Source organism: Lactuca sativa, chromosome 4 (assembly GCF_002870075.4).
Source record: "Lactuca sativa cultivar Salinas chromosome 4, Lsat_Salinas_v11, whole genome shotgun sequence".
Taxonomy (NCBI): Eukaryota; Viridiplantae; Streptophyta; class Magnoliopsida; order Asterales; family Asteraceae; genus Lactuca; species Lactuca sativa.
In genome coordinates this window covers 405,500,492-405,572,580 of record NC_056626.2, presented here as the reverse complement: position 1 = coordinate 405,572,580, position 72,089 = coordinate 405,500,492, and the positions used below count along the sequence as shown (strand labels likewise).

General features: G+C 31.9%; 4 protein-coding genes and 1 pseudogene across 7 annotated transcripts; 2 read left to right on the top strand and 3 right to left on the bottom strand.

Moving 5' to 3' along the window:
• The first annotated feature begins 9,473 nt into the window (after positions 1–9,473).
• Positions 9,474–11,139, top strand: LOC111883064 (isoleucine N-monooxygenase 1-like; annotated as a pseudogene).
• A 19,885-nt stretch (positions 11,140–31,024) lies between these two features.
• On the top strand, positions 31,025–32,648 carry LOC111883101 (U-box domain-containing protein 3). Its single transcript, XM_023879475.3, has 2 exons — positions 31,025–31,555; positions 31,783–32,648. Exons 1-2 carry the CDS (start codon positions 31,335–31,337, stop codon positions 32,522–32,524), a joined length of 963 nt encoding a protein of 320 aa, XP_023735243.1. The 5' UTR covers positions 31,025–31,334; the 3' UTR covers positions 32,525–32,648.
• Positions 32,649–35,126: 2,478 nt separating this feature from the next.
• LOC111883044 (altered inheritance of mitochondria protein 32) lies at positions 35,127–38,583 on the bottom strand. Its single transcript, XM_023879403.1, has 5 exons — positions 38,194–38,583; positions 38,011–38,096; positions 37,042–37,347; positions 36,828–36,911; positions 35,127–35,728 (listed from the first exon to the last, which is right to left on the bottom strand). The coding sequence occupies exons 1-5, from the start codon at positions 38,455–38,457 to the stop codon at positions 35,425–35,427; spliced, it is 1,044 nt and encodes a 347-aa protein (XP_023735171.1). The 5' UTR covers positions 38,458–38,583; the 3' UTR covers positions 35,127–35,424.
• Positions 38,584–44,923: 6,340 nt separating this feature from the next.
• On the bottom strand, positions 44,924–46,705 carry LOC111883094 (uncharacterized). 4 transcript variants are annotated; one of them, XM_023879464.3, is made up of 3 exons: positions 46,552–46,705; positions 46,269–46,394; positions 44,924–45,212 (listed from the first exon to the last, which is right to left on the bottom strand). In XM_023879464.3, the coding sequence occupies exons 1-3, from the start codon at positions 46,585–46,587 to the stop codon at positions 45,033–45,035; spliced, it is 342 nt and encodes a 113-aa protein (XP_023735232.1). In that variant the 5' UTR covers positions 46,588–46,705; the 3' UTR covers positions 44,924–45,032. The 4 variants fall into 4 exon arrangements, with proteins under 4 accessions (XP_023735232.1, XP_023735233.1, XP_023735235.1 ...); XM_023879465.2 differs by having other exon boundaries at positions 46,269–46,388; positions 46,552–46,700; XM_023879467.3 differs by having other exon boundaries at positions 46,269–46,412; positions 46,552–46,662.
• Positions 46,706–49,492: 2,787 nt separating this feature from the next.
• Positions 49,493–52,609, bottom strand: LOC111883078 (NADH dehydrogenase [ubiquinone] flavoprotein 1, mitochondrial). Its single transcript, XM_023879443.3, has 3 exons — positions 52,452–52,609; positions 50,433–51,902; positions 49,493–49,817 (listed from the first exon to the last, which is right to left on the bottom strand). Exons 1-2 carry the CDS (start codon positions 52,452–52,454, stop codon positions 50,439–50,441), a joined length of 1,467 nt encoding a protein of 488 aa, XP_023735211.1. The 5' UTR covers positions 52,455–52,609; the 3' UTR covers positions 49,493–49,817; positions 50,433–50,438.
• Between the last annotated feature and the right edge of the window lie 19,480 nt (positions 52,610–72,089).

The following is a 72,089-nucleotide window of genomic DNA, read 5'->3' as shown; positions in this document are numbered from 1 at the left end:
TGTCACTGAACTATTGAAACTGTACACATTTTACCCTTATGACCGGTTGTTGCCGGTCATAAGGGTAAAATGTGTACAGTTTCAATAGTTCATTGGCAAATAGATAATGAAAAAAAGTTTAGTGATTAAATATGAAAAAAATCGAAAGTTCGTTTCCCTCTAAAAAAGTTCAATGACTAAAACTGAACAAACTTCCTCTTGTATTATGTTTTAGCAAATTATTTATTTTTGTTAAATTCTAGCAACATTTGTTGATGAAGAAATTTACGAAAAACCGAAACCGAAAAAAAAAACAATGATTTTGTATTTTCCAAAATAAAAAATCAAAATTTCCAATCCGGTTTTGGTTTACAAAACAACTAATCATTCTCACTCATGTGAATTATAACCATTGGTTTGACATGTGGAATTAAAAAACACACAAAGAACACGATGATTTGGGTGTTTAATAGATGCATTTGATTATGAAAGGTGTTTACAAAAAAGGATCTAGATCCAAATATACATAATTAACACACACTAACACTCTCAAGCACACCTCTACATGTGGTATGAACCCACCTTATATAGAGGTCTTTACATCTCTCTCTCTCTCTCTCTCTCTCTATATATATATATATATATATATATATATATCATGTCACAAGGCTACTTTACCACATGCAAGTGAGTCTACAAAAGTCAAACCATTTACAAAGTCATACATGGATAACTTTGTACCCAATATTCTCCCCCTCAAAGTTAGGAATGGATGACCCGCTTCAAATCTTCCAAACTCGAGCAACTTCACGAATCGAGCCTCAAACGTGACACATGTAGAGATGAACATCAAATCTTCAATTCTTCCATGACTTTTCAATATGGGTTATAGAATGTGAGACCATACAAACCGAGCATCAAAAGGTAATTAGGAGTTTCTCATTCTCCAAAAAATCATCCAAAATTTGAGCATTTATGCACACTCCAAAAATCTTCAATAAGTCCAAACCCATCATGAACCGAAATCACTTCCGAATCTCCAGTCGAATCATTTCATAAACTTCAAATACTCTGAGGTCACTTCGGTCTTCAAGTTAGCATAATATGAAAAATTCAACTTTCGAATTTCCATATCTAAATCTCTCCTCCTTTTTATAATCGAAAAATGATTATAAACTTTCTTCATCAACAAATGTTGCTAGAATTTAACAAAAATAAATAATTTGCTAAAACATAATACAAGAGGAAGTTTGTTCACATTTAGTCATTGAACCTTTTTAAAGGGAAACGAACTTTCGATTTTGTTCATATTTAGTCACTAAACTTTTTTTCATTATCTATTTGCCACTGAACTATTGAAATTGTACATATTAATTAAAAAGAAAACAAATATACTTTTTATATTACCAATAAAAAGTTAGGATGATAGCATAGCTATCATCTTTTCCCTATGTCAAGTATAATGCATGAAATCAGTAAAAAGTTAAGATGACATTTAGTTTTTCACGTATCCCAGCAATAAAATTAATTAAATTTAAACAAATATTGAAAGGTAAACTAATTTAATCAAATATTGAAAGGCAAACTATTTCCTCTTAGACCGGAGGGTGTGGGAGGGAATGTTCCCTCACTTTTGATGGGCCATACCCCCCTTCCCCTTACTTTCCTTTCCCTCACTAAAAACCCAAGAGATGGGTGGGAAACTCTTCCCTCACTTTTTGGTCCAATCAAAATCCACTTCCCCGTTTGGAATAAAAAAAGAAAAAAAATGCACAGCCAATCGGTAGAAGAGAGAGAGAGAGAGAGAGAGAGAGAGAGAGAGAGAGAGAGCGGGACTCTCTCCCCCCACCCTCTTCCTGCTGCTTCTTTCCCGCACCCCCGGTGCAGTGTTTCACCATGCGGGAAGCTTTCTCGCGGCTTCCCCGCTCCCCACTCCGTCCGGTCTTACATCGAACCGCTAACTATATATTATTATTAGGCGAATGTCCGCGTTGCGCAAAAATACCTACAAGTTGAAGTTTTCACAAACATATGCTTTCTTTTTAAATATAAAAATAACGTTGTTGTTAAATTTGATATAATAAATTTTATACTAAATCGATATAATATATTGATTATTTTGAATTATATGATAATATATACATCTATTATAACTTCATAATCTCAATCGTTTGAATGACTTCCACCCGCGAGTTACACATGAATAAAATTAAATATAATATATGGTTTAATGTTGTTTATAGTTGTTGTTATTGTTAATTAATTTTTTTTAAATTTAATTTTTTAATGTTTTAATTTCTATTATTATAATTATTTAAAACATCAAACATTATTTTTTGATTTTAAGTGTAACAATATAATCATTTATATAGAGTTATTTTTAACTATTGTTATTGTAAGTTATTTTAAGCTACTTATTTTGAAATTTTAACCGATTATAAAAATACATTTACGAAATATTTTAGTTAAATTGAGATTACAATTTAGTTTTTTTGCATTTATCACTATAATTTATAATTTTTAACTATTTACAAAATATTCTTTGGTTTTTCTAGTGGAATTGAAATTTATATTTAAGTTGACATTGTAACGTGCAGGAACACCTATATAGTTGAAGTCTTTACAAATATATGTTTTTTTAAATAAAACAATAACGTTGTTGTTAAATTTGATATAATAATTCGTATACTAAATTGATGTAATATATTGCTTATTTTGAATTATATGATAATATACACATCTATTATAACTTTATAATCTCAATCGTTTGAATGACTTCTACTCGCGAGTTACACATAAATAAAATTAAATATAATTTATGGTTTAATATTATTTATAGTTGTTGTTATTGTTAACTAATTTTTTAAAATTTATTTGCTTGACGTTTCAATTTCTATCATTATAATTATTTAAAACCTCAAACTTTATTTTTTGATTTTAAAGGTAAGAATATAATCATTTATATAGAGTTGTTTTTAACTATTGTTATTGTAAGTTATTTTAAGCTACTTATTTGAAAACTTTTAACAATTATAAAAATATCATTAGGAAATATTTTAGTTAAATTGAGATTAAAATTTAGTTTTTGCATTTATCATTATAATTTATCACTTTTAACTATTTACAAAACATTCTTTAGTTTTTTAAGTGGAATTGAAATTTATATTTAAGTTGACATTGTAATATTATATCTATGTTCACAATTTAAGTATTTTGTCCAAACTGTTCAAAAGTTGTAGCTTTAAACTGATAACGGCTTACATTTAACATCATATTAAATGTAATAAATTAAGTATAATATGTTAAAAGTTAAAGACATAACTTTATAAGTAGAAGTCAAGATATTATTTTAAAATTGAAATTTTGTTTATTTATGATTACACTTTAGGTTTGATATTTATTTAACCTTATTAACCAAGTTATAATCATTACTAGAAAGACACTATAATTTATCACTTTTAACTATTTACAAAATATTCTTTGGGTTGTTTAAGTTACACTAAAATTTATATTTAAGTTGACCCTGTGATATTATATTTAAATTAATAATTTAAGTATTTTATACAAATTGTTGCAAAATTATATCTTTATAATGATAATAGTTTACATCCAACAATATATTATAATATGTTATAAGTTAAAAAACAGAACTTTATTAGTAGAAATAAATATATTATTTTAATTTTGAAGTTTAGTTTATATATGATTACATTTTAGGTTTGATATTTATTTAACCTAATTAAGCAAATTATAATTATTATTAAAAAGAAATTGAAAAGTCATGAGAGTTTCAAATGAATGTGGTGAAAGGAAAAATAGATGTGAGTTTCAAATGAATGTGGTGCAAGGAAAAATGCTTCCTTTATAAGTATACTAGGTGAATGCCCGCGCGTTGCGCAGAAACACCTATATAGTTGAAGTCTTTACAAATATATGATTTTTTAGATATAACAATAACGTTGTTGTTAAATTTGATATAATAATTTGTATATACTAAATTGATATAATATATTGATTATTTTGAATTATATGATAATATATACATTTATTATAACTTCTTAATCTCAATCGTTTAAATGACTTCTACCCGCGAGTTACCCATGAATAAAATTAAATATAATATATGATTTGATGTTATTTATAGTTGTTTTTATTGTTAATTAATTTTTTAAAATTTATTTGCTTAATGTTTTAATTTCTATCATTATAATTATTTAAAACATCAAACATTGTTTTTTATTTTAAAGCTAACAATATAATCATTTATATATAGTTGTTTTTAACTATTGTTATTGTAAGTTATTTTAAGCTATTTATTTGGAAACTTTTAACGATTATAAAAATACATTTAAGAAATATTTTAGTTAAATTAAAATTACAATTTAGTTTTTATTTTTATCACTACAATTTATCACTTTTAACTATTTATAAAATATTCTTTTGTTTTTTTTTAAATGGAACTGAAATTTATATTTGAGTTGACATTGTAATGCGCAGAAACACCTATATAGTTGAAGTCTTTACAAATATATATTTTTTAAAATATAACACTAATGTTGTTGTTAAATTTGATATAATAATTCGTGTATTAATTTGATATAATATATTGACTATTTTGAATTGTATGATAATATATAAATCTATTATAACGTCATAATCTCAATCGTTTGAATGACTTCTACTCGTGAGTTACACGTCAATAAAATTAAATATTATATATGGTTTAATATTATTTATAGTTGTTATTTTTAACTAATTTTTTAAAATATGTTTGCTTAATGTTTTAATTTCTATCATTATAATTATTTAAAACATCAAACATTATTTTTTGATTTTAAATGTAACAATATAATCATTTATATAGAGTTATTTTAAACTATTTTTATTATAAGTTATTTTAAGCTACTTATTTGAAATTTTTTAACGATTATATAAACATATTTAGGAAATATTTTAGTTAAACTGATATTACAATTTAGTTTTTGCATTTATCAATATAATTTATCACTTTTAACTATTTACAAAATATTATTTGGTTTTTCTAGTGGAACTGAAATTTATATTTAAGTTGACATTGTAATATTATATTTAAATTAACAATTTAAGTATTTTGTCCAAACTGTTCAAAAATTATATCTTTAAACTGGTAATGGTTTACATGCAACAACATTTTAAATCTATTAAATTAAGTATAATATGTTAAAATTTAAAGACATAACTTTATAAATAGAAGTAAAGATATTATTTTAAAATTGAAATTTATTTTATTTATGATTACACTTTAGGTTTGATATTTATTTAACCTTATTAACCAACTTACAATCATTATTAGAAAGACACTACAATTAATCACTTTTAATTATTTATATAATAATATTTGGGTTGTTTAAGTTAAATAAATTTATATTTAAGTTGAGCCTATAATGTTATATTTTAATTAATAATTTAAGTATTTTATACAAATTGTTCAGAAATTATACCTTTAAAATGATAATGGTTTACATTCAACAATTTATTAAAACTAATAAATTAAGTATGATATGTTAAAAGTTAAAAAAATTAAAAAGTCATGGGAGTTTAGTATGATATGTTAAAAGTTAAACTAATAAACTAATAAATACACTTTAGATTTGATATTTATTTAACCTAATTACCAAATTATAATTATTATTATAAAGAAATTGAAAAGTCATGGGAATTTCAAATGAATGTGGTGAAAGGAAAAAAGAATGAGGGTTTCAAATGCATGAGATTCACGAAAAAATGCTAACTTTATAAGTATGTATGATATATATATATATATATATATATATATATATATATATATATATATATATATCATACATACTTATAAAGCTAGCATTTTTTCTTGAATCTCATGCATTTGAAACCCCCATTCTTTTTCCTTTCACCACATTCATTTGAAACTCCCATGACTATTCAATTTCTTTATAATAATAATTATAATTTGGTAATTAGGTTAAATGAATATCAAATCTAAAGTGTATTCATATATAAACTAAATTTCAATATTAAAATAATATCTTGAATTCTACTTATAAATTATGTTTTTTAACTTTTATCATATTATACTTAATTTATTAGTTTTAATATATTGTTGGATGTAAACCATTATCATTTTAAAGGTATAATTTTTAAACAATTTGTATAAAATACTTATATTATTAATTAAAATATAACATTATAGGCTCAACTTATATATAAATTTTATTTAACTTAAACAACCCAAAGATTATTTTACAAATAGTTAAAAGTGATAAATTGTAGTGTCTTTCTAATAATGATTGTAAGTTGGTTAATAAGGTTAAATAAATATCAAACCTAAAGTGTAATCATAAATAGACTAAATTTCAGTTTTAAAATAATATATTCACTTCTATTTATAAAGTTATGTTTTTAAATTTAACATAATATAATTAATTTATTAGATTTAAAATGTTGTTGCATGTAAACCATTATCAGTTTAAAGCTACAATTTTTGAACAGTTTGGACAAAATACTTAAATTGTTAATTTAAATATAACATTACAATGTCAACTTAAATATAAATTTCAGTTCCACTAGAAAAACCAAATAATATTTTGTAAATAGTTAAAAGTGATAAATTATATTGATAAATGCAAAAACTAAATTGTAATATCAGTTTAACTAAAATATTTCCTAAATATATTTATATAATCGTTAAAAAATTTCAAATAAGTAGCTTAAAATAACTTATAATAAAAATAGTTAAAAATAACTTTATATAAATGATTATATTGTTACCTTTAAAATCAAAAAATAATGTTTGATGTTTTAAATAATTATAATGATAGAAATTAAAACATTAAGCAAATAAATTTTATAAAATTAGTTAAAAATAACAACTATAAATAATATTAAACCATATATAATATTTAATTTTATTGATGTATAACTCGCGAGTAGAAGTCATTCAAACGATTGAGATTATGACGTTATAATAGATTTATATATTATCATACAATTCAAAATAGTCAATATATTATATCAAATTAATATACGAATTATTATATCAAATTTAACAACAACGTTAGTGTTATATTTTAAAATATATATATTCGTAAAGATTTCAACTATATAGGTGTTCCTGCGCATTACAATGTCAACTCAAATATAAATTTCAATTCCATTTAAAAAAACTAAAGAATATTTTGTAAATAATTAAAAGTGATAAATTGTAGTGATAAAAGCAAAAACTAAATTGTAATTTCAATTTAAATAAAATATTTCTTAAATATATTTTTATAATCGTTAAAAGTTTCCAAATAAATAGCTTAAAATAACTTACAATAACAATAGTTAAAAACAACTCTATATAAATGATTATATTGTTAGCTTTAAAATAAAAAAACAATGTTTGATGTTTTTAATAATTATAATGATACAAATTAAAACATTAAGCAAATAAATTTTAAAAAATTAATTAACAATAAAAACAACTATAAATAATATCAAATCATATATTATATTTAATTTTATTCATGTGTAACTCGCGGGTACAAGTCATTCAAACGATTGAGATTATGAAGTTATAATAAATGTATATATTATAATATAATTCAAAATAATCAATATATTATATCAATTTAGTATATACAAATTATTATATCAAATTTAACAACAATGTTATTGTTATATTTAAAAAATCATATATTTGTAAAAACTTCAACTATATAGGTGTTTCTGCGCAACGGGCGTGCATTCGTCTAGTGTGTGTGTGTGTATATATATATATATATATATATATATATATATATATATATATATATATATATATATATATATAATCTACCCTAATAAATAAGAATGATTTTGCCACATGTCATCTTCTCTTTCATTTTGACATTTGTCATTTTCTAGATTTTTTTGAATTATTGAATATCCACTTGTCATTTTTATAGTTTTTTTTTATTCAAATTTCACCTATTAAATGTCACATCTTATTAATTAATTTTATAAATATATTAATTAATGTATATAATAACTTTCTATTTTTGAATTCCTTTTTCTATTAATATTTTAATTAATATATATGTATATTGATGTAGATAGTACATTCCATTTATGATTCATATTAATTAATTTTATTAGTATAGATTAATTAATATCAAATTATATAAATAGTCCATGCGGTTCATTAAAAAGTTACAGACCCAATCGTTACTTATTTTTTTTATAAACATGGTCTTTATAGTTATCAAAACTTTCTTTTACTAAACCCGTGTAATACATGGGTTTCACACCTAGTGATATTATATATACTTCCTTGGTTCATATAAAAGTAACATTATATTATAATTTGTAAATTTAATATATTTGTAATAGGAAAAGTTTGTATATATTTTTAAAGACGTTCATAATTAAAACTATATTATTGTAAAACTTCAAAGGATATTTATATTCTTATAACACTTATAAACTCATATATATATATATATATATATATATATATATATATATATATATATATATATATATATATATATATAATTTAATGATAATTAATCTATTTAAAAACTAAAAACATTATCTTTAAATTATAGTATAACTAAATTAAAAACATTATACATATACTAATATGTAATATTTCACATAATAGTTATTCTTATTCACTGTATGATTAAAAACATTATATATATATATATATATATATATATATATATATATATATATATATATATATATATATATAATATTTCACATAATAGTTATTCTTATTCACTATATGATTATTCACGACCTAATTCTTTATCGATTCATATTTTCCATAATTGATTAGCAAAAACCTGGTGATTACATATTCCTAATAAATTACAAAACAATATATTTCCTCTCATACGATGGATTTTGAAGATTTGTAATTATTCACCTTTAAACAATTTTGTGCTTCATTTGGTTCTTTAGTTAATAGAAACTTTAAATTAGAAAACAACAATAAACTAAAACAAAGTTTAAAAATAAATAAATAAATAAATAAATAAAAAAGATTGTCATTTATATTTCACCCAGCATGGTCAAACTCATTTTAAATTAGAAGACAACAATAAAGAGAGACAAATAAATTAATTGGTTAGTTACTTATGATTCTTATTTGTGTTCTTTAAGTTGACCAACATTAATGATATATTAATTTTTTTAATCAAAATCATTTTCTTTTATACAACAGAAATATATATATATATATATATATATATATATATATATATATATATATATATATATATATATATATATAGATATATATATATATATATATATATATATATATATATATATATATATATATATATATATATATATATATATATATATAAAGAGTAAACCTTACAAATAAAAGTTTAATACGTAGTATCGAAGATAAGAAGTGTCCATTTTGCACCATGATTATCCTCATTCTCTTTCTCATGTCAGTGTGCCTCTTCTGGTTCATAAGGGACAGACGTTTCAAGCTCCGGCCACCACTGCCTCCAGGCCCAAAACCATTGCCATACATCGGTAGCATTTATACAATGCTTCGAAACAAGCCCACATTCTGATGGATACACAACATGATGGATGAAATGAACACCAAGATCCTATGCATCTGTGTTGGGAACGTTCATGTTGTTGTAGTTAGTGATCCACAGATTGCTTGTGAGTTCTTGAAGGACAAAGATGGAATATTTTCTTCAAGGCCTAACTGCATGTCGGGTTATCTGACAAGCGGTGGTTACTTGACCATTGTTCTTGTTCCAATGAGTGATCATTGGAAGATGATGAGAAAAATCCTGGCCACAGAGATTCTGTCACTGCATCGTCATAAGTGGCTTCAAGACAAACGAGACAGAGAAACTGATAATCTGCTAAGGTATGTAGACATAATATGCTCACTTTATCGGAATCAGAGCCATCATTTTATGCATAAAGAAATAAATTAACTATAATAGCTAAAAGTTTGCATCTTTAATCTCTTAGGTATATTTACAATCGATGTTATACCAATATTAAGGACACCGGAGGGATTGTGAATGTACGAATTGTTGTGCAACAATACTCGGCCAACGTCATAAGGAGTATCATGTTCAGGAGTAGGTATTTCGGCAAAGGGAACACAGATGGTGGACCTGGGGAAGAAGAGATAGAGCATGTTGATTCACTTTTGACAGTTCTTGGTTACCTGTACGCATTTAGTATATCAGATTACTTCCCGTGGTTGCGGTGGATAACTGATTTTGATGGGCATGAGACGATCATAAGGAAGGCTATACGTGCCTCAAGAAAGTATCAAGATCGTATAATTGATGAAAGGATTCGAGAATGGAAAGATGGAGTTAGGAAAAAAGAAGACGATTTGCTTGATGTTTTCATCAACATTAAGAACCCTCCACTAACCGCAGATCAAATCAAAGCTCAAATCTTTGTAAGATTAATGTGATTTTTGTTGTTTTATCATCATAAACTTGGATCTTTTTTATGAAATTTGGATTAATAACTTTGGTGGTGTTATAGGAACTTACATTAGCAACAGTTGATAATCCAGCGAATGGTATCGAATGGGCAATGGCAGAAATGATAAAACGTCCGAAGATCTTCAATAAAGCGGTTCAAGAGCTAGATTCTGTAGTCGGAAAATATTGACTAGTACAAGAATCTAACATACCAAAACTTAACTATATTAAATCATGTGTGAAGGAGGCTTTTAGGTTGCACCCTGTGGCGCCTTTTAACCTCCCTCACGTGTCATCTAGTGACACTGTTGTCGCCGGATACTTTATACCTAAGGGCAGTCATGTGATACTGAGCCGCTTAGGGCTAGGGCGGAACCCTGATGTTTGGGAGGACCCAATAACATTTAATCCGGACCGTCACATGAAAGATGCTAAAGAAGTGGTGCTAACCGACCATAGCCTTAAAATGTTGTCATTTAGCACCGGTCGGCGTGGATGTGGTGGAGTGTTGTTGGGGTCGACCATAACTATAATGTTATTGGCGAGGATCGTGCATGGGTTTACATGGAATTTGCCTCCAGATGAACCATATGTTGATTTAAAGGAAAACGTAAATGATTTGATGAAGGCTAAGCCATTGTTAGCCTTTGCGAAGCCTCGTTTGTCTTACCATTTATACCCCATATATTGAAAAGAGATTTTAAATATCCTCCTACTTTTATTCCTACAAATCCTCTTACCCAATTAAATGATGACATCTATCATATTAGTTTACTAAAATATCATTAAACTTGATTAAAGGAGCATTAAATGTTACACATGTCATCATTTAATTGGGATGGAGGATTTGTAGGAACAAAAAGTATGAGGATATTTAATTTCTCTATTGAAAAAGTGTTAAAAGTGAAGTAGAAATATAGATTGAGAAATTACTATCTTTCTGTCCGAAGATTAATTGATTGATTTGAGTTGTGTTTATTTAACGATAATCATATTAATGAAAATTTTTAGCTGAGAAATAGATAGATAAAATGTATGGATGGTGAAATGTTATCCAAATATTAGTAGCGATTACATCTTTAAAAAATTATTATTAAAAATAACTAGAGCATTTATTTTATAGTAGTTTTCAGAATTATATTTAATAACTTAATTATCAATGAAATATAAAATAGACTAAAAATATTAGAATATCAACACAACATATTGTGTTATTGTTAGATTGTTATCAAACTATTCAAATATATAGGAGTTTCCCAAGCAACATTTCATAAGGAGACTTCCCGAAGTGTGCGCAATAGGAATGTGATTAATAACGTAAGTGGTGGTATGATCAGCTTCTCCCCAAAACATATTGGGAACTTGAGCAGAAATTAACAAGGATCTTGCTGTTTCTAGGAGATGTCGATGTTTCCTTTCTGCAATAGAATCTGTTGAAGGGTGTCTGTACAAGACGAATGATGGACAGTGCCATCAGAAGCCAATAACTGTTTAAAATCATTGGAGGTAAATTCCCCACATAAATCGCACCGAAAACATTTTATGACAGCAAAGTGTCGAGTCTTGACAAGGGCTCTGAAGTCACTATATATGGTGAAAAAAATAAGATTTGTGTTTGATAAAGTAAACCCACGTATAACGAGTGTAATCATCAATAAATGAAACATAATAGCTAGCTCTTAACTTAAAGGTGATCAGAGATGGACCCCACACATTAGAATGCATAATATCAAAGGGAGTAACAAAACGAGTGACACTTTTATTAAATGATAAAGCATAAACTTTTCCCAGTTTACAACCACCGCAATCAGAAATATCATCAATGTTCTAAGAACCTAACACACCAGTGAAAACCAAAAACTATAAACGAGACACTAACACATGTCCCAAACGAGAATGCAAAAGATAAAAAAAAAAAAAAATAGACGACGAAGGATTTAAACAAAAAGATGAAAAATCGACACTAGATGCAACAACATCAACAACATGTAGCTGCTCCAAAACATAAAGGTCCCCAAGTCTACGGCCTATCCTAATCACCCTCCGATACTGAATGTCCTGTACACATCAGAATGAATCAGAAAAGAAGACCCAACAACCAGACTTACACAACTGACTGACCGAAGCAAGATTCAAAGTAAGTGTGGGGATGTAATAGAAATTTGTTAAAGATATATAAGGAGTGACAATAGAATCAACACCTTCTACTGACATAGGTATAGCCCTAGCAGACATAATAGAGACAGGTGTATGAGATGATAACGAAGAAAAAGATGACATATGTGATGACATGTGATGAAATGCACCAGAATCCAATATCCACAAGGATGAAGGAATGCCTAAAGTGTTGGATGAAGACATACCTGAATGAGACATGGAAGCTGATATGTCAGTTGGAATAGCAGAAATGAACTGTATGAACTGCTCAACAATCTGGGGATCCAAAGATGATGGTGGTGTGAAATTTGTCTCATTCTTAACTGAAGGTGCAGCAACATACTGTGGTGGCCTAAAAGATGGAAAAGAGGGACATGACTAATACTAGGTATGAGATTTAAAATCGGAAAAACGGACCGAAACCGGGATCGGACCGAAACCGTTAGAACTAGAATAAATAGAATTGGTTCTGGTTCTAGTTCTGGGTTTAAAGAATAGCTTTATCCGAGTGTCAGGTAATCTGGGTTTGGGTCCATCGGGTCCGGGTAAACCGGGTTCAAGAACCGGAACCAGTGTTAGGAATCAAAACCACTTTTAGGGGTCGGAACCGGTTTCTATGAAAAAGTTTAAAACATGCATATCTCATTCATTTCAAGTCGGATTAACATGCGATTTTTTCTAACGTGTATTTGAGTTTGTACATGATTTCAGACTATAAGTTTACCAATTTTAGTTTTATATTCAATGACTTACAGTCCCCCAAAGTTGAGATATTAAAGCTGGAAGTTTTTAGTTTTTCAACTTTTTTGTATTCTATAAGTTTTTAAAACATTCATATCTAATTCGTTTGAAGTCGGATTGACATGCGGTTTTTTCCAAAATATAGTTTAGAGTTTGTACAAGAGTTTAGACTATAATTTGGACATTTTTGGTTTAATATTCAATGAATTACAGTCCCCCGAAGTTGGGATATCAAAGCTAAAAAATTTTAAATTTTTAGATATTTTGTTTGTGTACTTTATATTTTTTGAAATTGTTATAACATGCATATCTCATTTGTTTAAAATCAGATTGATGTGCGGTTTTTCCAGAGTGTCGTTTAGAGTTTTTACATGATTTTAGACTTTAATTTTGTCAATTTTGGGTTCATATTCAATGACTTACAACTCCCCGAAGTGGGGATATCCATATGAAAATTTTCAAAGTTTAACCCACTAAGTAGTAAGTAATTACCAAAAAATTCTGGTTTTTCCTGGGTTTTTCGGTTCTAAAACCACTTTATCTGTTCCACCCTACCCACTTTGATGTTTCTGAGTTTTTCGGTTTTAGACCCACTTTACCCGGAACCGAACCAGAACCTGTTCCTATATAACAGTCTGGTTTCCAGTCCTACAAACTCCCATTAACCGGTTCCGATTTTTCTGGGTCCGGGTACATCCAGTCCGAGTTTGGACCCACTTTCATCCCTAACTTAGATTGTCCAGAAGACTTGTTCTACTGTGAAGACTGAGACTGTGTAGGTGATCTTGTTTGATGTTTCTATTAATGTTCGTTGCTTGTCAGCAAAGGACAATTTTCCATCCACTGGTTCTTCTTCTTACAAAAATCACACTCATCAAATGCAACTTTGCGGCGATTCTGGTTTAAAGACTGAGGTTGTTGTGGAACAACAAAGACAACAAGAGTGGGTGTCTTGGGACCTTTGTCAACATGGGACTTGATACGAGTTTCTTCAGCAATCAACTCATGAACAACCGAATCAACAGTAGGAAAAGGTGTAAAATGCAAGATTGATCTATGTAAGCCTTCAAAATCTGAACGTAAGGCCATCAAGAACTGAACCAAACAAACGAAATGTTGATCTTCCCTTTTATCTATATAAGGCTTAAAAGCCTTCAACACATCAGGTTCTATAAGAGCCAGCTGGTCCCACAAATCTGACATAGCTGCATAGAATTCCTGAACAGTGAGATTGTTATGTTGGAGGGCTCAGATATCAAAATCTAACTGATACTTTTTTGCAAATTTAGACTAAGTATACAGCCTATCCAAGTGATCCCAAACCTATTTTGATGTGTCATACTTCACCAATTGAGTACCAATAGACTGGATAACAGAATTATTAATCCAAGTAATGATCTTGGAGTTATCAGTCTCCCATGAATCCAGTAAGGTTGCATAATTTGCAACCTTTTCATATGTTGGTTTCTTCTTGACACTTGTAACAATCCCCAACATAGTCTTACCTCGCAATAAATTCTTCATAACATAACTCCAATAGGCATAGTTCTTTCCATCAAGTTGGATATTAATGGAATGAAGAGAATTATCTCTCGGGGCCATATTTCCAATATCAGTCAAACGCGAATAACCAAAACAACAATAAATATGAGTAGCAGCAACAAGAATCAAGATCTCGAATCAACAAAACCAACAGACGAAACGAAACCATCGAAATCGACGAAACGAACAAAACAAATCAAATGGAATATAAAAACGAGCAAAAAAATCATACCCAAAATTGCGAAAATTTTCAGCTCGCCCCAAAAATGAAAATATAGATGATCAACCGAGCTTTGATACCATGTAAACTAACAAGACATAGAACGGCTAGGGTTTCGTATTATTATCAAATAAGAAGTACAAGATACAATGAAAGGAAAAGACATAATATATAGACTAGCTAATTAGGGTTTTCTAGCTAATGGGATAATATACAAACCAATACAAAATAAAGCCCAAAATCTTATTAGGCTAACACAGATAACTTGATTTCTTATAAACAATTTTACAACTAACATAATCTAGTAATCTGATAAAGTGGTATTGATTCTTTAAACACTTTGGTTTCTGAATTCTGAATTTCTGATAAACAATTATCTAATAAACATAATCTCATAATTTAATTTTAGTTTCTAATAATCTATTTCAGAATCATTCATTCAACATTCTATAATCCGATTGAATCAGTCAATCAGATTTCAATCTCATAATATGACATAGTGATAAACTATTAAACTAATTTCCATGAATCTGATAATCTATTTATTATATAATTCATTCATACATTCACGTATGCAATTGAAAATTTTAAATTGATAATCCCCATTCCTCAATTTCTCATAATCTATTATAATATCGATATTACCTTATTGGCATGACCAAGAATGAAGAATCATAAAGTGATAATCGACCCCTCACCCCTGTCTCGTTGAGTTGTTGTGGTTGTCTCGTTGAGGCTTGAGTTGCTGTTGTCGGACGCTTGGATGTTGATTGGCGATCGGTATTCTTTTTTTAAACGACAATGTGATCGATGTCTTCTTGCTTCTGTTCGACGCAACCTTCTCCCGTATGTGATGAAGTGATGATGCTAGATTGCTTTAGATTTGAATTGGGCTGAACTATACATATTATTAAAAGAAAAATTGGGCCCCTTGAAATTGTGGATCATGTTCCAATGCCCACCTTGCACATGCTTTAAACCGGACCTGGTTATAAGATACTATGTTATATGTTTATAATTAAATAATATTTTTTGTTACCTAATATAGTAAAATTTAACTATAAACATATAAGGTTTCCTCCTACGCATTTATAGCCTCGAGGGCCCAATCTTGGGCATTACAAGACCACATCTTACGTGACAGTGGCATAAATGGTATGGACTCTGATTACTTAAGTGCTTTGACTCGTCTTCGCGATACAATTCTGGGATTTGTCTGTAGCGGTTTCACTAATAAGGACACCCCCCCTAAATCCCAAAAGCATTGGTGTGTGCCCTTTTTAGCAAAATCGACAAAGATATGGAAGTCGAATTCGACATGACTGTTAGACAGAAAGCAGTTTTTGAGTGTCTTCGGCACCTCATGCTTAGAATTTTCTGCTAACTATCCCTATTGATGGTCACGGCCAGCATATGTCTTTCTGTGGAGTACCGAACTATCCTTCTTTACCGCCTCATTATTCCTCTATTCCCAATTAACGAGATATGCCTAGTTTGCCGCAAGGCATGCTTGGACCATTTTGGGGAACATGCGGTTCATTGCAGAAAGCTCCCTGGTTTCAACTACCAACATGATGTAGTTAGGGATGATCTCTTTGATGTTTGTCAGCGTGCCAGTATTTCTGTGAAGAAAGAAGCATCAATGAACTTTTTGACGGACCTTCAAGATGGAAGATCCACACTCAGGCCGGCTGATATTTTAGTCTTTGGATGGATATGAGGGAAGCACGCTTGTGTGGATCTTTCTGGGGTCTCTCCTGTCATCGGTTTGAGGAGCGGGGGTTTCACAGTAGGGCATGCCGCTTTGAAAGCTGTTGCGTGCAAAGTGGCAAAGTACGAGAATGCATATATATGAAATCAACACGTGTTTGTACCTTTTGCATTTGATACATTTGCATTTCTCGCGCCAGAGGTGGTGAAGCTCCTCAACAGAGTCCAAAGGGTCATGCAATCTAATGTTATATATCCTAGATCCACATGTGTTGTTTTCAAAAGAATTAGTTTTGTCATCCAGAAAGGGTTAGCGGCGCAGCTTGTTGTTCGTTTGTCTTCCATCGATATGTATTGAACTATATTTGATTTCAATTCAATTGTAATTAAAATTATATATATATATATATATATATATATAATATATATATAATATACATATATATATATATATATAGAGAGAGAGAGAGAGAGTGAGAGGTAGGTTCAAATGTTTCTCATATCTATTGTAGAATGCACTAATAAGAATTTAGTAATAATTATATGTATATTAAATTTTATCCATACTTATAACTCATTTTTATGGAATCTAATTAAATTTGTCATTAATGTCAACAATAATATTCTTTTAGAATGAATTCGTATCTAGGAAAATGAGAGTGTATTACAGTAGAATGAGAGTGTATTCTAGTAGAATAGACTCTCGTTCTTCATATTCCATGCAACTTTATTATATTTTAAGTGAGTGAGCCCTGAAAATAAAACGAACTTATATATAAAACCTAGATGCGAATTTATTCTGAAAGAATGTTATTGATTACGTTAATGATGGGTTTAATTAGTTTCCACAAAAAAAGAATTATAATTACAGATATCATTTAATGTACATACAATTATGGAAATCATTTAATATCTATATTTATTTAATTAAATAATTATTTAATTTACTAAATTCCTATTGGTGCATTCTAGCACACAATAAATATAAGAAACACAATAACCTAGCTCTCTCTCTCTCTCTCTCTCTCTATATATATATATATATATATATATATATATATATATATATAGGGTTAGGTTCAAATGTTTTCACTATCTATTGTGTGCCGGTATGACTGATTCTGGACCAATCATTTTAGTTATTTTAAGAAAGTAATTAATGCATATTACATGTTGAAGATATAATAGGTATTAATTACATCTTTAGCATTTAATATGCATTAATTACTTTCTAAAAATAACTAAAATGATTGGTCCAGAATCAATCATACGGGCACACAATAGATAGTGAAAACATTTGAACCTAACTCTATATATATATATATTAGGTTATAACCCGTGGAAACCACGGGTAGCAACTTAAAATAATATTAATATTTTACAATCATAATCATTAATTAATGATTTTCAAACATTTATTAATTCATAGAGTAGTATGATATGTCTAACTTTATAATGATTGGTTTAAATTAATATGTAAAATGTTTTTATATATAAATAAATACTTTATCTAAAGATTGCACCCAGTGAAGTTTATGCTTTAAGGTTTAGAGTTTATGGATTGTGATTTAGGTTTTAAGGTGCAAGGCATTATACAAATACTTATTTTTAAATTTAAAACTAAAAGTTTTCAAAAGAAAAAACTACATTAACATCCTTTACATGTTATTATCATTAATATTTTCAAAAGTTTGCTATTATTATTTATAAACCTAAATTATATTTTACCGGTGAACAAATACTTTACTCATATTAAATGAAACTATAGAAAATTATATCACATGCATAAATCTTGGTGGCGTATACAGTTTTGAATCCCAATAATTATATCAACCTGGTTTAATATCCATAAAACTTACCTGTACAACTAAGTTATCTACAGATGCACTTATATCTCACAAAAAAACGCAATCATAGTTTAGGAAAATATATAGTGTAATGCTATAATATACAATTAAATGAAACTACATTGTTATATCTTGAACTATAGCCAATTCTAAATTAGAATCAACTTATACATAAAAAAAAGTTTGTGTATGATCTCAGAAAATAGTATGTGTTGCAGACCTCATAAACCACAATCAATCTTTTTGGTGATAGAACATACTCATGTTGAACCTGCAAATAACCATACAACCAACTAAGTATTATAAACTATGAATATTTTAAGGTGTTTTTCATACTATTTAATTACCTACAATTATGTCCCTATCTACCTTTGTTACTCTTTAATTTCCCAATTCATCCTGCTCATAAAAAATCAACCTAACAGTTGGTAGACGATTTTTTTTAATCAAAGAAAAAAGAATAGTAAATAATTAAATCAAGTCATTGAAGAGAAGAAAGAACAAAATGTAATATAATGTTGATTTCGACGGGATATTAAAACCGCTCGATTTTACACTTCGACCATTAAATCAAAACCGATAAGAGAACGAAGATATGATACTAATTCAAAAAATTGAGTATCAATGAGAAATATGAAGAGAGAGAAAAATGAGACTTCCCAATTTCAGGTCCAACAAGCCAACATAGTAGAAGTCGCCAAATCAGAGAAGACAAATCTACAGAGAACACTGACCGCAGAAAGTGAATGAAGAGAAAATGCTCAAATCATGGAAGTTTAGAGGTATATTAAGTAAAATTGGCCATCTTTTATAAATTTTGATAAGATTGATATGAAGATTTTATTGCTAAAATTATTCCATTTCAAATAATTAGAATACTATGTTGCAGATTATATAGACAAATACATGCCATCAAATCACAAATATAGTGTTCAATTAGGGAAAAATCCCATGGAACCCGAGAAATTTTGAAGCAAAATATATGGTAATCAACATGAAATTATATAAATATGAAAGTAAAAAATATGAGTTCTTTAAAAAATAAATGTTATATAAGGGGGTCATCAACACTTAGTAGATTAACATTACAACCATCATCATCATCATCATCATCATCCTGTTAAGTATAATCACAATACATTCTTTAGTCTATCAAAAATAATGGGGTTGGTGGTTTCTAATATATGTACTCACTTTGACCTCATTGAAAACTATTTTCATGACATAAAGATAGTCATTTGAAGGTGTGGTATACGATGTAGTACAACTGAATAAAGCAAATCTTGATCTATTTCAGAATCACCAAGTTCTACTCCTTCCCAGTGACTTTCCTATAAGGGTATTATTATAAATTTGTAAAACTTGTAGATACTGGAATTGGACCAAAATATTGGTCAAAATCAGAAAAAAATTACATGGTCTTCTTCTTCCGATTTTTAAATCTCAAGCAACACATCCACCCAAGCTTCTTCCTACATCCATCCAAAAATCTATATTCCAAGTAGAGCAAGAATGTACATTGCCCATTGACATATGTGTATGAGTACAAATCTAATGCATAACAGACAATTTCTTGGTATTATAACCTTGTTATAAATATAATAAACATCCATGAAGGGTTACAAGTTAAAAGAAGGTCCACAAACCAATAATCAAGATAAATCACTTCAATAATTAAAGTGAAGTTATGTTCTCAAATAGAAGTTTGCAAGAAACACAATCACACATACAAATACACACAAGAAATCAAAATCAAAAATTGAAAATTTACAAACTTTTAGAACTGTACGGTAAGATGAAGAAAGTCCGATAACTAACCTGAAATTGGATGAAGAAAAAAAAAGTCATCCTTCATTTTCGTACTAATGTCGTCGAACACCTTGCTCTTGTCAATGGACGGGCTTGAAGCTTCATTGCGACAATAAGGAAGAAGATTATGAGAGAAGAACAAATGTAATAGGACTCCATCATGTCGATTTCAAAAATGGTTGTGGTGAAGTCAAATAAACTAAAACCCTAAATGTGGATGAATATATGGGGCGTAGCAGGGATATAGGGGAACCCTTTTGAAAATTGATTTCACAATTGTCGCCAAGATTTATGGGATACTAACAAAAATCACGGATAAATAGAATAATTTCAAATTTTTATAGAATTAACAAGATGAAATTGGAGTAGGCGGGAAAAGAGATAACATGTTCGATAGAAAGAAGCCACGTGGAAAACTAAGGGTTTAGAAAATGAACAAATGGCAAATATTGGTTTTGTTTATTAGAAGAGGTATATATATATATATATATATATATATATATATATATATATATATATATATATATATATAGGCTTAGGTTATTCTATTCAAAGTAATTATTGTGTTATTGTATGCATAAATATGGGCCAATCAAATTTACTTATTTTAAGAAAGTCATTAATATATATATTTGAATTAAATATAACTTAAAAATATCATCTTAATTAATTACAAGGGTAATTTAGTCAATTAATGTAGATTTAATAAAGGAAAATTGCATTTTTAAGGGATCATAAATTCTATTAATTTTAAAAATCCGATTTTACGAATTATAATTCTTTTTATTCGGACATTCTGACAGAATATGTTTATGAATATATTCAAAAATAAAAATATTCTAGAACCATAAATAATAAAAATATATTGAACCAATTTCTTGACCATGAATCTAAAAACTTCTTGTAGAATAACAAATTCTTGAACAATCAATTGAAGAATAAAAACAAAAAATACATTATTTCTTATAGAATACGGGTAACAATTGTTAAGAATTACATTTATTGTTAAAGAATAAACTAACAAAAACTTTCAAAACGGGAAAGAAAACATCAAAATCTAACAACGACTAATACATTCTAAAAGAATAATGTGGTCCATTTCAATTTGGTGGTCCGTTCTTAAAGCATCAACTTCTATGATTCCAACAGAAATGGAATTCATGATTCCATTCCAACATAATTGGAATTCGTGATTCCATTCCAATAGAATTGGAATCTCACCAATATCATCCATTGAATCATCTACATAAACATACTTGATACATTTTCAGAATTCAACCTTGTTGCGATTACTCGAACTTGACTTCTCTAGTTGGTGGTGCTAATTGAAAATAGTAAAATGGTTCAGTAGGTTCTTCGCTGCAAATAGATATAACAGATATATTTAGCCAGAAAAGGAGAAAACAAAACAGCCGATCAAAAAAAATGAATACAAAACCCTCCCTACCCGGGTTTGGATTGCATGCAACGCCAGAAAAGCTTAAAAGGGCCAGGAACTGTCTTAAAAGGGTTACCTTCAAAACAAGCCTACATGCCAAACAAATTAAAGTAATTCAGGTACCAAAATATATAGAAAAACTCATGAGAAAGAAGTGTTCATCAATCAGTGATCGTATTAATGGGACAATGTAAATAGTCATTTAGAAAAGTAATAGTATAGGAGTTAAAGTAGTATCAAAGCTTTAGTTCTCATATGTATACACAATGTAATAATTAAGCCCTAGATGGTCATGGAATGACTCAAAGGCTATGTAGATGACAAATGAAATGATAACACTGTTTATAAAATTGCTCCTAGTTTCCTTTAGATCTCTTACACTACAATGAATTGATTATTACAAATTGCACCTAGTTTAATTATAGATTTCTTACACTATAAAGGACTGATTAATACAAAATTACAGATTGCTCCTAGTGTTCCTATAGATCTATCAAACTGCAATAAAGGAATCTGAGACATTTCTTATTCGACAAGTTCGTTTATACTAAAATCATAGAGTGAAACCATAGTTTCAAATAGAACGAAACCCCAACTTTCTCAATGAACCAAAAAGAAACACTTCAGTCCACAAATCACTTGAAGAACATCAATAAACCCTAAAAAAGTAAGGAGCAAATTCACAAATCCATCGAGGCAACAGCAATGACAGATTTGCAAGCAAATCAAAGAAAGGAGAAGCGAGGAAAATTAGAAACTAACTTGGACAACATCTTCAATGCGATCGTTGCATTTGTGAGCCTTGGGTTGTCGGGTGTCTCCGTCGGGTAATCCCCACGGACTCTCCTTCCGAGGAACTTCTCTCCCATTCATCTCTCTCGTTATTCTTTCCGATTTTGTCAAAATGTCAATATACAATACAATACACAGTTTGACAATACGACAACTTAACTTTCTTATCTGCGGGCTGAAGTAAAATGGGTTGGCTTTTGGGTGGCTCGAGTCAAGCCTCAAAGGCTCAAACCGCTAATGACTATCGATGGTCGACTGGTCAGGCGATGATCGATGAAGCACGGATGGATCGGCAATGGAGAGGAGGAGTGCCGGTAGAAGGTTCGCTGCCACAGATGGAGCAACGACGGAGAAAGCTTGCCTCGCCAGAGATGGAGCAGCATCGACGATGGAAGGAGGTTAAGGAATGGAGATGGATTGGAATCAAGGAACAACGATAGATAGATGACGAGTTAGGTTAGGTTAGCGTCGGGTGGGAGATTGAGGAATACACGTTTATTTATTTACGTTAAAAGTCAGTACCATAATTATAGGGATTATTTTTGAAAATTACTAATCAAATTACTAAATTCCCCTTATTTATTTAATTAATTAATTAATTTTGATTGATCCACATTTAAGCATACAATAACACAATAATTAGTTTAAACACCTGAACCTAGCTCTCTCTCTCTCTCTCTCTCTCTCTCTCTTTATATATATATATATATATATATATATATATATATATATATATATATATATATCCCTATACTAATAAAAGAGTAGTTCTTTTGCCATGTGTCATTATATTAGACCTCTTAATTAATGTGTTACCACTTGTCAATCTATTAGTTCTTCATTTTAAATTTATTAAACCTCCTCATTAATGTGATGCTATTTTCAATGTATTTATTCTCCATTTTAAATTAAAATTAAAATTTTATATTATTGTTTTCATTAATTCACAAAAAAAGTCTAATATATATTAAAAATTATTTTTATATATTTCTTTGAATTAACGATTATAATTTCACATAACTAATAAAAATATCTCTTAATTAGTAATTTATTTAAAATAATTGATTAATAATTTTGATTTTTGTTTATTATAAAAGTTTAATTATTTTTATAACCGTGGTTCCCAAGGGTTATATATATATATATATATATATATATATATATATATATATATATATATATATATATATATATATCCCTATTCTAATAAAAGAATAGGTTTAATCTCCTATTGACAAGTGTCATACAATTAGAATTCCTCATTAATGTTATATATTATCTATCATGCTACTTGTCAACCTATTAATTATCAATTTTCAAAATTTCAAATTTTAAATTTCCACTCTAATTACATTAAATTAATAATTGATTATCTATTTCAAATTTCAAATTAAAATTTTCACTCTAATTACATTACATTAATAATTGATTTTTTATTTTAAATTTTAAATTTTAAACTTTTTCACTTTAATTATATTTAATTAATAACATTTGATTGAAAAATAAAATAAAATTATTACAGATTATAAGCTGATATAACTTAACATATTTATCTAAATCAATGATTATGATTTTATATAACTAAAAAATATATATCTTAAGTATTATTTTATTTAAAATAATTGATTAATAATTTTGACTTTTAAATATGAAAGTTTAATTAATTTTGTAACCGTGGTTCTCACGGGTTACAAACTATTATATATATATATATATATATATATATATATATATATATATATATATATATATATATATATATATATATATATATATACTAATAAAAGAGTAGTCCTTTTGCCAAGTGTCATAATATTAGAACTCCTAATTAATATGATGTCACTTGTCATTCTATTAATTCTCTATTTTAAATTCATTAAACCTCCTAATTAATGTGATGTTATTTGTCAATTTATTTATTCTTTATTTTAAATTTTAAATTTTATATTATTGTTTTCATTAGTTCACAAATAAAAAGAGTCTAATATATATGATAAATTAATTCCACATATTTATTTGAATCAATAATTATAATTTTACATAACTAATAAAAAAATCTCTTAATTAATAATGTATTTAAAATTTTATATAAAATAACTGATTAATAATTTTGAATTTTTTACTATGAATATTTAACTATTTTTGTAATCGTGGTTTCCACGGGTTATAAACTAATATTATATATATATATATATATATATATATATATATATATATATATATATATATATATATATATACTAATAAAAGAGTAGTCCTTTTGCCAAGTGTCATAATATTAGAACTCCTAATTAATATGATGTCACTTTTCATTCTATTAATTCTCCATTTTAAATTCATTAAACCTCCTAATTAATGTGATGTTATTTTTCAATCTATTTATTCTTTATTTTAAATTTTAAATTTTATATTATTGTTTTCATTAGTTCACAAATAAAAAGAGTCTAATATATATGATAAATTAATTACACATATTTATTTGAATCAATAATTATAATTTTACATAACTAATAAAAAAATCTCTTAATTAATAATGTATTTAAAATTTTATATAAAATAATTTATTAATAATTTTGAATTTTTTACTATGAATATTTAATCAATATTGTAACCGTGATTTGCACGGGTTATAAACTAATATATATATATATATATATATATATATATATATATATATATATATATATATTGTCGCCATTTCAAAATTTAAATATGCTTTTATGTTTTGTTCCTAATTACTCTCCTAATGCTTTCTTCCTCTCCTCATGATTCTCCCATTCATAGCTAAACATCCTATTTATTCTCCTATTCCTAGCTATGTTAGCTATATGTGAAATGAAAAGTTAATGTTACCCTTATTTTTATGTGCAATGTTCGAATTTTATAATTAACACTCTTCAATTACGGCTCAGCCACTCCTTCACATTTCTTCGCGAATTCCTGCAGGTCTCGACTTGTCGGGATAAAAATCGAATTGAGTGCCTTGAAGATTCTTCATTTGATCTCATTACTGGTATAAATTCTTATATCATTATCCTTAAGGATATGCTAGGGGTGGCAATTTATGACACGACACGACAAAAATACATGACACGAAACGAAATTGGGACGAAACTAAAATTTGAATTCGTGTCCGTGTCGTGTTTGTGTGAACTATAAAAAAACACGATGTCGTGTCGTGTTCTTGTTCAAAATTTGACACGAAATTGACACGATTTAGAAGTTCTTTATCGTGTTTTTCGTGTTATATTTGATAAAGTATTCATTAAATAAACTAGTTTTTAGTATATGATATATTTTTCGTGTCGTGTCGTGTTTGTCGTTTTTTAATTTGTTCGTTTTCGTGTTAGTTAAAAAAAACACGACATCGTGTAGTGTCGTGTTCGTGTTACATAAAACTTTGTCTTGTCGTGTCATGTCAGACAGAAACACGAAACGATAGCACGATTTGCCACCCTTAGGATATGCAAATCCTCGAATATACATGCAAGCTGTTCGACGGAATGCCTCAACTAATACGAGAATCCACCCTGTAATGTCGTCGTACAGATGCATGAAAATCTTCAATTCTTACGAATATGATATCTACCAGATGATATTGGATTCACGAAGTTGATTTTGATTCTTTCATGGGTTTGGTGAAAGAGATTAATCATGAGATAAGATTTGCATGCTAGAATATTTCAAGAGTTGGTGAAATCGAATCACGACAGTGATTGGGATTCTTAATTCCTTCTGTAGGTCTGTACCCGATTGACTTCTATATATATCATAAGGTGGAGTTTGGGGATTCATCAGTCAACCTTATTTTACAAGTTCTTCAGGAGTTTTCACTTTCAGAGGCGCCTTCGTTCTCATAGCGACGAGGGTATATTTGTAAATTCATATGCAAAGGTCAGTTCTATACTTCTATTATTATTTTTTTCTGTTTTCTTCAGTTTTTTAATGTCCATGTTTGTCTGAATGATTTAAATCGATAAGTAGTGAAATATGTAATGTTTTTCTATATTTTATAGTACATAAGAAATCTACCATAATAAATGAAAGTGTTATTGTCACTTGTTATTTTCTTGTTCAATTGGCCACATGTTATTTTATTATAATTTTGTGATATATTTATTTTACACTTGTCAATTATTTCATTATTCATTTCCAATATATCATTAATTTAGTTTCCATAAATTAAACCTACCATAATGACTATTAATTTCAAATTTCAAATTTGAAATTTCAATTTCAAATAAATTTATACTTTAAACCTTTGTATTTAACATTTCATTATAATAACTCGTTTAGTGCAATGGTATGACAATTAAACACATAATTTTAATTAATTATTTTGTGAATGTTTATTTTCTCATAATTTTCACTTATTTTATATTTCAAATTCAAATAAACTTCTCATTTAATCGTTCTTATTTAACATTATGTTTTAATAAACCCGTATAATATATTGGTCTTACAACTAGTTAATAATTTATGAGTACAAAAATAAATGAACAGTAAAATTTTAAATTTAGATTCACCTGAGTGGTTGAAAAAGAGTGACTAGTGCCATAATAAATAAATGTATACTATTTATTTATTTATTGAAAAAAAAACGCCAAAACAGATCTTTATACTTTATAGGGTTGGGACTTGGGATTTGGGTGCATTGAAACCTTTTTCGCCGGCAACTTGCAAGCGGGAAAACAAAACACCCGCCGTATAACGGCAAAAGATCAAACGTGTGCGTGAATAATAAAATAGTAAAGGATATCACATAGAAAATGTATATGAATAAAAAATTTAATAAAACAAACTAACTTTGGATAAAACAGTAAAAAATATTTACACAAATGATAAGTTTTAACGCAAAAATAATTACATTTTACATAAGATGACGAGCGTAACTTGTTAAATTTAAAACACGTTACGTATACATATTTTCATAAAATAAAGAATATATCTTGTTTATTTTTTTTATTTAAGGCCAAATTCTGTAGAAAAAATTACTATCGTTTGTTTTTTTACAGCTGTGAATATGCTAATAGTTTGGGTTGAAGTGATATAATTGTTGTTTTATGATAATATAAGTCAAAAACAGTTATCGTTTGAAGAAATATTTAAAAAAATGTTGTGAGAAACCGATTATTTAGATAAATATAAAACTACATAACCATCTAATGTATCATTCTTCGAAAATGATCATACTAATTAATGTGAATATATCTCACTTATTACGAGGTATATTAGTGAAAGTCGTGCATGATATGGATTATGGATATCATTCTACTTGCATATGAGCGATAGAGCGGTATTTGTAAATACCGGATGCTGGTATAGTAACAATATGGCTTGATTAAAGGGTAAAGGAAAATTGAAGCATGTTACTCACTATAAATATAAGAGAAAATGGTCAGAGATCACGTACACCGGGAATGAAGGTTTAGACTTTAGATAGAAATTCATGTGCTCCAAAAACCATTTTATATATTTATCATTTCACAATTCTGGTACATGACTTCTGGTCAACTAAAACTACATTTTATTTAAGTTTAGCGTCATATATTTTGAACTAGTTAATTTTTTTAATAGAAGAAATTAACATGAGGGCATAGCTTCATTACTTCTATATGTTTGAGGTTTGGAATAAAACTATGGGTGTTAATCAATAACTCGACATGATAAAAATGCAAGACACAAAACAAATTTGGGACCAAATTTGTGTGTGTGTTCAAAATTTGACATGATATTAACATCTGTTTTCATGTTTTGTATGATAAAATATGTATTAAATAAACAAATAGTTGTTTTATGTTATATTTGTTGTGTCGTATGGTGTTTTAGTTAGGTTGTTTTCGTATTAATATAAAAAACACGACATCGTGATGTGTCGCTTCAGACAAAAAAACCAACATAATTGTCCGATTTGACACCCTTAAATAAAACAAGAGATCTTGGTTCAAAGTTTTGCGATGGCAGTTATCATTAAAGTGTTGTGTAAGAATCACTTTTCATAATCTAACTTCTCATAATCTAAGGAATCTCCTTGCTAACTAGAGAGTTTCTCGATCCTAGCAAGTCAATGACAACCTCATCCATCTCTTACTCAATCAAATTTTGAATTTTTTTTTTAAAAAAATTAGTATTTGTTGAATAGTATAAAGGTAAAAGTAATTTATAATATAGTAAATATAATTCCATTACATTAGAATAAAGCATGTTCAAATTTTGAACCCGATACCTTCATTATACAATTTCACTCTCCATAGTTTCCGTGGGGCAATATGGGATGATCACAAAAATAACCTGATTTTTGGAATTATAGATAAATGACAACTTTTGAGTATTTTCCGAAATAATTACATGTCCAAAACGGGTCAATTTTGGATTTCGGATATAGCTACGTTGTGTAATTCGTTTTCATTTGCACCTATTATTTGTTTATCGTATTTCAGAAATGTTTTTTTTTTCTATTTTGTGGTGAATTGGTTAAAGGTGAAGATTTTGGTCATTTTGATAGGATCCGTAAATAAGCTTTCTGAAAATGAAAGTACTATAATTGAGATATATTTAATTTATTGAACAAATATGATGTTTTATTAAAGCATTGGGTGTGGCTAACTAGTCATAACACCATTTTGATGTCACCTCACATGTTACATCACCAATGATGTTATAACACCAAGTGAGGAAATGATCACCATGTTACTTTTTGTTATAACACAAACTTTTTTCCACTTTGTAACTTATTTTTTTTCGAATTTCTTTTTTTTTTAATTTAAACAAATATTTTTTAATTATAACATAATAAATAAAACATAATGTTTAAAAATTATAAATAACATAATAAAAATAATTTTTAAAAATTAATAAAATAGAAATTAAATTACACGTAACATCCAAATTCAAAAAAAAATACAACGTTATGCGGTAAAAAAAACATTTTTTTAAAAAACTAAACGTTATTCATTATCGTTATTCTTACCATAGAAGATATAATCGGTCAAGTACTCTCGAAGTTGTTTGTGTTTATTTGTATCCTGAATGTCAACGACTCGATGCAAATACTATGATGTTCCTGGTTAAAACTAAACGTGTTTGGGCTCCATTGGGATATAATGTGCAATATTTCGTCCTTTATCTTCTACTACCATGTTATGCATCATGATACATACATACATGATATATCGTAGAGTTTCTAAATCCATTGGTCGTGTTTCATGTTTAACTATATGCCACTTCACCTTCAGCACTCCAAAAGTACATTCCGTATCCTTATGTGCTTCTTCTTGTCTTCTCTTAAGAAAAATGTATGTTTCTTCAACCGGGTGGCGGAATGGCTTTACGAATGTGGAATACAGATGATATATTTCATCTGTAAGGTAATACACATATTTGTATTCATTTCCATTCACCGTGAAAGGAGCATCCAGGGTCTTTCCATTCAAAAGATCGTCAAATATAATTGATCAAGAGCGTTAATGTCGTTGTTGGAACCCGCAACCCCAAAAAATGCATGTCAAATCCATAAATCTTAAGAAGCAATAGCCTCTAAAACCAATGAAGGTGATCCGTGATGACCACTTGCGTATTGCCATTTCCATGCTACCGGACAATTTTTTCATTTCCAGTGTGTGCAATCAATGTTTCCAATCATTCTTAGAAATCCATGGCGTTCTTCATGCGCCGCATACAATTCTTACAAATCATGCAAAGAAGGTTTCCGCAAATACACGTCTCTAAATGTTTCAACAACACCCTTGACAATGTATACAAACTATCCCTTGCGGTTCTTTTAGACATTCTTATATAGTCGTCCATGGTGTCGGGTGACTCGTCCATGGTGTCGGGTGACTCCCCCATAGTCATCAAACGAATGGCCGCAACACATTTCTACAACGTTGTAACCCTCGTCTACCTCTAGCATCATATCTCAATTGAAAAAATTCATATCTAAAAATAAATTAACTACAGTTTAATAATATAGTACATTTGTTGTAAAATAAAAAAAAATAAAAAAAAAAACATGTAGTACATTTGTATTTACTTTGTATAAAAATATAGTAAAGAAACTATACCGACGACGTTAGTCGCCCATAACGAGTAAAAAAGAACACATACCGCATGCTCTTATAGTTGAGATATTTTCTTTACACGATAAAAAAAAACTTTTTTACGAAAAAATTTTAGTATTGGTTAAGATATATTAAGGTTGTTAGTTTGAATACTTTATGACAAAAAGAGCTTTTTTGCATAAACATGAAAATTATGGCACCTGAGGTGTCAAGTCACTCAATACAATAAGTATCCAAAAATCTAATAAGTTTATATTAAAATATGATTATTAAAAATTATAAATAATTAATATAGTAATTGTGTCAGTTATTACATAAAATCTTGGGGCAGGTTTTCTATTTAAGGAAAGTGATGGAGAGATACCAATCCCCAACTCCGAACAGTCACCGGAAAAGCTGCCTAAAATGGTCCACAAGGAATAGTATTAGTAGCCTTTGCTTCTCTTCCAATATTACTCTGAATAAAGCATCCATCCTACTTGCTTATATCAACTATCAACTCACGCAAATCATATATCCTTCCCCTATAATCTGCTTCATCTGTATAGGTTTGTTTCCGATCAGATTTTGATGGCGGAAGTAGCTGTTGTGGAAGCGCTTTTGTTCGGCGATGATGGAGCCAAGGCCGCCGCCACAGAGGCAGTTATTCATCTCACAAACAAACAGAGACACAAACTGGCTGATAATGGAGCCATTCCTCCTCTCCTCTCCATGCTTCATAATCCTCCAGATTTCAAATCCCTAGAATCTGCACTCTTTGCTCTCCTCAGTCTCGCCTATGGCAGCGAAAGGTTCGTTTCGTTCGAACACACTAACTGCATCACGTTTGATTAGATTCGAGTTACAGGTGGACTGAATCGAAATCTAATGGAGAAATGAGTATAAAACTTTGCTTGAAACATATAAATAAGCAATCGAATTTATGGAGTTCGATTGAATCGAATTTATTGAGCTTTTCAACCTCAAAAAGTGAATCGTAATCGATTGGAATTAACACTTTCTGTGTTATGTTTTACAGAAACAAGATCCGGATTGCGAAATCAGGAGCTATTCCTCTCTTTTTAAACCTCATACGATCCCAAATCCATCCATTAATCGACCACGCCATAGCAGCACTTTTAATCTTATCATCTTCCTCGTCAAACAAACGCTCAATGGCGACATCAGGTGCAATCGAAACCCTAAATCAAACCCTCCTTCAAAACAACACCACCCAAGTAAAACTCGACATCATAGTCACTCTCCATAACCTATCACCATATATCCCCACCTTTCTTTCATCATCTACATCATCTTCTTTAATCCACCTCATCCACGAATCCGAAAAATCATCCAAACTAGTCGAGAAATCAATGTGTCTACTCGAACACTTGTCTTCTTCATCAGAGATCGCGTTGAGAGCGATTTCATCGACAGAAATCGGGATTAGGGCAGTTGTGGAGAGTGTAGAAGAAGGTTCGAAGCAGTGTAAGGAGTACGCAGTTGGGATTTTGTTGATGATATGTGAGAGTAGTAGGGAGAGATACAGAGGAATGATTTTATGTGAAGGAGCGATTCCGGGTTTACTTCAGGTTAGTCTTGATGGGACAAGGAGAGCTAAAGGGAGTGCTAAATCGCTGCTTAGGCTTTTGAGGGACTGTGAGAGTGGTGGTGGTGAGAGATTGAAGAATGTGGTGGTGGAGGAGGTTATGGGGGAGATTTACAGAGGTGGAACGGAGGTTGGAATGGTGGAGGAGATGATTGCTAGGCTTACTACATGAATAATTTTACAGAGAAGGTTTTACTCTGTTTCTTGTTCTTGTGGTTGTATATATTATACACGTTGGGTTTATCATATTTATGAAGAGGCTATTCACTAAAATAAACTAAATTACTAAAATAGAAGCACTTTGGAATTATTTTATGAATAATCCCAATACAAAAAAGACATTTTGGGCCAAGGCTTGTGGTGGGCCTTATTGGGCTTTGACTGGTTAACCGGCAACCCAGGCTAAATTCTTTGGGCCAACGGTCTGGAGGTATTACCGGGCTATTCCCTGGCTTTTTCTGGGCCTACCAAGGCATCGGTCCGAGTCGGGGCAAAATATAATTCTTTAAAAACATGATTGTAACAAATATGTGGATAAATATTGAAACAAATGCTAATCCATAATTTAGCGTGATTTTGCGTGTTGCCTTTAATCAACTTGACACTTATGTGTATGGATTTAAATAATATAAATGATCATTAAATATGATTAGATACATAAAAAAATACGATGAAATACACCATTATTAATGATCCATTAACATGCAAACGTAAGCTTTGAACATCTATATCATATTATCCATCAAATAGATACATGAACAAAGCGAAAACGAAGTTTAAACAAGAAATCCATGAACATTCGTCAATAATTTCATGTCTACAAATATACAAAAATCAATTGAAAACAGAAGAATTCAAACAAAACTCATACTGTATAATGGTAGAGAATGTTTGGGAAAGCACATTAGAGAAAACAGTTATATTGCAATAATGGTAGGTACAGAATGTTTGGGAAAGCACATTACCGAAGGGTGGGGGTGGGGGCAAGTGTTCAAAAGATCGGCTATTTGTATCTTTGTATGGATTAATTTTTTTTTTTATCAAACAACCAGATGAAAAACCATAAAAATATAATGCTACAATAAACAAACCAATATAAAAATTATGTAATTACTTTAAAATATGGAAAAAAAAAAAAAACGAAAAGACAATAGAAGTCTGGCTTTTTGGCAGAGGGTAGCCCGTGAAAAGCTTGGGACCTTAATGGGATGGTCTTTCATGTCTGGTTTCTATGCTAGGCCTTCACAGCCATTGTTGACATGGGCTTGACTTTTGGTTTAGGTGTCGGGTCGGGCACCCATTTGTGCACCATCATTTGGTAGTACATGGGAAGAATCCTTATTATGGGTTGTAAGTTCAACCATGTGTATTTATGTGTGGTGTGCCTATGTGTGTGAATTGTGATATGTGTGTGTCTGTGCATTCACACGTGCACATGTGTGTGTGTTTATCAAATATTGACCTGATTGTATCACACTAATCTTGTGAATAGTTGGATAAATTCAAGATTTAAAAACATCTATATTAGAAGTTTTTTAAAGTTTATCGTGTTACATAAGTAATATAAGATTAAAAACAAGCTATTGCTAAAGTTTTTTATTTTCAAGTTTTTTCGCGTTGTTTTAAGTTTATAAGTTTAGTAGATTGTTTTCTTTTTTTTCATATTTTTAAAATTAATCTATTAATTTACTTTATAACTTAATATTGGCATGACCCATAAATACGTTTTGTTAAAAAGCTTAGCTATAGTATAGGTGTGATAAGTTTTTCTGTTTGTTGATATGGTGATAAAACAGTAACAAAAAACTTATTGATAAAACTCTTTATGCTTTTAGGGTTTTTTTTTTTCAATAGCTTTTGTTGACCTGATTTATCTGCAAAAGGACACATGTTTCTCTTGAAGATTTTGTTTTTTCGGAATACTGCAGACGTTAAAATGTTTGCAAGTCCTCTTTTTTGAAAAGACATTGAAAAATCATTTTTAAGGTCTGCAAATGTCTTCGAAAAAAAAAAAAAAAAAAAAAACACTAAAAAACACATCACTCTTATTCCGTGTGCTCAATAGCTACCGCCACAGACGTGCTTTTCCCTTGTTGCTCCATTGCTGGACAACTGCCAACATAGAACCACCGCCAAAGGCGCACCACAGTCCACATGTAAGTTCTTCAATAGACTGTTCCATCTTTTTGAAATCGGCTTAATAATGTCCTAATTTTGCTTCTTTCTTTTCTTAATTTTGTAGAAGTAGGGTGTTGGGCAAAAGAGACAAGCCAAGACTGGATGATTGTTAGAGATTTCTCCGATTTAGTTTTAAATTTCCATGCTTTAAGATATTTAAGATTATGTTTGGCCTCACCGTATCAATGTGTTGAAAAAGGTCTCTTTCCTAAAGAGTTGATGGTTCATGGTGGACAAAAAAAATTAGTTTAGGAATATGATTTAGTAGGTGTGTATTTTTATAAGTTCTTTAGAAAGCTCTTTTATGGTGAAGTCGAAAAATTATCATGAAAGTTTTTTCGATTTGCTTGTAAATTTACAGGATCCACGCATATAGTGATTTTAACAATTTAATACTATTTTGTTCTTTTACTCATTTAATTCGAAATAAAAAGCTATTGCTACTTGCTAGTACCTACACATAATATATATATATATATATATATATATATATATATATATATATATATATATATATATATATATATATATATATATATATATATATATATATATATATATATATATATATATATAATGAACTATAGCCAAAAATATCATCTCGGAAACCCCTCTTTAATATCCGTATACCATTTATTCATTCATAGTCATACAACTTGTGTAGCTTGGTATCATCAAGAGGTTGAAAACAAAACTAGCAAAACAGGATCATCAAAATACCACACAGATGCTAGTAGTAGTTCCCACCCTTACAAACAGGGTATATATTGTAATGTAAAGTAATATAATACCAAAACCAAATATTAGGTTTCTGTATGTAATAAACCACGTAGACTTTTTAACTCTTTTTTTTTGTGTATGTTGATTAAGATACTTAATTCTAAGTTTCTAACCTCAACGTGACCTTTTATAAAGGCTATAAGCCACAGCAACAGTTGCAACCGCTCCAACTACAGCAGCAGCTGTAAACATCTCATGCTGCTCCCATTTTTTTGTAAAAAAATTAACATTAAAAGTTGACTTTTTTGGCCCTGAGCTTTCATCTCTGCAGCATGAGAACCCATTAGCACCTTGACAACAGCCTCCAGTGTTTTCCTTCTCATCATCTTTCCCATTCACCTTTGAATCATTTCCATTTGGTAGTGACTTTTCAACTGCCTTGTCAGCTTTCTCAACTGGAGGAACACCCATTTCACCCCTGCAGTGGAATCAATTACATGTTCAGAATATATATTTGTAGCATTCTAGTTTTAGAATATTTCTTATTAGGGGAATTTACTTTTGATAATTTGAAAGTACAATGATGTAATAATTAATTTTTTTGGAAAGCAGATTGATATGTCTTGTATTTAGCTTTATATTTTATTTGCTAGTGAGTTAAATGAGACAAAATCCAAGAACTTTACCACATTAATTAAGAACAAAATGGGTTGAACTGTTTAAAAGCTGATCAACTTTTTACAACCTCCTAAATTGTTTATTAAAATGTGCCATTATTATATTTATGATAGTTTTTGTAATTATATTTTAAAAGCTAGTTAGTTATGAGATAAAAAAAATGGTTAAAAGGCATTGGCAGGCCGTATTTGTGTTTTTTGGACCGTATTTTTGCAGGTCAGGGGCAAATCAGTCAATTCAGGGAAGTCAAGTTGAGTCAAATGTCAAAAGAAGGATCCGTAGATCAAAATAAAAGAGGGTTAAAAAGAATGAAGGAAAGTCAAATCTGGTCAATAAAGGTCAAGAGAAGAAAGTCAAAATTGAAGGAGAGTCAAAGCTGGTCAATGAAGGTCAAGAGCAGAAAGTCAAAATTGAAGGAACTTAAAATCAATCAACTTGACCGTGAAAGCCAGAGAAGAAATGTAGCAGTAGACGATTCGGGCCATGCAGACCTTGGGTGTTTTGGCCGTTTAGCAGCAAAAGCATAAAAATCATCAATTCCATGAGAGATTTGTTTGTTTTTTCTGTTGTAAATAATTATCTAATCTTTAGTAGCCAAAATTTTATTCCATTATTGTGTGTTTATAATTGTTAAGGTCCTTTATAACTTCACCTATGATTATGGATATTTGAATGTTTTCTATCAATTCATTTCTATTTTCTAATAACATAATCAACTAGAAATCAATATCTGATGATGAAATATGAATGGTTTTTAAGGATTAATCAGTAGTTTCATTTAGGTCATAGGATCATATCCATTATAACATTATGCACAAACTTCTAACAATACTAATTTCCCTTTTGAATTGGGAAATAAAAACCAATTAAGCTAAATACATAAGAGGGGAAAAGCGTACCTCCAAATCCTTTCAATGATCTCACCCTTCTTGATATGTTGGTCAAGCAATTCAGCCACATCATTTGGGGTAACATAACCATACCTTATACAACAGAAACACAAGAAAGTATTCATAAGAAGAATGAATTAATACATTCTTTGGCAAGTAAATGTTATAGACTCTGCTTCAAATAGAAAAATAAAAATAATTAAATTGTTATGGATTGTCTTACCAATGTCCAGACACTTTTCCATCTTCAACTGAACTATATATTATCAAGTTCCCTGCATACTTATGTCCTCCAACATGTGAGCAAGCACTCACAAACACCTGATCCTTCAATGCCCTAACTTCAATCTCTTCATTGAACTTTTCAATTAAAGCTGGCCCACAAACACCACATCTTTTATCTCGACTGCTATGAGCACACACAAATACGTATGAACCTGTCACTACCTCCGGTGTTCCTGAAGCCCATGGTTTTCCATTCACAATCACTTCCTCCACAAAACTATCAACGTTTGATTCTTCCAAACCCCTTCAGTCACAAATGCATTAGTAAGTAAACTACATATCGATGTGTTCTATTATGTGAAGATTTGGATAATGGATACCCTAAATAAGATCATCTTTGAAGAAAAGTTCTCATGTTTTCATTCCTCAATTAAGATTGTTTAAAATCGAAAGTGTGATTTCATCATTTCAAAGGCCTCCAAATTTGTTGATATATATGATTGCTTTGCAAATTCTCGAAGCTTTCCTCTAACATTATCATTCAAGGAATCATCTTGCTAGCATAGATTTTGCCTTTTTAATCAACATTACTCTTTACACAAAGTTCTAATCAGGGCAGAGGCTACTGAACTTCAGTGTTTTTATACTTCAAATCCAATTTCACTTGTTTATATTAGCAAAAGAAATGGAGTTTAGGTATGATGCGGAATATAAGCATGGTCAAATTTGAAGCTCAAGACCGAATAATATGCTATATTAAGTATCAACTCTATCAAAACTATAAAAGAAAAATTTCCGCTATGTTGCACATGGCGTCGACTATTGTTTTGTTTTCAAATTGACAAAAGCAACAGATCGTAGATTCGTGGAGAGCCATAAAAGAAATCTGAGGAAAAAAAACGAATCTACATAGCACACACACAACAAATAGCTGATGAATTTAAAACCCTAGCGAACTTCACAATACCTGTACTTGATCATATCAGGAAAAATCAAAACATCTCCATCTGACAAACCAGTAGCAGCACCGCCCTCGAATATCGTCATCAGAGTCTACAATAGTCAGATCGTGAATAGAAAAAAAACTCGTCAACACTCAAAACCTTCAAATACCTCATTAGAATAATTAACACAAGTGAGCGACAATAACCTTAACAGCGATATCGTTCTTGCGCTCCTTGATAGCTCCAGCAAGTCGCTTAGGGAGCAGATCCGAGTCGGAGGATTCAACACGAGCAGGCCAGTCTTCGCGAGTCTTGTAGCAAAGGAAAACGTGACGTTCGTAAGGATGGACTGATCCGGAGAGATTCTCGGTGTACATCTCCTGCCTTTGGAATCCGAACTTGACGTCATCATCGACCACCACAGCTTCAGTAGAAATATCAACGGTACCGTTCTCTAAAGCGGCGGCCATGCCGGAATAGGTATCGACGGCGAACGGAGGAGGAGGTATAGAGAGGGAGTTGGATAAACTTGGAGGGCAAGGGAACGGCTGAGATGTTAATGGATTTTGGTTTTCAAAAAAGGCTTTTTATCATTTACAATTTCACGTGTCGTAGGTAGAGGTTTTGGCCTTTGGGTTGTTTGGAAAAAGGCAACAATTAACATCTCGTTTTTTTGTCCTTTTGGCCACAATGACTAATAAGATATTCACTAAAATAACTATTTGACTATAGTTCGACAAAACCACTTTTATTTGATATTTAAAAGTCTAAACAGCATATATTTTGACTTAAAGAAACTGCAAAATCCCAATAATTAAGTTTCCAGACAGGTTCATTTATTCCTCACAAATTTACTTTGCGTCCAATCAACTTCAGAACTTAGTTCGATAATAGCTCGCAAGCAACAGCAAAATCTTGTATTTATAGTTGATGATGAGGATGAGGGAGAAGAAATTATACAATACAACATATATTATGATATTATTATTATCGAAGAATGTGATATTTTATAAACCATCTCTTTAGAATAAGCCAATGATGCATGTGAAACCTGTAATTTTGGCATATATCTTATACCCAAGTAACTAGTTAAATTATAAAAGTAAGTAGTTAAATGTTATCTGGTTTTACATATTTTACTATCTCTGATGTTTTGTTGGATCGGTACTAATTTTGTTTGTTTTGTATTATTTTTAATTTAGTTATAAAGAATATAAAGTTATGCCGTATGCGCATTAACATTTCTCTGGTTCTGATTATAAATTAATGAATTAATTTCTTTATATATCATTTTTCGTTTCCAAAAAAAATAATGAATTAATTGTTAACTACTTTAATAAATTCGTGAATATACCTTACTCCCAACAAATTCTTCTTCTTGGTCATTAGAATGTAATATTATATTAAACACTAATTGTCCATAAATGAATTCGCCTTTAGATATTTTAATTTGACCAAACACACACCAACAAATCATTGAAAAGATATCAAAACGTGCAAGCATTAAACTATAACGACATGGACACCCCTTTAGACTTTTCATACAACTAAACCTGTTATACTCAAAACTATTAAATAATTATCATGACATGTTTCATATTAAAATGAGAATTATTGACGCCTAATTGCTATTGCAAAATCCTAAAATAGATGGTTAAAGTTTGTTTCAATTTTCACACAAATCCGTAGGTGTGGCTCAGTAAGAGCATAATTCACACACAATTTATAAGTGTATATTGTTGATAATATTACCTAACATATTTTTCTCGATATGTAACGCTCATTCATAAATTGATCACTAGTTTATCATGCAAAACGTTATTTATCAACATCATTGCTAAAAATAGACCTTTCATTTTGGATTTTGGAATGGAGAAAATTAGTATTAATTTTAATAGAAGATATATCATTAGATATATAGTATGCTTTCTTAATTTCAACCATCACTTTGCGTAGTTTTCATTTCCTTCAAACTATTAAATCTTGTATCTATACATATATACATCCACAATATAATTTTGAAGATTTGCTTTAAATGCTCCAAATCTGTGCTCAAAGAACTCGTTAGGATAAAATTTAGCCATTTTGAATACATCATTCCCGTAAAATGCATATAAGTAAATAATGTCGGTGTTACTTTATTAAAACAATTTTTGAGCTCTTCAATTTGCATTAGATGATCGAAAAATACATCAATTTTGTAGTTGGACAAATATGGTTTATTAGTTTCCCTTTTGAAGTAGCAAAAATCTTTTTTTTTTACTTTGAGATTTTTTAAAATATGGTTTATTAGTTTAATCCTAAACAAAATGTGACCAACATATAAGAATTTGAAACTTAGTTGAGTACTTCATGGATAAATAGGTAGTGGCATAACTAGGATTTTGTTTTACGGTAGACCAAATAATATACAAAATATGAATGAGTGATAAAATTCTTCAACCCTAATATATATATATATATATATATATATATATATATATATATATATATATATATATATATATATATATATATATAACCTTAATTTTTTGTGGATGGGTGGGACAAGGATAAAAATGGTGGAAAAGGGTCTAGTTTTTTAAAATGTAATATCTTTTGATCCGACCCATCTTATAAGTTCAGAAAGTAACCTTAATTTTTTGTGGGTGGGTGGGACAAGGATAAAAATGGTGGAAAAGGGTCTAATTTTTTAAAATGTAATATCTTTTGATCCGACCCATCTTATAAGTTCAGAAAGTCAGAAACACAATTTTCTAAAAATAAGATGTGTTCATTGAGAGACTACCAAATTTTTTAAAAAGTATTAAGGACGTAACAACTACGAAAACATTAAAAAAAATGAATAATAACATAAATGGGTTACAAACTGTCCAAATTGTCTTAATGTCTTAAGAGTACCACCAAACTAAATAAATATCATAATGTAACAAACTTTTGTTTTTTTTGTTTTTTTTTTTATTTTTTAAATACCATTGTAACATGGAATAGTAGTTTTTCTCGATTACAATGGTCTTTAAAAAATTGTTGCCTTCTGATAATTTTTATAGTTCAATGATGTTTTTAAAACGTTTGAGACATTTTGTTACCCATTTATGTCAGTATCCCCACATCATATACATATGTTTTTGTGAGAAGTAAGCAACATAAAACTAATATATCAATTTCGTTGTGTACCTACTCCATATCTTTCCAAAAAAACAAAGAGAATGCAAACATATATATATATATATATATATATATATATATATATATATATATATATATATATATATATATATATATATATATTCAGGTTCATTTGAGACCATTCTAATTTTGTAAGACCATGAGACCAAATTTAAAAATAATTTTAAAATGCAAAATAAATAGAAAAATCCAAAAAATCTTTTTTTAAATATTATTTTCGGAACTTGAATTAACTAAAAAAAAATAAAAAAATCCCGTTTTTTGAAAAATACGTGAAATATTCTAATAGAATATTACACTGGCATATTCTAAAAAATAATTTTAAAATGCAAAAGAAATGGAAAAATCTAAAAATTCTTTTTTTAAATATTATTTTCGGAACTTGAATTAACTAAAAAAATTAAAAAAAATAAAAAAAAAATCCATTTTTTTTTTGAAAAATACGTGAAATATTCTAATAGAATATTACACTGTACATATTCTAAAAAATAATTTTAAAATGCAAAATAAATGGAAAAATCCAAAAATTCTTTTTTTAAATATTATTTTCGGAACTTGAATTAACTAAAAAAATAAAAAAATGTGTCTCACGGTCTCACAAAATTAGGCCGTCTCACATGAACCTAACCATATATATATATATATATATATATATATATATATATATATATATATATATATATATATATATATATATATATATATATATATAGAGAGAGAGAGAGAGAGAGAGCGAGAGAGAGAGAGAGAGAACAAGAAGAGAAGAGAGGATGGGATGAAACTTATTGTTTTTCTTGTGGTTTGTCTTGATATCCACCATGGATGAAAGAAGGAAGTATATTAGGGTGCACCATGAGTATTCATATCAAGATTTAAGATGGGTCTTAGTGAAGCTTGTGAAGGATTAATGAAGTTTTTCATGTAATGTTACGTTAATGTGCAAGTTCATACATGAACACTATTTAGATAACACCATAGAAGGTGTATTGTATTAAGATTTATATGTAAGTTGACAGTTGTAGTGCTCAACCATGGATTTCCGATGAAGATCCAAAGTGTTTACCAATGAGGTGATTCAGCGAGATTGTTGGAAGAGTGAAACGAAATTGAACAAATGGATTAGTATTTCATTATTAGCCATTTAAAGAAATTGAGTATGTCTCTTTAATTTGAACTCGTGCGAGAGAGAGAGAGAGAGAGAGAGAGAGAGAGAGAGAGAAAGAGAGAAAAGAGAAGAGAGGATAGGATGAAACTTATTGTTTTTCTTGTGGTTTGTCTTGATATCCACCATGGATGAAAGAAGGAAGTATATTAGGGTGCACCAGGAGTATTCATATCAAGATTTAAGATGGGTCTTAGTGAAGCTTGTGAAGGAGTAATGAAGTTTTTCATGTGATGTTACGTTAATGTGCAATTTAATACATGAACACTATTTAGACAACACCATAAAAGGTGTATTGTATTAAGATTTATATGTAAGTTGATAGTTGTAGTGATCAACCATGGATTTCCGATGAAGATCCAAAGTGTTTACCAATGAGGTGATTCAGCGAGATTGTTGGAAGAGTGAAAATAAATTGAACAAATGGATTAGTATTTCATTATTAGCAATTTAAAGAAATCGAGTATGTCTCTTTAATTTGAACTCATGCATGAGAGAGAGAGAGAGAGAGAGAAAATTTTGTTGCGTTTTCAATGAAGTATCACTCTGTCAACATTCTTCTCTATAGTTCTTTCTCTTATTTTCGATATAGATGTGTGTCACAACAATAAGACAGTAAAAGGTGTTAGTGATCATTAAAGATGAAAATGTAATATATAATGTGTAAATTGTAAATTTATGATATTTATTTCAATGAAAAATATGTTGATTGATTGTTAGGTCATATCTGGTTATTATTATTTTTTTTATATAATTTGATTTTGACAAGTTTGATCTAAATTTGATAATTGAAGCAGGTAGGAAAGATATGTGCTAATGATTTTGAATTTGTATTGCCCTACAGAAACCAACTGTAGACTCACAGACCATTCTCGCATATCTCAGTAGGTCTTAACATTTCCCAAAATTCAGCTAAAAGAAGTCATGGATGCACTTCTTGAATCAATCCTCTAAACCAACTTTCATTTGTTAGTTGGATATAGTGACCAAAATGCAAGATTTGTGAAAGTTCATTATTATTTATTAATGTTAACATTTAGCAAATTATGAAACTAATATTATATTTTTGTTCATAACATGTTTTTTTTGTAATAATTTATTTGATCGGAAGATATGTATATGTGATTGAGTGTAGCCTGAAAAATCATATTTTAATTTTTATAAGGAAAAAATACTTTGAAATCGACCAAATTACAATGTCTGAATTTGATGTTTATGGTTCTGACAATTCACTTTATTTGTAATGTTTATCGGATTTCTTTGCAGAATTTAATGTTGCTGGTACATGTAACAATTTATTGTTGCTTTTGGTTTTACATGACCAATATGAAAAGAGCCGTATGAGCCTCCATGAGGGTTGGTACACCGAATAAAGTCAATTCATAAAGCTACTACACAACATATTTTAACAATAAGTCGCATTATGTTGTGATAAAACAAAGATCACATAGATCATTAATGTTGAAAATTAGTGTATTAAAAAACCAAATTGCTATAATATAAATATTAAATATTTTTATCTAATAAGTTTGGTTCAAAAATTCTAAAAATGAATCTAACTAACATTTTTTTTATTAAAATTCGACCTAAAACAAAGCCACCTATTAATGTGATATGTATTTAATTTATATTCTCTGTTAACGCGTTTCATAATCTAGTTTGAAGGAATATAGGGACTCGAATAATCCTAAAGAAAAATGGTCAAGGAAAGTATTAAAGCGGAAAATCTATATGACGGAAATGATATATGCTCATTTAAGATGATTCTTTCCAAATAATAAATTTATTCAAGTTTGATTAACCTATACAAAACCGACGTGAGCATTATAGTCCTTGCTTACGGAAGGTTTGCTTATAACACAATTCGACTTATTTATAATAATTTAGGGTAAATTCACATGATATACAATGGATAATGGCATAAAAGAGTGACAATATATCTAAACCGATTGAAAAATATCATTGAACTATAAATGTTGTTAGAAGACAACAAACTTTTATTTTATTTTTGTTTTTAAAAGACTATTGTAAGTTGTAACCGAGAAAACCTACTATTCCATGTTACACTGTTGTTTTAAATATCTAAAATGAAAATGTGTTACCTTGTGACAACATTTATTTAGTTTGATGGTATTTTTTAAACATTTTATATAGTTTGTTATCCATTTATACCATTATCCACTTTCAACCTGAGGTCATTATATCTATACTAAATAGCAAGTTTGGTGGACTTTGTTATTTAGTAACTTTAGTCTCTGAATTTTGTAGTTTGACAAGTTAAGTCCTGCCAAGTTTCTATTTGGTCCCTAATTTTTGTGGTTTGGTAACTTAAGTCCTCCTAAGTTTCAATTTTGTCCCTGACTTTTGTGGTTTGGCAACTTAAGTCCTCCTAAGTTTCTATTGCTACTGAAAGAGATCCTTTTACTTTCTGTTACTTCTTAAGTCCATTACTTCACAGCGGATGAAATCCTAGTTTATACTAAAACAGAAACAGGGACAAAAAAGTCATTAGTGATAGATTATGATTTATGTGTGATGACGAGTTCGTTTTTAGCATATTTTTCCAGTATTGAACATAAGTAACATGCAGTAATAATACAATACAATAGCATCATGATGAGTAGTAAAAGTTGTACATTTCTCTTATTTGACCTAAAAGTGGGATTTACATTTTAATCTACTTGATTTGTTTCTTTAAGATTGTTCTAATAAATTTTCAAGATATAAATTCAATATGTATCTTCCAGTGGAGAGAACATCAAGCCTCTTCTCAAAAGGTTCATATTTACCTTTTCGAAGCTGATACCTGTGAGTTACTGCTGAGATTGTGTAATTTTGCCCTTCAATTGTCACACCATCTCCACATTGCAAGTTCTGTCATCACACAAACAAAATCAGAAATAACTTCTACATTTTACCTGTTTGTGATAATTAATAACCAAAATGCCACCTCTTATTTAGCAATTTAGTGCATTCCTTTATAAAAATAACATTTTTCTTTATCTATCAATTTACTTTTTATTTAGTTATAGAGATTATACAAAACAAACATATTTCAATAACTCATTCCATTCCTTCAAGCCAAACCAAACATGACAGTGGAGTGATTCCATTCCATCATACCAAACATACCCTCAGTTATGTTTTATTAATAACAGGTCAAACAGGAAAGATTGAATGATATCCCACAGTATACAACCTATCTAACTGCTTTATTCAAAAAATTGTATCATTATTTTACTAATTGTTTTTGTAATCATCTATAATGTATCAATACTTATACAATTCAATAATCATCCGGCTTTTGGAGAAATCATAGAATAGTTGACTTTCATGCTTCTATTGTTGGTTTATTGTTAGTTAATGTAGACACACAGGAAAACAAATCGAAAAAGAGTCATAGTTCAATACCCATGACACTAAGAAATAACTAACAAGAAGAATGGTGGATATCTTCTACACATACATTAGACAATTAAGCATTAAGTGATTATAATCAGCCTGTTTTGTTAAGAATGACTATGATTCTGATCTTTTGTATTCAGGGTTAAATAATCAGATTTGGAAAAGCAAAGAGTGGTTGAAAGAAAACTTGTAATGGAGACAATTGTGAAATTAAGTAATCATCCCTAACTTTAGCTAACCGATTATATATCATAATGTGATTTGACTAAACGAAATAGCACTCCATTTTTACAAAACAAGAGCTACAGTTGACTTCCACAATTAGGATGCCTATTTTTCTACTCAAAATCTGTAATTTTTTGACACAAAATCGATAGCTACATTTCCCATTATAACAAAAAAATGTTCCCGGAAATCGATTTTGGATATGGGAAGATCGAATAGTTTTCCCTTATTTTGGAGGTACTGACAAAATGAATAGATAGTAGAATTGTAAAATTGAAATTGAGGATGATTTATGCTTACAGGAGGGAAGCAGCGAACGCCAAGGCTTTTAGGAGGAGGAGTAACTTCGATGACTTTATAGGGATAATTCTGATCTCGACCTTTCTCCTTCTTCCTGCACACGATCTGCTGTTGCATCATCTGCGGCTATTTCATTTCATTCGACTGAGATTAGAGATCCAAAAAACTTTCATCCGCCAGCTACATAATAACTACCCAATTTACACAGTTTTGCCCAAAACCGAAGAGAAACTAGTCGAATTGTAAAATACGAGTGAACGAGAAAAAATTAAAGCGGTCTAACCTTCCGGAATGCGATTAAGTGAGTCGTCATTGCCATCAGGAAGAAGCAGATACCCACAGTCCTCGGTCCTTGTCTATAATTCTTGGCCAGAAGAAGATGTGGACTATAGTCTATAGGCAAGCCAGAAAATTATTATATGGAAAATCCCATTCCCAGCCGTTTTTTGTTTTTATTTATTTTTATTTTATTTTGGCTATTACAACTCACGGGTGTTAACTATTAGTACCTGTTACGTTGCAATATATCATGTAAAATATAAATATAGTAACAAGTTGTCAAGATCGGGATTTTACGTAGGATTGTTTTTAGGTTTGCAAGATCAGGATCGAAATCCTAAGATCTCAAAAAATAAAATATAATTTTAATTTATAATAGTTAATTATGAAAATATTTCAAACATTCACTTATTCGTTCAAAAATTATAAAATCTACAAAATATTAGTCATAAGTTCCAACACAAAATGATAAATAGTAAATTTGTAAAGGATAAAAGACATAAAATAGTAAAAAAATTCATTTGCAAAAAAAAAAAAAAAAAAAAAAAAAAAAAAAAAATCAAGAGAAGGTAGGATCGGATCAGATCTCGATCTTATGATCCTACTTACGATCTTACGATCTTACCCCCAAATACGATCTGTTTACGATCCGGATCGTTTGTCATACCTAGGATTGTAGGATTGTACGATCATACGATCAAGATCGCGATTTTAACAACAATGGATAGTAATATATTTTTTGATTTATATATATTTGGTCATTGAATTCTTTTTTGTCCATATTTATCCATTCAACTTGTTAAATTGTACACATTCAGTCCTTATGACCGGCTATTCCAGATAAATCGAGAAAAATGACTTAATAGGGTAATATATTTTTCGCTTTGTACACATTTAGTTTTTAATGTTTTTATGTACATTTAGAACTTAATATATTTTTTGTTGTAAAATATGTCCTTGTTATTTTTATATACATTCAGTACTTAAGACTGATTTTTTAGGTTTTTTCACGGCATTCTATATGTGACAATCATTAATAAAGTGTTTGTGGTTGTTGATTCTTATGTCCATTAGCGGCCTCGGCTGCTTAGTTGCTTAGGTCGTGTGGTTCGACTTAGGTCTTGTCTTCTGAACGCCGTAATTGTTTCATATAATCTCGGATTTTAATGATCTTTATATCAACGTGTTCATATTTGAGTCTAGTACAACTTTCGTTTATATCCATGTATTTTTTATGAATGTATGTAGGAACGTTTTTTTTATAAAATCATAAGTAAAAATATATTATCTTTTAACATGAGTAATCTTAATGAAAGTTGTAGCAGACTCAAATACGAACGTATAGATATAAAGTTCGTTAAAATCTGAGATTGTATGAAGAAGTTACAATGTTCAGAGCACATGACCTAAGTCAAACCACAAGGCATAAGCAATCAAGCAGTCAAAGGCGCCATAAACATGAACATCATCAATCTCAAACACCTCATTAATGATTGTCCCACATAGGATGTCGTGAGAAAACATAAAGAAATCAGTCTTAAGTATTGAATGTGTACAAAAATAACAAAGACTTATTTCGCAACAAAAAATATATTAAGTACTAAATGTGCACAAAAATATTAAAGACTAAATGTGTACAAAGTGAGAAATATATTGTCCTATTATATCATTTTTGTCGGTTTACCTAGAATATCCAGTCATAAGGACTGAATGTGTACAGTTTAACAAATTGAAGGGGTAAATATGGACAAAAAAAACTTAGTAACCAAATATGTACTAACCAAAAACATTTTACCCTATTAACCAAAAATATATTTAATGAATAATAAAAAACTTAGTAATCAAATGTGTATGTTACACACATTTGATCATTGTAAAATTACTTTTATATATACACACGGATAGCATATTTGATAAATAGCAATTACTTATGGTTATGGTGCATGTGATTATGGGGGCGGAGCGATGGTCTCCAATAGGGCTGTAAACAAACCGAACGTTCGTAAACCGTCAGCGGGAAGTTTGTTTATATTCGTTTATTTAATAAATGAACGAACATGAACACAAATTCTCGTTCGTTTAGTTAAACGAACGAACATGAACAATAATCTCGTTTATTTAATTACATTCATGAATGTTCATTTATATTTTTCGTTTACGTTTGTTTATATGTTCATTCATATAAGTTCTTTTCATCTTCATAGATGTTTAATTTTGTTTGATTACATTATTATATTGTATGTTAATATATCTTTGTTTATGTTCATTTAGCATGTTCACGAACATAAACGAACGAACATGAACAATATAATTTGTTAAACGAACGAACATGAATAAGAAAACTCGTTCGTTTAACCGTTCTTGTTCGTTTATTTGTTCAACTAACTTAAACGAACAAACATGAACATGCTCCGTTCGTATTCGTTTACAGCCCTAGTCTCCAATGCTACAAATTGTTTTAAATAAACGAAAATTATAGATTTAAAATCTGGATGATACTGATGTTTCATAACATCTTTTATCATATGTTGTTATAAAGTTCATTATTTTACATGTATACTAATACAAATAACTATAAGAGCTAGGAACCTGTAGTCTAGCCACCATTAAATAAGCTCGATTCAAGAATTTAATGAAATTCTATTCAGATGAGAGGACCTAAAAAAAATACAATTTACCTTCCCATTTTAGCTATGGGACCAATTGGTGGAGTTTCACCCTTTTCTTTACTATCCATGCCAAAAGAAACAAACATACAACACACAATCATAATAGAGAAAGAAGATAATACAATCATTTTTTAATACCTAGGTAAACTCTATCTTGGAGTTTTTCATACCAGTGGTTATTAGAGAATACAACCATATCCGGTGACTTTTGAAAGAGAATTAGAAACCCCCTTTTGTCAAATCAAGATGAAGAAAAGAAAAACACACACAAAAATCTGGCCAAACCACCAACGGTTAATGTTCTGACAAGGCATGAAACTTGAGCTTATGAAAAGCTTCCATTGTATGATTACAACAATGCACTCGGCTTATTAACATTTTGACATGTGTCCAAAAGCATATGGCTAACTGAAGTTCAATAATAACAATAGGATGTCTTTGTATCCTTAAACACACAAAAGTTACCCCCAATCTAAAGAGAAGGGTACTGTTTTCAATCACATTGTAGTTCAACAGCAACACAAACCTTAAACATTAATCATATTATGCTCCAAAGTCCAAAGTCACCTCATGTTTTCCTCCAGGTAGGAAACCATTCAACCTAAAAACCAAAAATGTAAACAGCATTGTAAATTGAAAATTCTATAATTTATATTAATGTGATCCATTTACAAACAATTTTTCACTCTCATAATCAGGTAGACTTTTTAAACTATAATCTCCCAGAAACAGAATTTATGCAGCATCTGATGCTATAATTGGGTAGTTTCACAAAGTACAATGCTTTAATGAAATTTTTTGAAAGTACAATGCTTTAATAGTCTATTTATTATATAGAAATGAAAGATGCTACAATACACAAATAAATGGAAGACATTGCTATTTCTTGCATTTAACCCTTGTAAATATTGTTAAGAGTGAACTTCAAATAATAACAACATACTTACACTTTTTTTTTGCAGATAAAAGCAATGTATCTTATTTATTACATATTTCCACATCAGTAAAGAAAGTGCTATTATGAGTAAAAACTGCAAGTACATTGCTTTTATGTGTAAAATAAAAAAGTAATTACGTTGCTATTATTAGTAAAAAAATTACATATTGCTATAATTAGTAAAAAAATTGTAATTACATTAGTAATGTATATTTCACAAATTGGTAAAAAAAAAAAAAGAGTAAAGCAGAATGTTATTTTGTACAACAATTTGCAAACCTGATTTCAAGCAGCTGCTTGAAGCAACTCCCGATCAGCACGCTCCCTGATCCTCCTCTCCATCTCAGGCCTAAAATGTCTAATAAGCCCTTGAACAGGCCAAGCAGCAGCATCACCAAGTGCACAAATAGTATGCCCTTCAATCTGCTTAGTCACTTCCTGAAGCATATCAATCTCCTCCAATTTCGCATTCCCAACTTTCATCCTTTCCATAATCATCCAAAGCCACCCAGTTCCCTCCCTACAAGGCGTACACTGACCACAACTCTCATGCTTATAAAAATACGAAAGCCTCGCAATCGCATCCACAATATCAGTCGACTTATCCATCACAATAACAGCAGCAGTCCCTAATCCAGATTGAACAGCTTTCAACGCATCAAAATCCATCAACACGTCTTCGCATAAATCCTTTGTAAGCAAAGGAACAGAAGAACCACCCGGAATCACCGCTAGCAAATTGTCCCATCCGCCCCTCACACCGCCACAATGCCGCTCCAACAACTCCTTCAATGGAATACTCATCTCCTCTTCCACTGTACACGGTTTGTTCACATGACCCGATATACAGAAAAGTTTAGTCCCCGAATTGTTCTTTCTACCAAAGCTAGAAAACCACTCGGGCCCACGTCTTAGAATAGTCGGCGACACCGCGATTGTTTCGACATTTGTGACGGTTGTGGGACACCCGTATAACCCCGCGTTGGCGGGAAAAGGCGGCTTCAAACGCGGTTTTCCTTGTTTGCCCTCGAGGGATTCGAGAAGCGCGGTTTCTTCACCACAAATGTAGGCTCCGGCTCCGAAATGGATATGGACATCGAAATCATACCCGGACCCACACGCGTTTTTTCCAAGTAATCCAGCTGCATATGCTTCTTTTCTTGCTTTTTCTAAATTCAAACGTTCATTTACGTATTCGCCCCTGATGTAAATGTAGGCAGCGGTTGCACGCATACCTACTCCAGCTATTAAACATCCTTCTAGAAGCTTGTGTGGATCGTTACGCATGATTTCTCTATCTTTGCAAGTTCCGGGTTCACTTTCGTCTGCGTTTACAACAAGATAAGATGGACGACCATCGGATACTTTTGGCATGAATGACCATTTTAGCCCTGATGGGAAACCAGCACCTCCACGTCCACGTAAGCCAGATTTTTTCATTTCGTTTACTATCCAATCAGCACCTTTGATTACTATGTCTTTAGTTCTATGCCAATCGCCACGTTTCATTGCGCCTTTGAGAAAGGGGTCGTGTAAACCGTATAGGTTTGTGAAGATGCGGTCTTCATCTTTCAGGCCACCAAAGTGGGTTTTTTCTGGTGGAGGTGGTGGCGGTGGTGGTTGGGCGGTGGTGGCGGTTGTCGCAGACTGCGTGCTGAAAAGTCTAGCGGTAGCATTTATCCCCCAGTTTGCATTTTGATGCCTTGATAGAACAGCCCTTTGCAGAGAAAGAATGCCCTTCATTGGTGCCTAACATAAGGTATCCCAAAATGAACAAGTTCAGATTACATATATTCTGATTGATCTAGATTCTAGTCCAGATTAACTTAATTTAGATATATGCCTAAGATTATAAGTACACGATTCAGATGTTCATAAAACAAGATAACCAAAAGGAATATAGAATAAAGAGATCGGAAATGTATAAAAGGAGAACAATAAAACACCATATAATAAACCAACTGCCGAATAAGGGGGAAAAGGCACAATTTTTATGCAACCAAACCCTCGTTTCATACTCAAGTGCAGATTTTTCGGTGTATTCCACAAAATACTGAAGTTCAATACAGCAACTATCAGAAAAGTACATAGAACCCTAGGGTTTCTGCAAATCTCTCTTCGTTTACATTCAGTTATCCAATTTTTCCTAGATCAGAAAAACAAACTCGTATCTGATTCGAATAAGCACATCTAAATCAAATCGGATCTATAAGAAACTCATGATAAGAGCGACAATCAAACAACAGCAGAAACGAAAAATCAAAAGAAATAAATAAATAAATAAAATAAAACTCTTACCATACACCAGGAAATGCAGCAAACAAGCTTCTGAACTGATTATCAGCAATTCAACTATGGAGAAGATTTTGAAGTAAAGTATAAGGAAATCAACTTGACCCCCAAAATCGTCGCCCGAGTAATCCAACGACCTTAAATGGGTTTTTATTGTGGGGCAGCGGTTCTATCAGAATTACGACGTGAACGTTTAGGCCTGTGACCTTTAACGGAACGCGTGGATACGAAATGGGCCGCAAGTTTTAGTTGACGAAACAGCCCAATAGAGCCAGAACGTGGATCATTGATAATGAGTTCACGTTTCACAGGCTTTCATTATTGACTTGCAACTTTTTTTTTTTTTTTTTTTTTGACAAGATTACATATTTTTTACATTTAAAATGAATATTGGACGGGAAGGTTGTAGAACTCGCTGCTCGGTAACTGTTTGGCCGACTACTGAGCAGCGTGTACTCGGATTCGGTAATTCATGTAGAAATATTTTTAGGAAAATTATATGTGTCAAAATCATAAATTAAAATCATAATTTGATTGAAATATATTAAAAAGTTAGATACACGTAAATACATAAAATTTGCAATACACACAATTGTTTCACTTCGTGAATAATTACTAAAAATTTAAGATATATATGTACTAATAATCACATGAGTGTGTTAAATAATAAATCAATAAGTGTATTATACATTTTAATCTTGAAATTATTGATTTTTTTCTCTTTTTATGACAATTTTGATCAATTGACCGAGTTGACCGAGTTTTACTTTGTTGACCGAGTAGGCCCGAGTAATACCGAGTGGGCCCGAGTTAGAGAGATGCGTTTTGAACAAGATTGACCAATTTTGACTTAATCCGAGTTTTTTTTTTTTCGAGTTCACATAACTCGTCTCAGTTGGATGGCCGATTTCGAATACTCGGCCGAGTAGACCGAGTTTTACAACACTGTTGGACGGTAAAAAAAATTTGGCTACCGGTGTTATCATTATCAGTTGACTCCTATATTAAATAACACATTTTTTTTTCTAACATACAATTTACATAATTTTATCTATTATTTATTATTGATTTTATTTAAGTTATTTATATGTTTTATGATTTAGATTTTTTTTTTCTTTTTATTCAAATATATTGTTTAATGTTTTTGTTTTTATATTTTGTTCATTTATATTTTTCTGACATTTTGTTCAAATATATTTTTTAATTTTTACGTATAACTCACAAACGAAAAAAAAAATGTCTAAAAAACAAATAAATAACAAATTATGCATGAGAGAGAGGGTCATTTGCAATCTATGTGAGTTCATCCAACTTTAAAACTATGTTTGCTTTCGGTCTAATATAATCAAACATGTCTGACCGGAATGAAACAACTCTTTGCAAAAACTGTTTGGAAAATCTTTGTACCTAAATAGATTTTGTTTTAGAATTTAACAATACTTGCATGGTTCTGCAGAAATGGGTGAACAAATGTTTTGCATGACAAAAGTGTTTTTGGGCAAATTATTCGGATCATTTAAGGGGTTAAGCTGATACTATTATATTTTTTACTTTAAAAAAATCAACATTGTAAACAACGTTCGGTTATAGATAGTTGGTTTTTTTTAAACGGCAAATTGATCTAGATTGTGATTAATTTGCGACCCTCAACCTTAATGAGAGAGGACAACATTAAATATCGTTAGACTAAAGCCCTTTGGTTATAACTAGTCAGTTGTTTGGGGTTAATTGATCTAGATTGTGATTAATTTGCGACCCTAAATTTTATTATTCAAAAATTAATAAATCTTATAGTATCTGAATAAGATTAAAAAATAAGCACAAAAAGTTATAAAACTAGATGTCATTGATTGTCATTTGTTATCAAACCATTAGATTAATAGGATGCTTAATAGTCACTAACTACAAATCAGAGTTAATGTTTAATGGCTTGAAAATAATAGATTAAGAGCTTAACAACTTAGTTGGCGATTGGTTCGTAGAATATTTATAAATGAATTGAAATATGTCAGAAATTGCAACCTAATTCCATATATGTTTGGTTGACAAGAAATAAACTTGGAATCTAATTCCATATTTTGTTTGGTTGGCCGAAAATGGAATTGGAATAATATAAAATGACAATAAATTGGTATTCATGTTTTTTTTTTTACTTAATTTTATTTTGTTTTATAATCTATATGTAAAAATATATTATATAAAATATAAAAATAGTTAGTGGTGGTAGTGGTGATTGGTGGTGGCAGAAGTGTTGGTGGCAAAAACCACGACGATAGTGGTGGATGGTGGTGGAGATAACAACGATGATAGTGGTAATTAATGGTGGTTATAGTGGTTGATGGTGACAAAAAATGATATTATAGTAATCTTGAACTTTCCCTCATGAAAAAGAATTTATTTCCATCATATTTTTCATGGATCGGACTTTCCTTCCGAAAGTTCACCTCATCTAGGAATTTAATTCCTTATTAAATCATAAACCAAACATGAGAATCTGATAGAATTGGATTCTAATTTCCTCTAAGATTCTAACAAATTTGTAATGTCCCAAAAACTCATAGATAAATTTTTATTTTAATAACACTTAAAACCATGCAATGAGTTGTTCCAAAACGAAACAAAGTGATTATATTATTTAAACATCAGAGACCATAAATAATCAATGCGGAAAACGTTTTGGCATGTTATGCAATCACGTCGGACTCTTCCTTTTCAAACTGAAAGTACCTGAAACCATAAACATAAACCGTAAGCACAAAGCTTAGAGAGTTCCCCAAAATATCATACACCATACATATAATGGGTCTCGTCCGGCATCCTTAGGGCCTCTCTCGGCATTGGGTCTCGCCCAGTATAGGTCTGTTAGTAACATACAATGGGCCCCGCCCAACACACTCATCAGGCCTTGCTTGGCATCGGGCCCCGCCCGGTATACATACGAACACATACAATACATGCAAGAGTCACACGGACAACTAACATTCTAATAAAAACAACTAACATACAATATATGTTGCACTATTTCTGGCAGAACCAAGAAAAATACAGTCAATAGTTTTTGGTCCAAGTTTAGTTCTTTTAGGTAAAGGAACTTGAACTTTGGCAAGACACCCCCACACTTTCATCATTTTGTATGATGTCAATTTTCTTTTCCACAATTCATAAGGAGATTGAGGGAATTTCTTATGAGGAATTTTATTCAAGATGTTATTTGCAGCAAGACAAGCTTCACCCCACAAACTTTGTGGTGCTCCAAAAGTAATCAACATCGAATTTATCATATTTTTTAATGTTCGATTCTTCCTTTAAGCCACTCCATTTTGTTGAGGCGAATAAGGAACTGTAGTTTGATGCACTATTCCATGAGTAGAACAAAATTCTGAAAATCTGTTTGATTCATACTCACCCGCTCTATCAGATATTAGAATTTTGATCTTTTTATTAAGTTGGTTTTCAACTTTAGCCTTGTAAATTTTAAATTTGTTTAAGGCTTCATCTTTTGTGTGCATCAAATATACATAACAAAATTTGCTGCAATCATCAATAAAAGAAATATAATAATGCATTCCTCCACATGTTGGGATCGATTTAAAGTCACATAAATCAGTATGAATTATACCAAGTATAACATTTGATTTCTCAACAGACTTATGTGGATAACTAGTGAATTTTGCTTCTGTGCAAAAAAAATCTCACATTTTGTGTGCTTGTTTAATAAACTTTTCGGTAATAATTAAAGGTTTATCATTCTTTGTAATGATCGGAAATTAACATGGCCTAATCGTGAATGCCAAAGGAAAGTTGAGTCAAGCATGTACATAGAAGGAGCAGCGCTAGTGCTTGCATTATTCTTATTGATAAAAGCATTATTGTTTGGTACAACACTTAACTTAAAGAGTCCTTCATAGAGGTAAACCTTGACAATATAAGTAGGACCCTTAGTAAGTACAAATTTTTCATACTCAAAAACCATTTTGAACCCTTTGTTACTTAACATAGGACATGAAATCAAATTCTTTGTCACAACAGGAACATGCAACACATTGGTAAGTACCAATTCTTTTCCATATGTGAGTTTCAGATCCACTTTCCCTTGTCCTTCAACCTTGGCAGTAGTAGCATTTCCCATGAAAATTGGTTCTCCATCTTCAACTTGTTGGTAAGTAGTAAACATGCTTTTTGAGTTGTATATGTGTCTTGTAGCACCAATATCTACCCACCAATCAACACCATTTGAAACCAGATTTGCTTCAATTAATCTAACAAAGAGTTCTGCAGATTCAACAACATTTGCTTGGTTAGAACTTCCTAGATTTCCAGATTTGCTGTAACACCCTTCTTTTATATGTGTCAGTGGTATTGGGCTTCTCGTTGCCCTCGCATGAATGTAAAGTTATTTGAGAGTGGGAGTAGATTAGAGGAGTTGTGGTGCCTCGAAGTTGATCATTGTTTATAGTTCTTTGTGGAATAAGAAGGAAATGGTCTCATGCATGCATGCTTTTGTGCTTTGGAAGGTGGCTGGGTACGCCCAGCGTAAGCTGGACGTACGCCCAGCATAATGGGATGAATGTGTGCGGGTAGCCGGGTGAGTACGCCCAGCGTACCAGGGAGGTACGCCCAGCATACTCTCAGAAACCCCAAACCCTATTTTTAAGGTCAGCCACTATATAAGGAACATGATGGTTCACCCCTCAGCCTCCATAAGCTTATCTTCAACCCCAGAGAAACCCTAGATCTCGTATTCCCTCCATATTTGAGTGTTTTTGACCTTGGGAAGCTCTTGTTGGCAAAAGAAAGGCTTGAAGGAGAAAAGGGAAGTTGTCAAAGAAGAAGAAGAACGTGTGGAGCTCGTAGATCTGAAGAAATACCACCCTTTGGAGCTGGTTTAAGGTATAAAGTTTCTTGCTTGACCTTCTTATGGCATAGATCTATGTATTTTGAAGCCTTGTCTCCATCCTTGTCCCAAAAGTCCTCTCCTTGTTGTATAGCTCGATTTGGTCAAGATTATCTGTCCTTTCAGACCTTTGGAGAGGTCATGAGTGATAAAAATGAGGTCCCAAGGGCTGTAGTTATTCTATGTATGAGTTATATAGGTCTTAATGGGTTAAGACCTTAGATTAAGGGCTTAAGGACGTCCCAAGTGATAAAGTTTGAGACTTTATGATTTCTAATCATATTTGGCACATGGATCTGTAGTTTGGGCTTAAGAGCTTAAGCCATTAAGCTGTAAGAAGGACTTAATAGTTTTGGCAGTTACGCCCCGCGTAACGGTGTAGTACGCCCCGCGTAACGGGCCGGTACCCCGACTGTCCTTTGCGAGTCAATGCAGTACGCCCCGCGTACCAAGGAGAGTACGCCCCGCGTACTCCTCCTGTGGACTTCCTTTTTGGGCCTTTGTGTTGGGCCATTTGTGGGTTGTGGTGTTTGGGCCAAGTCTGGAAGTTATGAATAGAGTATTTTGGGTCCAATTAATATTATGAATATTGGATCTAGGCCCAGTTGGGCCAATGTTGGACTTAGAATAAGGATTTGGATTTTGGTCTTGGTCCGATATGTGGAAGCATGCTTGACCTAATGTTTAATTGTTATGATGGTTAGTTCGGGATTTGTGGTGAGTTGGTGGTTCGAGAGTCTGCTTCTTCAGTTTAGAGTATCGGCATTCACGAGGTGAGTCTCCTCACTGTTTGTATGGGTCTAAGGCACCAATGCCGGCCCATTTAGAATATACATGAAAGACCAGGGGGCGGCTCCTGGCACACAGTATGTTATTATGGATGATAGGAAGACCCGGGGGTTAGCCCTAGGCAATATGTATGAAAGACCGGGAAGTGCCTCCTGGCGCATTGTATGCTATAGATATGAAAGACCAGGAGGTGGCTTCTGGCACACTGTATGTTGTTTAGCTAAGTAGAGTAGTATGTACGGTTGTCTTTGTGATACTTGCATAGAAGACCAGGGGGTGGCCCTTGGCATTTATCTGTAAGACCAGGGGGTGGCCCTTGGCACACGTCTGTAAGACCAGGGGGTGGCCCATGGCACTTGTCTGTAAGACCCAGGGAGCGGCCCAGGCTTGACCAAGAAGACCACGTGCGGCCCGTGGCATAATGGCAAGACTATGTTTGGCACATAACACTTTACTTGGTTATGGATAAGTCAGTTATGTATGATTCTTGGCTATGAATGGTTTGTATGGTATGTGGTATCTGGGGAACTCATTAAGCTTCGTGCTTACGGCTTTCAGTTTTGGTTTCAGGTACTTCCGGTAGCGGATGATGGAGCTCGGGATGATCGCATGGCACACACCATAGATTAGTCAGCCTGGGAATGTTTTACTCTGATAATGAACATGTGTTTTGAAAACTAATACTCTGTTTATGTTTTGAAATGATGATTTTACTTTAAGTGATACTTTATTAAAAGAAATTTTTTTAGCCTTAAATTTTGGGACGTTACAAGTTGGTATCAGAGCCTTGGTTTGAGGGATTCGGGCATACTCTCGGGTGTGCCTGAACTCAAACTGAGGGGTCGGATAAAAAGTTTTCAAAAGTGAAAAGACAATTTTGTAAAAAGAATTTTGAGAACGAAAAACAGTTTTAGAAAAGCAAAAAAAAAAGAATTCAGAAAGAAAAGAACTTTGAAAAGAGAAAAGAGGTGTGGTGCATGCAATCAACCGAGCTCAAGTAAGTACCCCCAAATTACCCATACAAGTTTATGTTATGCTTATCAGTTAATAGAACAGCATGCTAGAATAGGACTAAGGATCTAGGGATGATGCCTTATGTGCCTGTTATTTGTGCTTTTGAGCTGCATGATAGTGCTGATTAGACAGTAGTAGGATAGCCTGTTTAGGTTATGCCTGAGTTTTGAGTTTGTGTTGCATGCTAGTTCAGATTCTTGCTATGTGGATATGATTGCTTGAGTATGTTATGGTTAGATTTTTCCCTTGTTCGAATGCTGCTTGCTTTGTGCATTGTGGGATTCTGAGTGATGGGAGTTAGCCATTAGGTGGATACGTCACGTCACATGTGATCAGGGTTGAATAATCTCAGAGTGTTGGATTTGGCCCTATTGCGCAGCTCTCGTTTGAGTCTAACCGTTGTAGAGAAGAGTCTTTTACTTGAAGGATTATCTGAGCCTCGTCACATGTGATGGTATCCAGGTGATGGCTAATTGGCATCACAAGGAGACCTTCAGCAGCTGAGGACTGGTTTGAGTTGAGTCAGAGGTTTCCCTAGGGTAAGCCTAGGATGAGATAGTGTTGAGAGCAGTATTAGTGGATAAGGGACCTGGTGGAGTTGAAGCAGTTCCTGAGGAAAGTACGGATAGATGTGGAAGGTAGTATGGGCCCGTACTACTAAAAGCAGAGGATCCGTACTCGATTCGGGAAAGGCCGAGGCAAGACCGGGAACCTGGTAGGGTATGTTTGGTCTCGCATCAATGATCATTATTCTGATAGTGGTTGTGTTATATTTTCAGCATGGTGACGTTGCGAGAGAGACCAGTGGGCGGGTCAGGATCCGGTTCAGGATCAGGTTCGGGCGCGGGATCCGAACCAGTTGATGATGGGTTGCACGAGTTCATCGCATCTGAGATTACGAGAGGCATCCTTGAGGCGACCCCGGTCATTTTTGGGTCGATCAAGGAAGGGATCATTGAGCTGATGGAGGATCGCCTCCGAGCTTTCAGGAGTGATTTGGCGTCTGGCCAGGCAAGTACGCGCACGCTGTCCTTCAAGGACTTCAGAGGGTGTGGTGCGCCGGATTTTCACGGGGTGAAGGACCCCATTGCTGCCAGGAGATGGATCGCAGACATTGAGTCTGCACAGTTGACGAGCTTCTGCCCGGATGGGTCGAAGGTCCGCTTTGCGGCAGCATGTTTGAGAGACAGAGCTAGAGATTGGTGGGAGTCAGTTGGAGACTCATTGGGAGCCTCGGTCGTCGAGACTATGACCTGGTCAGACTTCGTGACCAGGTTTAGGGCGGAGTTTGCGCCGGCAGTGGAGCTTCAACAGCTGGCCAGAGAATTCCTAGACATGAGACAGACGACAGAGTCGGTGGCGGATATCACTGCCAAGTTTCGGGAGAGGGCCCTATTAGTTCCTCAGTATGCAGGGGATGATGAGATGCAGAGAACCCTCTATCATGACATGTTGAGAGCGGAGATTCGGGAACATGTCAGCTTCTCGGCATGCCCGACCCTGGACTCTATGATTGCCAGAGCTAGGGAGAGGGAGATCGATCTGGAGCACATTGCGAAGAGGAAGTCAGATCAGACATTCACATTGGAGGGTCCCGGGAAGAGACCCAAGACTTCAGATCAGCGATTAGTGGGTCGGCAGGGCCGAAGTCAGTGTAGCACGTGCGGGAAACCGCACGAGGGAGTGTGTCGCTCTAGGGGTTCCGGCTGCTACAAGTGTGGCAGTGATGGTCACGTCAGCAGGGACTGCCCACGGGGGGCAAGCCCGTTATGTTTTCACTGCAATCAGGTGGGCCACAAAAGGACCGACTGCCCGATGATGCGGGGAGGAGCAGGGAGTGCGCCGACCCCAGCGACTATGAGGATTACGGATGGGCGAGGGGGTAGTGCCATGCATTGACAGGTGCGGAGGATCCAGACTACAAGAAGGAATGTTGCAGGTACGTATCTATGGCTATTTTCATTTCTATATGAATTATGGAAGTTTTGCCCTGGAATCAGGCGATTTTATGTATGATTTGTCTCTATGTTTGTATTTGGATTGTATTTTGGAATTGTCATATGCTAATTGCATACCAGGAGTTATTAGTAGCTAGTGTAGGTCATCTTTCACTTCGGGTTCGAAGTGTTCAGTATCATCTCGGGTACGGTTGAAAATGATTCGAGAAGTGGTTAGCCACCATCATCGGGATTTGATGGTTCTAATCTGGGCGTTCGGGATGCCTTTCGGAAGCATCAAGGAAAGTGGCTTATCACCAAGGAGTCTGTGCCTAGTTATTCGGACTGTAAGGACAGTAGTCAGAGCTTAGAGGATTTATTTGCATCAGAGATGCGGGCGGTGTTCATCTAGTATTCGGTAATCATGCGGTAGTTGGAGTGGACTAGAGACGGATCGCTAGCAGGGATAGGGCGATGGTGGTTATCATGCCTATCGTATGAGGAAAAAGGAACGAAAATCTTCGGGTTTTCGCTGGCAGTAAAGGCTTAGCTGAGGCTAAGTGGGGGAGAAACAATCAGGTTATGGGAGTAGAAGGGGTCTTGGAACTGGGATAAGTTCGCTCTCTTGTTAGTAAGAAAGACGGCTCAGGTGATTGTATGATTGGAGGATAGTGTAAATTGGAAGTTGGGAAAACTTGCCAATTGTGAGATCTCATTTTCAAAATTTTCTGGTCGCAGATTACATAGGAATCGGTTGGGAGTTCCATTTGGGACATGGGTACCACTTGGGGGTACTCGATTGTGCTGTATGATCAACTGTGGGTTAGTCGTAACATCCACTAGCAGCTAGACGGTGGGAAAGGTGTTGTCAGACTACCGGATGGCCGTAGCATTCACCAGTGGCTAATAGTAAAGGAAGTATATTAAGACTGCGGTGTGGCCCGCAGCAATCGTATGAGAGTATGGTAAGACTGCGGTGTGGCCCGTAGCATTAGATTGGTAAGACTGCGGTGTGGCCCGTAGCACTAGATTAGCGAGACTGCGGTGTGGCCCGCATCAATCGTATGAGAGTATGGTTAGACTACGGTGTGATTCGTAGCACTGGTTAGCAAGACTGCGGGGCGGCCCGTAGCTTTGGTTGGTTGGCAGCGTAGAAGTGTCGTAAGACTACGGGGTGGCCCGTAGCATTCATCGGTCCCTATTCGTTAGGGCGAATGTATCAGGTGTGTGATTTAGTGGCAGAATGGATTGAGCGGTTATTGGTAAAGTTTCTTCGAAAGTCGCTGGAAGCGACTAGGAGTTGAGTTGGGATTAGCGACCAGTGGGAGCCGGTAATCCAGGTATTGGTAGATTGGTAGGGACCAAGGTGGTCTCAGTTCATCCGGAAGGCAGATAAGGAATAGCAGAAATTTCCAGCTAGTAGCAGTGCTGGTAAGCAGTCTATGGTTGAATTCAGATAGTTGGTCGAGGGGTGCTAGGCACCAAGTTCTGTCAGAGAGCAGTGTCAGTGGTGACAGACAGTGATGACCCGCTCTGGGAGCAACGGGGGTGATGGAGTTGGTGAAGGATAGGACCTTCACAGTGTCAGAGGAAAAGTCGGTTATGAGGCCTTGCCTTGGGAAGGCAAGGAATTTGCGCAAGGAAAGAAGTGGAGAACCTCTGTGGGTTCAGTGCAGTACTCGGTGAGTACCAGAAGGATTATCGGTTGACTAAGTTCTGTTTCTAGGTTGTTCAGGGTCAGGTTTGACCCGAGGTTTACCCGCGAGATTGATGTTAGTCAGAAGGACCAGGTGGAAGACCAGCGCAGGTAGGCGGCTGGTGTTGGGTATTGGAGGCAGATCGCAGGCGGTGGGCCATGGTAAACTTCGAGGACGAAGTTCCGTTTAAGTGGGGGAGAGTTGTAACACCCTTCTTTTATATGTGTCAGTGGTATTGGGCTTCTCGTTGCCCTCGCATGAATGTAAAGTTATTTGAGAGTGGGAGTAGATTAGAGGAGTTGCGGTGCCTCGAAGTTGATCATTGTTTATAGTTCTTTGTGGAATAAGAAGGAAATGGTCTCATGCATGCATGCTTTTGTGCTTTGGAAGGTGGTTGGGTACGCCCAGCGTAATGGGATGAATGTGTGCGGGTAGCCGGGTGAGTACGCCCAGCGTACCAGGGAGGTACGCCCAGCATACTCTCAGAAACCCCAAACCCTATTTTTAAGGTCAGCCACTATATAAGGAACATGATGGTTCACCCCTCAGCCTCCATAATCTTATCTTCAACCCCAGAGAAACCCTAGATCTCGTATTCCCTCCATATTTGAGTGTGTTTGACGTTGGGAAGCTCTTGTTGGCAAAAGAAAGGCTTGAAGGAGAAAAGGGAAGTTGTCAAAGAAGAAGAAGAACGTGTGGAGCTCGTAGATCTGAAGAAATACCACCCTTTGGAGCTGGTTTAAGGTATAAAGTTTCTTGCTTGACCTTCTTATGGCATAGATCTATGTATTTTGAAGCCTTGTCTCCATCCTTGTCCCAAAAGTCCTCTCCTTGTTGTATAGCTCGATTTGGTCAAGATTATCTGTCCTTTCAGACCTTTGGAGAGGTCATGAGTGATAAAAATGAGGTCCCAAGGGCTGTAGTTATTCTATGTATGAGTTATATAGGTCTTAATGGGTTAAGACCTTAGATTAAGGGCTTAAGGACGTCCCAAGTGATAAAGTTTGAGACTTTATGATTTCTAATCATATTTGGCACATGGATCTGTAGTTTGGGCTTAAGAGCTTAAGCCATTAAGCTGTAAGAAGGACTTAATAGTTTTGGCAGTTACGCCCCGCATAACGGTGTAGTACACCCCGCGTAACGGGCCGGTACCCCGACTGTCCTTTGCGAGTCAATGCAGTACGCCCCGCGTACTCCTCCTGTGGAATTCCTTTTTGGGCCTTTGTGTTGGGCCATTTGTGGGTTGTGGTGTTTGGGCCAAGTCTGGAAGTTATGAATAGAGTATTTTGGGTCCAATTAATATTATGAATATTGGATCTAGGCCCAGTTGGTGAAGTGGGCCCAATTTGGTAAATTGGGCCAATGTTGGACTTAGAATGAGGATTTGGATTTTGGTCTTGGTCCGATATGTGGAAGCATGCTTGACCTAATGTTTAATTGTTATGATGGTTAGTTCGGGATTTGCGGTGAGTTGGTGGTTCGAGAGTCTGCTTCTTCAGTTTAGAGTATCGGCATTCGCGAGGTGAGTCTCCTCACTGTTTGTATGGGTCTAAGGCACCAATGCCGGCCCATTTAGAATATACATGAAAGACCAGGGGGCGGCTCCTGGCACACAGTATGTTATTATGGATGATAGGAAGACCCGGGGGTTAGCCCTAGGCAATATGTATGAAAGACCGGGAAGTGCCTCCTGGCGCATTGTATGCTATAGATATGAAAGACCAGGAGGTGGCTTCTGGCACACTGTATGCTGTTTAGCTAAGTAGAGTAGTATGTACGGTTGTCTTTGTGATACTTGCATAGAAGACCAGGGGGTGGCCCTTGGCATTTATCTGTAAGACCAGGGGGTGGCCCTTGGCACACGTCTGTAAGACCAGGGGGTGGCCCATGGCACTTGTCTGTAAGACCCAGGGAGCGGCCCAGGCTTGACCAAGAAGGCCACGTGCGGCCCGTGGCATAATGGCAAGACTATGTTTGGCACATAGCACTTTACTTGGTTATGGATAAGTCAGTTATATATGATTCTTGGCTATGAATGGTTTGTATGGTATGTGGTATCTGGGGAAATCACTAAATTTCGTGCTTACGGCTTTCAGTTTTGGTTTCAGGTACTTCCGGTAGCGGATGATGGAGCTCGGGATGATCGCATGACACACACCATAGATTAGTCAGCCTGGGAATGTTTTACTCTGATAATGAACATGTGTTTTGAAAATTAATACTCTGTTTATGTTTTGAAATGATGATTTTACTTTAAGTGATACTTTATTAAAAGAAAATTTTTTAGCCTTAAATTTTGGGACGTTACATTTGCTACCACCATTTCCAGAATTTCCATCATTCCATCATTGTTTCCACCCTTTTTGAAGTGACAATCCTTAGCCTTATGACTAGTTCTTCCACAAACCCAACAAGTTGTAGGTGTTTTCTTGAATTTTTTTCTTGTTTGGATTGAACTTGTCATCATTATTTGAAGTACTTGCTTTGCCTTTGCCTTTAAACTTTTAATTCTTAGAGTTGTTAGAAGTATTTCATGCAACAAAGTTAGCACTAGCCTCCGAAGAAACTGCATCAGCCTTTTCATTTTTTTTTTTGTGATCTTCTTCAACACGAAGTTTAAGAACCAATTGCTCAAAACTCATTTCCTCAGTTAGATGTTTCAAATAAAGTTTGAAGTCTTTCCATGAAGGTGGTAAATTTTTAATTATAGAACCAACCAGGAAATTAGAGTGTAAACCCACACCTTCAATATCAAGTTCGTGGGCAAGGATTTGAGTTTCCGCCACTTGTTTCACAACAGATTTTGCATCGGACATTTTGTAGTGAAAAAACTTTCCAACAACAAACTTCTTGGAACAAGCATATTTAGTTTTGTATTTCATCTCCAATGATTTGCTCTAGCAGATTTGAAAGTAGAGTAAATATCATAGAGGGAATTATCAAGAGCATTCATAATATAATTCTGACAATACAATTCAATGCTATTCTAAGAATCAACAATCCTTTGATATGCAACATTCTCAATCACAGAAGGAACATTTGTTCCAATGCCTGCTGGTGGATTGGTTGGAAGACCTTCAATCAACACTTTATCCAAATGCAATGTTGTCAAATAGAACAACATCTTTTGTTGCCAACGTTTAAAGTCTGTCCCCTTGAATTTTTTGGGTTTCTCAACATGATTTTTCAATAGAGTTTGATCCATTTCGAAAGTAAATTTCTGTAAATTCAAATTTTCTTTTTTAGATTGTTAGAACTTGTGTAATACAACGGTATATATATATATATATATATATATATATATATATATCATAAATCAAATGGAAACACTATCAATAAACATAAACAGAAAACTTACCGATGAAAATTACAGATTGAAATCAGGATAGAGGCTTGCAAAGCAATGTCCTAAAACTGTCAGATTTGACTCCTTTGAATAGGATCGGCATAAAACTGTCAAAATTCAGTTTTGATAACTTCTCAAAACTAATCTTATCTGATTAAAACCAAATTAATAAAAAAAATCAAACAAATAAATAAAAACTAATTTCGGATTTATCCTTAATTCATGAAAGGTTTGAAGTATCACTTTTACCATTATACCATTGGGCTCCAAAACATAAGCCGGACTATTGGATCACATAATCTACATCACTAACGTCCGAATGGGTCTAAACCTCTCTTTTCTCAAAGCCCGAAGCCTTATGATAATTGATATTCGAGTCACGACCCCGAATTAAGAAACAACTTGAAACAGGGTGTTACAAAACCAAACGACACCTTAAGAGTTTAACCAATTTGACAAATTTAGGACCGCTTTTGATAATTTTGCACTTGAAACGTTTTTTTTACCGTCTTTGACAAATTAGGCTACCTAGGTCAGGCTTTGACCAACTTTAACAACATTGATTATCTTGACCGACTAGCACTAAACGTCATTCGGCAGAGGTCGACTAGCATTTAGGCAACGATTAATTGTCAGCCTCGACTGTTTTTTTCAACCCCGAAAAAAATTGTATGCATTATATTTCTCATTTTTTTCAACTTGTTCTTGGTAGCATCCAGATCCTCTTATCAAACACAAGTTTTCGAAAAACGAAAATCAAAATGATAGATATAAATGATATTTTCCTAATTTATTTCGAATTGCTTTACCTTTTAAAATATTACTAGATTATAACTCGCGTATAACGCGGGGACATATAAAAAAATACATATAAATGCAAAACTAATCCTAATAACTAATCAATGTTTTCAAAAAAATTATTAATTTACAAAGATAGATGTTTTATTTGTAAAATTATAATGATTAGTTAAAATTAATATATAAATTGGAATATCTGATCGACGTTTTGTATGTGTGGATATTTGATATAACATAAGTGTACAATTGTTAATTTAAACTAATAATGCAAAATGTTTCGAAGACACGAACGTTGTTTAAAAATTGTAATCTTAACCATATATATGTGCTAATATTGATTCTTTTAATTGTGATTTACACGGTATAGACAACATCAACACCAATTTTTTTTGTTTTAATTTTGCTAAGTTTTTTTTTTCATTTAATAGTACTTATTATATGTGTAACTATGCCTCTAAAACCTGAAAGAAAATTCTAAGTAAAATAATGACTATAAACAATAATTACTTAAAATTTACATCAAGAGATATTCAAACGATAACCAATTCCAACACTTAAAAAAACTTCAGCATCATCAGCTAAATTTTCGGGTAGAAACTATAAAAAAAACAGTCAAAATGTTGAAAAAAAACTAAAAATTAACATTTTTAGCATTCTTTAGAAGATAAGATACTATATAATGGATAACAATAGTACAGAGTGAGTACCTTCTTTGCCAATTTTCTCTATAGCATTAGCAATAAGTTCACCGATCCCCCTTTCTCTACACATACATACTCTTCTTTGAGCTTTTTTTTGTTCATAGACGATAACTGGATGATCGTTTATTGTTTACATAATCTCACTGTCATAAAATATGGATGCAAAACATATGTTGCTTCCATCATGCTGATTAAATCTACAAATTTGATTCATATAGAAAAGAAAAAAAAGAAGCAACCCAATTTTCAGATGTTGTTATTTTCCACGTTTAATAAACGTTTGAATGAAAGCACATTAATATATTCTAGTTAGGAAGGATGGAGTCATGGTAAAATTGGGAGGTACCATTGGTACCTCCAAGACACCACTCCAGCTTGAGTAGGCTAGGAGGAGTGGGTTGTTTATGTAGCTTCAATAACTCGCTTCATCTTCTCTCTCTCTCTCTTTCTCTCTCTCCCTCTCTCTCTTTCTCTCCTCTTGTACCATGTGTCTTAAAACTTATACGTTAGTTTTTTTGTATTTTTTTTTAATTGAGTGAGTTGCAAAAGATAAGGTTTCCATGTGTTGTGGGTTGGGAAAGATGGAAAAGAGAGGAGAGGGAAAAGTTGGTATGCTAGTGGGTTCATGAATGATGGTTTCCATATTGAATGGTAAAGATAATGTTATTAATTAAAAAAAAATGTTTCAATATATTAATCAATAATCTAAAAAAACAACCCCTTTAAGTACACTATCAAATATAATCAAAAGCTCCGATTGTCCATCTGAAGCACTTACAACTCAAAATATATTGAAATAATCAATGGCGTTAAAAAACTGAAAATAGTCTCTGACTCTTACAATTCTAGACAATGAAAATCATAAATTTAGATCAAATAAAATATTATGACATATTGAATTAGCATAATCAAAAGGTGGTAATTATGTGGTAGACACAGAATGTAATAAACAATAAAATAAACAATTTATATTAAAAGGGCCATTATAACCTTTCCTCTTTCATAAGGAACCAAAAGTCAAAAATATTCGTTTGTACTCTTTAATAAAGTGTAATATTTAAAGATTTACCAAATTACCTTTGATCATAGATAGGGCTGATCATACCTTGTAGCCATCACATGTAGAACATTTAACAAAAATACAAGAAAAGTTATAAAAAATAAACTATAGTTCTTATATCTTTTCTAGGGTACATATGATTATTGAAATTAATGCCAACAAAAATTTTCAATATTCAAGTGGTTCTGAATACAACTACCCTCCAGTTTTAATGCTTTCGACTTCACCCCAAACCCAAGTAGAAATGGTCCCTCAAATACTCTAAAAAACTTGAAAGATTAAAATATACACAAAAAAATATAAAAAAGGGAAAATGAAGTTTCAAATATAATAACAATATTTTATATACAATACTACGAACAAGCTAAAAACATGCAAATAGAGATGAAAGAACATCATAATTAGATTAACTCCACACACTAATTTAGTCTTATCTTTCTTCTTCCTTTATTGGAGTTTATAAAAAATTTCTATTTTGTGATGGATTTCAGAATTACTTTTTTTAGATATGTGAGGTTGCAAAGAATAAAACAACAAAGAAATGGAAATGATAGGTAATCGTAAAAGCCAGATAATAGAATGAGTAATTCCGTTCCAGAAACATGTTTGTGAGGCATGGAAAGGAACATAATGAAAATTCAATACGATTTTTATGTTATATATTGCAATTTAAATTATAAAGATAATCCTTCACATATCTTTGTTTAGTTATTATTATATAATTAAAAAATGTTAATTTATATCTACTCACAATGTTTCCAACCCTATTTTCAAGAGTGTAGGCCCCATTTATCCTTGAGAAAGTAAACTCAATAAGAAGATTCAAACCAGTTAAACGAAAGAATAAGGTTGTGCAAGGTTCTTATTATACTTCTCAGCATGCCCAGACAACGCAAGTACTTGCATAACATCAAGTTCACAACTAAAATGTATTCCAAAAACACAAAACAAAAATTAGCAATCTGAGTTCTGTGTATCTCTCCTTTGAAAAAACAGAATAATATGTAATAGATAAATTATAAGATAGTGTTTCCAAAAAAAAACTACTAAGTAACCAAAAGTAATCAATCATAAACATTTCCCAATAAGGTTTATCGAGGTAATATATTTACATGGTATACTAAAACTTTGTCTTTTCTTTGCTATTGAGTCTAAAAGATGTTTTTAATACTAAAAAGGGACCGGTGAATAACTCATTTTCTGAGAGACCAATTTGTGTTTTAATAAAAAGATGTCTTTTACAATAAATCAAAACAAATATCACTATTGGGTTTTGTTGAGTCGTAGGATATGTGGATCACTCACTGGTATAAGAGTTTGAATTCCATCTCTAAATCCAAGAAGGGATCAAATAGGTAAAGCATTATAGACATTGGTTATCTTCCATTCACGATTTCGTAAGCCACAAAAAAAAATCATTGACTAAACACATATACAAAATCGACATATACAAATTCACTACGTAGTGGACATATCTTCCAAATCGAAACAATGGATGAGAGGTAGTGGTGCTATTGTGTCCATCTTTTTGCTCTCAGATACCTATAATTTAAAAAATCAAAATCAACAATACAGATCATAAGAAGAAAAATCGAAGCAGGTTTAGAAAACGTAACCATTTTCAATCTAAATTTAAATCGAAAGGTTTTATAGATTGGAACTTCATCGTTGAAACAAAATAAAATAAACATAATCTAAACTTAACCAAAATCGATCTAAACTACGATCAAATTAAAGTAGAATCCAAATGAAATATATCTCTATATCATTCTTAATTCTTCCATGATGATCGAACACAAGATTAATCCATATAGATCGAAGTTCATACGTATTCTATTTCTTCTTTCCCCTATTTTCTTCTCTAGTACAAAACTTAGGTTAGATAAATTATGTAAAGAAATGAGGATAGAGTGTAGGGGTACTGGTAATAAGGGGTGCGGTGAGGTATTTTTTCATTTTATTTTTGGTGAGATTTAATTGTCATTAATAGAATTCATAATTTAATTCATTTTATTTTTGGTGAGATTTAATTTTCATTATTAGAATTCCTAATTTAATTAATTTTACTTTTGATGAAATTTAATTGTCATTAATAAAATTCCTAATTTAAAACGTAATATACGTTTTATAAAATTGGTGGATAAAAATAAAATGATTGACAAAGATGATGTCAGCAAATAATCCAATGGTGAAAAATATATGATTGAAATACAATCAATGACTCTGATTTTGTTCAGTTTATAATTAAAGGTTCTCTTTTAATAATATTTAGAGATAGATCCACACAACATCATGCGACGGGTGCAACCATTAGTTCTTACTATTTTGAATTCGCAATAGCCATAATCGTAAAATATAATCTTATTTGTTGAATACAAAAATTATTGGTTATTTTTTATAGTCATTTTGTAAAATGTAATCTTATTTGTTGAAAAAAAATTATTGGTTATTTTTTAAAGTCAGAGATATGGTTACTATTATCTTTTTCTAATAAAATAACAATTAGGTGTTTTAAAGTGAATCATTTGATTTACCATAATTATAAAATCATAATATTATATTTTAAATATTTGAATAAATAGATCTTATCTTATTATATATGATTAGCAGTGTCGGAGGCATTTCGAAGGCTATGTGCAATTTAGTAATTTTAGGTCCTAAGAACTTATAAATTACAAAAACTACATAAATATATTGTGTATATATTCTATTTATAAAACTAACAACTTTTTTTCCATCACCATAAAATAAACCATTCCATTTCTTTCGAATTTAATCAAACATCATCTTTAATTTACTTTAGATGGAGTCCTTATCAGTGTTTTAAAAACCAGTTTGAATCGACCGGTTGAACCGGGAACCGGAGGCGACGACGATTCGATTTGGACCGGTTTTATAACGATTTCCTGACCGGTTTGAACCGGTCGGTTTTGGTAAGAAACCGGTTCAACCGACTGAATTGAACCGAAATGGACCGGATAGAACCGAACAGTCTTGGATTTTTGTATTTGTTTTGGGCTTCTTTGTTTGATTTTGGTTTCTATAATGATTGTTTTTATATGATGCATTCAATTTATCGTTTGTAATATTAAAAAGATGACAAGTTTTGTAATCAATGTATGCAAGATAATTAAAAATTTATAAAAATATAGAACCGGTTTGACCATCCAGTTGAACCGGTTAAACTGGAAACATCACCCAACCAATTCAATTAAAAAACTGGTTTTTAAAACATTGATACTTATAGCAAAACTAAAAGCCCATAACAATCGATATCATATCAAGAGAGGTTAAATCGGAAGATTTAACCAAAAAGGTTGCAAGAGTGTATTAAATTACAAAGATGATAAATCCAACAATTTGGATAAATAAGACAAATGGTAAATTACACAACTCTTTTTTAAC

What these genes read in the sequence shown, in the direction of transcription:
- LOC111883101 (XM_023879475.3), top strand. Translation starts at nt 31,335, where the DNA reads ATGGCGGAAGTAGCTGTTGTGGAAGCGCTTTTGTTCGGCGATGATGGA. An exon ending in CTCGCCTATGGCAGCGAAAG is followed by an intron (nt 31,556 to 31,782) that starts GTTCGTTTCGTT and finishes TATGTTTTACAG; the next exon opens with AAACAAGATCCGGATTGCGA.
- LOC111883044 (XM_023879403.1), bottom strand. Translation starts at nt 38,457, where the DNA reads ATGGCCGCCGCTTTAGAGAACGGTACCGTTGATATTTCTACTGAAGCT. An exon ending in AGAACGATATCGCTGTTAAG is followed by an intron (nt 38,097 to 38,193) that starts GTTATTGTCGCT and finishes TGACTATTGTAG; the next exon opens with ACTCTGATGACGATATTCGA. An exon ending in ATCATTGAAAGGATTTGGAG is followed by an intron (nt 35,729 to 36,827) that starts GTACGCTTTTCC and finishes ATTCCACTGCAG; the next exon opens with GGGTGAAATGGGTGTTCCTC.
- LOC111883094 (XM_023879464.3), bottom strand. Translation starts at nt 46,587, where the DNA reads ATGGCAATGACGACTCACTTAATCGCATTCCGGAAG. An exon ending in ACTTAATCGCATTCCGGAAG is followed by an intron (nt 46,395 to 46,551) that starts GTTAGACCGCTT and finishes GAAATGAAATAG; the next exon opens with CCGCAGATGATGCAACAGCA. An exon ending in GCGTTCGCTGCTTCCCTCCT is followed by an intron (nt 45,213 to 46,268) that starts GTAAGCATAAAT and finishes GTGTGATGACAG; the next exon opens with AACTTGCAATGTGGAGATGG.